Source organism: Anabrus simplex, chromosome 1 (genome assembly GCF_040414725.1).
Source record: "Anabrus simplex isolate iqAnaSimp1 chromosome 1, ASM4041472v1, whole genome shotgun sequence".
Lineage (NCBI taxonomy): Eukaryota > Metazoa > Arthropoda > Insecta > Orthoptera > Tettigoniidae > Anabrus > Anabrus simplex.
The window spans coordinates 1,700,152,373-1,700,224,461 of NC_090265.1; positions in this window are offsets into that span (position 1 = coordinate 1,700,152,373).

Below are 72,089 nucleotides of genomic sequence, written 5' to 3' on the forward strand. Positions count from 1 at the left end.
GAGTATCGCTGCTGATACACCGATATGGTGACAGCTATTCTACGTGAAATGTGTCATGTAAGGTACTAGAGCCGAGAAGTGGGGGCAGAAATACGCTGCTAAAGAGAGCAACAAGAGTATACAGTGTTCCGTTCTGCCATGAGCTTTGCGTAATCATTAGGGGTAGGGTTTATTAGAACCCCTGGAATTTATGTTACTCATGTTGCATTACAGATGAGCGGGCTGGACAGCACTTCCTTCGAGGCAAATTAGTTTACATTCTAGTCTATTACTGTGTAATAATCCGTGGTTTTATGTTACTGATACCTCCGGTACACAGTTCAAAAGTCTGTAACTCGTAAAGCATCGACAATAGGACATCTGTTCATAGGGACTTTTAGTGTTGTTCTGGGGGTGTACGATCCACCCCTGATTACTTCTCACATGTTTCGGACGGCTCACACAAACTCCGCAAATTTTACCTGCTCGAAACCCGAACTCCGCAACTTGCACAAAACTGCCCTTACCGCCAGCACGCGAACTCCTCAACTAGCAGCAGACCTGCGATTTTCTCTTGGACACTCCCAACAACACAGCTATGACACTAGAAAAGAAATGATGTGATAACGAGCTTCAACTGGAATATTTTGCGAGTATACTCAGTCCGATGGAAGTATACCTAATGGAAGACAGTTTTCAAAAAAATTTTTTAAGTTAACGATAACATTTAACATTTGTTCGAAGCTTGCAAGTACTTTCATTCAGAATATATTTTCAAACTAGCGATACCATTTAAATTTTGTACAAAACACATTTTTTCCATTGCTTAACTTTCTTCTGGATGTTGTTCTTTAGTTTTCTTGTACGTTTTTTGTACGGAACCCCATGCGAGACTATTTAGCCGAATGTAAGAGTCTGTTTGTACTCTTCTCAAGATAGATCTGTGATTTCCCACGTGCCTAGACAAAACTTGATCACTCCCTAGTGTAAATGTTTGGCATTGCCGTTCTCCTTCTTCGAGCATCTCCAACCCTGATCAATAGTAGATTTCACATTCCTATAATGTCTGAATATGAAATTTAAAAAAAGGAGCATTAGTTGACCCTTTTCACCATACATTACTTTTATAAAAGCTAGCCGGATGCACCTCTTTTCTACCCGAAGGGCAAGTTGCGGATTCGTGTAGGGGGATTAGTGGACACTTCCTCGATCTTTCCTGAATTGCCGAGTTCGTATCCGTCCGTTTCGGAACATGCCGTACTTATCAGGAGGGATGCCCAACAAGCAGGCGACTGGAAAGCCCTTGGAGAAAGCCGTCGCGCTGAGCTTCGTAAAAACAATTAATGCCAGCTATAAGGATATCCTGTCAGACTTATCACTGTCTACCGTTTTGGCTGTTTGTTTGAATTAAGCAAGAACTAGACGTTTCTGAGCATATTTAGCCTAATTGTATAGGGAATATAAGAGCATCTTTTACCATTCCATATTCGTTTGATCATATTGCGGTCGTTTTGCCCTAATCAATTGTCAGCGTTGAGGCCTTCGGTTCAGATGGTCCCGCGTTCGATTTCCGGCCGGGGCGAGGATTTGAATCCCATCTGATTAAATCTTCTGGCTCGGGGACTGGGAGTTTTTGTTTGTCCCAACACTTTCCTCTTCATATTCAGACAACACACTACACCGCCAACCACGACAGAAATACGCAATAGTGATTCAGTCACTCCATATAGGTTTGGCGTCAGGAAGGGCAACCGGCTGTAAAACAGGACCAAATTCCACATATGGGAGACAGTGCGCACCAGCGACCCCACAGATGTGGGACACGTGGTAGAAGAAGAAGATATTGCGGTCATTTGATTTATTTAAGGTCATAATTTGTTTGCATTTTGCACGGGATAATGTACTGTAAATTGAATGTGATGTCTGATGTTGCTCATGTAAATGTGTTTATGGCATTGTAGCGAAACTTGAAGCTCGGGCCTCAAAGCTGAATGGTTGACGCTTATTGCATCTCGTCTGAGTTTACATCACTAAAATAACTTCCTTTAGAGTAGTACTTGCAGTGCGGGTATTTACATGCACTGGGAACGTCACGCTAGTTATCGGAGAAGAAAATACCGTAAGGACTTATCATCTTTCTATCAGTTTTGGCATGTGTGGCTCGTGACCACTTCAGGTAGTGCCTAAATGACTTTTCTACCATCACCTTCCTTAAAAATTTCAACACAGACAATTTTCAAGGCTTCATAGTTACATTAACAGTGACGAAGCTGATACCTAACTAAAGCGTACTAAAAGACTAAGACAAAGACACCTCCGTACAGGCCATGAAGGCCCTTGGAAGAGTGGAAGGTAAAGGCTTCCACCATTGTTAACCGCGGCACGTGATGCGGTAGAGTGGTTAGCTCTATGCCCGGCCGCCGTTGTCCCCAGGAATTAACCTGGTACTCAATTTTGGTGTAGGCTGAATGAACCTCAGGGACATATGCACCTCCGGAAGCGGAAATCTCGTTTCTTAAATTTTACGACTTCCTGACGGGGATTCAAACCCACGTCCTAACTAAAGCGTACTGCCAGTGTTAAATTGAAAAATTGCGATTAGGGCTTTCATGACTGAAATGCGATATTTGACCAAAAAAATTGAATTTTCAATTTTAACCTTAAAAATCCTCCTATTCTTCCTCTTTCGACTCCCGTTAACATTTTCCCATTTCTAAAGTTCTAAATTCCGAATTTAAAGGGCGTACTTAGAGAAAGTATACGACCCTTCCTCTCACCTTGTCAGACAATATTGGTTTCAAAGTTCTCTCGGACAATCATTTCAATAATTCCGCTCAAATATATTTACCTTGTAGTAGGCCTACGCTGGGAATAACAGGAGAGGGAACTATTAGAGAGTACCTTAGTGTCCAGAGTAGTTTTAATTGAAGTATGTTTCTTAAAACTTTCAATTGCATTTTAATACCTAAAATATTATCAGCTCATTGCCACGTATAAAATGCTCCTTGCGACAGAGTTATGATCAGATTCATCTGAAATTTTCTGATAAAGTTTAAATGTGTACAGGAATTAAAAGTAGTTCAGCATTTCGTATCATCAGATGAATATTACTTTCATATTTTTGTTCCTAAAATATCACCAAATTAGAGTTGTTCCTATTGTATGAACAATAGAAATTTGAAAATTTACACCTGCAATAGTTTATACCTGACTGGAAAACCCAGAGTTATTAAGTATATTAGTATTTTTGGCAAGTGTGTCAAAATAAAAATTTGAAAATCCACAGCCTGTTTCCAGTCAGTGACCAGGTCAGGAATGGAATTAATGAAGCCCCCTTCTAGTGGCGAGGATGGGAATCGTGCTGGATGTCGATGCCTGTCGCACTCCTCTGGGGCAATGATTAATGAAAATATTTTGGAGAGTGTTGCTGGAAATAAAGTTGACAGGGAAAACTGGAGAGGAAAACCTGTCCTGCCTCCGCTTTGTCCAGCATAAATATCACGTGCAGTGACCGGGATTTGATCCACGGAATTCAGAGGTGAGAGGCCGGCGCGCTCTCGCCTGAGCTACGGAGGCTCTCTAAGTATGTCAAATAATAACACAAAAATAATGAAAATAATGTTAAAAAGAGCATACTTCGTGCAACATATAAAAATGAACATTATTTGTTAAGAAATTTTCAGCAAATTAAACAATCAACTTTTAATTTTGTAGGGTGTTCTATCGTTTTAAATTTTGTTGTGTTACGTGGTAAATTGTAAACGTTCAACAACTCAGTTATTTTTTAATTTAATTTCGTGTGTCCATTTCTAGTCGAGTGCAGCCCTTGAAAGACAGACTCTCCGATGAGGGTGGGTGGCATCTGCCATATGTAGGTAACTGCGTGTTATTGTGGTGGAGGATAGTGTTATGTGTGGTGTGTGAGTTGCAGGGATGTTGGGGACAGCACAAACACCCAGCCCCTGGGCCATTGGAATTAACCAGTTAAGGCTAAAATCCCCTACCCGGCAGGGAATCGAACCCGGGACACTCACCGAAGGCCAGAACTCTGAACATTCAGCCAACGAGTCGGAGAACTTCAGTCATGACTCCCCTTAAGGAGTTCGGGGAGGAATGCTTCTGTATCGAAGGACAAATCTTCTTCTGCAAAGTACTACAAAGGGTTTTAATGCACAACAACAGAGCGACACTGCTGTACATAAACATGGTGAAATGAATGGGGAATGAGACGTGTGTATTTCCCTTCAAGTAAATACTTTGTGCCCACAGTAGCTGTCGGCGCAATCGTAATTCCGATAACGAATATGTTTCATACTTTGATTGGGTTGCATGAGCAGCGATGGGGTCTCTCTCACCATCGAGCAAGGCTGCAGTATTCGGCACTGACCACAGTTTAATGTTTGATAGTTAATTTATGATTCAGACTAGTGGAATTAAGTTAAAAGGATTAGTAAGGGAATTAAATGAACTAGTGCACTAAGATTATGCTGTATAATGAATTTCACCTTGAATATAAAAGAATTAGTGGCAAAATTTATTCGTCGGAAGGACATAAGTTTGGTTATAATTTCAGTTTTTGGATCAATCAATCAATCAATCAATCAATCAATCAATCAATCAATCAATCAATCAATCAATCAATCAATCAATCAATCAATCAATCAATCAATCAATCAATCAATCAATCAATCAATCAATCAATCAATCAATCAACAGTGCCTGATAGGCGAGGCGACAAATAAAGGCGAAATACTGAAATTTACCCATGATTATAAAGACATTAATCGAGAGATACAAAATATGAAAGCTAGAAAGGCAGCTCGGGTTGATGAGTTATGGGGATATATTAAAGGCTATGGGTTGGGATATAGTGCCACATTTTTAAGAGCACATATGCCTGCATATATGGGCAATTTTTAGATCCTGAACATCCTAACGCTACTTATCCCAAATCTGTAATTTAGCCAAGTTGTCTTCATTTTAAAATATAATAGTACATTTCTTTAAAATATGGATCAGCGGTAGAGTGTCGGACTCCGGATCCCAAGATAGCGGGTTCAAACCCGGCAGAGGTAGTCGGATTTTTGAAGGGCGGGAAAAAGTCCATTCGACACTCCATGTCGTACGATGTCGGCATGTAAAAGATCTCTGGTGACACATTTGGTGTTTACCCGACAAAATTCATGAAATCTTAGCCATAGACGCCCAAGAGAGTTTCGGTTTACTCGGTCTGCCATCTAGTGGGCCTAGAGTAAAACGGAACGTCGAAATTGACGAGCAGATAGCCAGATGGCGTCAAATTGAAATGTCTGCACACGGTAGCTGAGGCCATACGATTATTATTATTATTATTATTATTATTATTATTATTATTATTATTATTATTATTATTATTATTATTATTATTATTATTATTATTATTATTATTATTATTATTATTATTTACTATTATTTTTAATTTATGTGGTTAAGCGTAATAGAGGTCGACGATCCATAACTTCACCACTGCAAAAGTCAAATAAATAAATAAATAAATTCAGAACTGCTTCCTTGTGAAACTACGGTATTCTTAAAATTAGACATCGGCGATGCCTTAAAGAATGACAAATTCCCACATTAGTCAACTGAATAACTCAATACTATAACAGCAGTTTTCTTGAAGAAATATGGACATATTGAGTCGAACAGACATAATGGGACACTTTTACACCATGCAAATTTCATTTATCCATGAAAGTTTCCTCTGCAGATAATGTAAACATCGATGTGTAAGTCACACATCACTTCATAGTAGAGTGATAATCCTCTTCCATTATGGTGCGCGTTAATATGAACAGGATGATCTCATTCAGAGTACTAGGATCTATTCCGAGCTCGTATTAATGAAATTCTCCGAAAATTCAATGAAACTTTCAAAAGCATTCATGTTGGTTTGTGTAAACTAGTTCATATTAATTACTGTTTACTGAGTGCATTAATGGAATTTAATTTATTAATGGCGCGTAACATCCGAACAGGCCTGGTTCAGGCCTTCCGAGTTGAAGCCTTATAGGCGACAAGCGAATCTGTGAGGATGGGGCTCTATCTATGATGGATTTCTTATTAATCATTCAACCCCTCAGCGACAGGGAACATTTGAGTGCCGCTTTACTCAGCGGATGGAAGTGATTCAGGTGTGAGCACTAAGAGAATGCAGCTATCTCTTTAAACATTCACGGTTAGAACAGTTTAGCTCAGATTATTTTCAAATGTTTACAGTAGAGACCCAAAAGAATGTAGTTTATATCCATTAACTTTATATTTACCTTACATTGTAGTAATGGGGGAAATACCTTCCATATTTTGTACGGAATGAGAATGACGTTCTTGTATTTACCTGGGTTGCTTCACAATGCAATGCAAGTGCCTCAGGCACTTTGAGCAGAAGAATCGGGAACAATAGTTCAAAGATTCATTTAGCTTAAATCATAGGATAATGGGAGGATTACTTCATTGGCGTGTTGTGTCGCGCATTACTTGGCCAAGCGAACCATGCCCTCCCATTCCTTATGTTATGCATTCACTCTCGCTTTGATCAGTTCAGTGTTGTGTAGTGTTGTTATCATCTATTTTTTTTAAATTTAGGTACTTCTCTTTCATTCAAATTGCACCGTGCCATCCATCCGTGCAATATCGTATTTCAAATTGACAGAGAATCAAATTATTACCAGTCGAAGAGGTTTCGTAGCGTTGAAAGAATTAGAGGAATTTTCACCAGCTGATCTCAAAATTCATACCAGTGAAGAGATGGTGTTTTATACTATTATTCTACATAAGGAAACATCCCGTACAGAAACATCCGCTAGAATGCAGCAGAAATTTAAACCTACATGCTCTCAAGCAGAAAGAGGTCAGACTATTTCAAACACTTAAGAAATGAAAAAATAAACATTAATTTGGCTTCATTCATACATGCGCTGAAGGCATAGATCTTCTTCCTTAAGGATATACCATATCCATTTCGAGATCCTTAAAAATTTACAAGCTATAATAAAATAAATTTAGGCCTACAAGGGTCTATACCACGCATGAAGGTCGGCAGCATGTGAAGAAAACGAGGCCTGCACGGCGTATGGAGGTCGGCGTCAAGAGTTTAATCAATGGAGATTAAAATCTCCGGCCCGGCCGAGAATCGAAATCGGGACCCTCTGGACAAAAGGCTAGCTCGCTAACCATTTAGCTACGGATCCGGCCATTAATGGAATAATAAATTATATAGAAAGAAGCCCTGAGAATGAAGTGTGGGTGTAAGGTACTTCAGGAAGAATTCACAAAGTTTTACTGACTGTGGATCAATGGTAATGTCTGACACCGACTCCCAAGATAGCGCGTTCAAACCGGGCCACTCCATGTCGTACGATGTCGGCATGTAAATGATCTCTGGTGACAAATTTGGTGTTTACCCGACAAAAGTCACTGAAATGGAAATGGCGTATGGCTTTTAGTGCCGGGATATCCCAGGACGGGTTCGGCTCGCCAGGTACAGATCTTTCTATTTGACTCCCATAGACGACCTGCGCGTCGTGACGAGGATGAAATGATGATGAAGACAACACATACACACAGACCCCGTGCCATTGGAATTAACCAATTAAGGTTAAAACCCCCGAACCGACCGGGAATCGAACCCTGGGCCCTTTGAACCGAAGGCCAGTACGCTGACCGTTCAGCCAACGAGTCGGACACAAAAGTCAATAAAACTCAGGCATAGACGCCCAAGAGAGATTCTATTTACTCTGCCATCTAGCAGGCTTAGAGTAAAACCGAACGACAGATGGCATCAAATTAAAAAAAGAATACCTGTGCACAGTAGCTGTGGCCATGCGATTATATTATCAGTCGTGACTCTCATAGCTCTAATGATCAAGCCCGCATATTAGGAACTTCACCCACTCTACAGCAAGTGAGCGCGTTGGCCGTGCGACTAGGTTCGGGCAGTTGTGGTCATGCTCGAGAGATAGCGGGTTTGAATCCCACGGGTGGCAGCACTAAAGGTGATTTTCCGTGGTTTTCCATTTTAATATCGGATAAATGCGGGCGCTGTACCTTAATTAAGGCCGGGGCCGCTTCGTTCCCACTCCTCTCCGATCGTTGCCATAAGAACTATGTGTGTGGCTGTGACGGAAAGCAAATTGTAACAAAAAAGTAGACTTTACTAGCACTTTCAAGGCGAGACAGAGGCAGTTCAGTGAAAGTAACACATGTAAAGCCCATACCACAAAGCCCAGTGCACTGTAAGTACTAGGTTTCGCCAGCAAAGACATGTGTTCAGTGAAGATAATACGAGTAGAAATTGCCTGGTACATTTAAAAAACACAGGATATTTCTCACAATCAATTTAGAAAATAGTTTACGGATTCACTGGGGCGTGATAGTTGAGTGAAATGACCACTGGATTCTCATCAAGGTAACCGTGGTTCGAGTCCAGGCCAATGCACATGGGATGTTTGAAATTAAATGCAGTGTCCTTATGGTTCGGTTTCGACGTATAAACGATGGCTATAATCACGATATCAGCTGTCATGTAAGAGTGCAAGCTTGCTTGCTCAAATGAGGGATAAAACATCCCTTCGTAGATCAGTGATTAAATGTTGGTCTCTAGATGGAAAACCTCCTGTGGGTAGGGGCGGTAGAATAACACCCACGGTATCCGCTGCCTGTCGTATGAGGCGACTTGAAAGGGGCCCCCATGGGTCGTCGACCACGGGGCTCTTAGCTGAGTACTGGCTTCCACTTACTTGTGCCAGGCTCCTCACTTTCGTCTCTCCTATCCGACCTTCCTTGGTCAACTGTAGTTCATTTCCGACCCCGAAGCTATTAGGTTTCCGAGGACTAGGGAGTCTTTCATTTTCACGCCCTTCGTGGCCCTTGTCTTTATTTGGCTGATACCTTAATTTTTCGAAGTGGCGGGTCCATTCCATTTTTTCTCTCTGGTTAGTGTTATATAGAGAGAGGATGGTTGCCTAGTTGTACTTCCTCTTAAAACAATAATTACCACCACCACTCTAGATATAAAGTTCATTGATTCAAGCCCAGCAGAATTAGTCAGATTTCTGAATGGCAGAAAATATTCCATTCGAAACTCTATGTCGTAAGATAGCGACAGGTCTAAAATTTCTGGTGGAACATTTGGTAATTAAAGGATAAAATTAATCCTGAACCCTTAACTGGTATCATGCATTTTTACGCAGACTTACATTCCTCGACAGCGGGCGGTTACGTGGAAAGAAAATGTTTGTGTTTGGTTGGAATGCGTATATCACCTAGATATTTAAATTATGATTATGTTCAGTGTCTCAGCTGACAGATAAAAGAGGCCGCCACCTGTTGCAAGAAAAACAAATAAATGAAAAATGAAAATATGAAATGTAGTTTTTATGCAATAACGGTTTAAATTAAGACAACATTTATGTTAAATACGTGACATCACAGGTATACATTACTTGGTAATAAGATGGCGCTGTTTTGACTCGCGCGCTCGGTTGGAGGTCAGCTGTCGTCGTGAATACATTGTGGCCAGGTGTATACGAAGGCTGATCAACAAAGACTGGGGCTCATGTTTTTCACAGATGTTTCTTACTCTTTTTCAATGTTAACACGATCTTTTTCAAACTAGTCCCCTCCTACTTCAATGCACTTTTTTTAGCGTCACTACCAGTCCTTGAACACATGCTGCAGACCACTTTTTCTCAGATCCTTGAGAATCGCCTCTCTTTTCTTGAGCACTACTTCAGAGTTCTCAAGTCGAATGCCCCTAAACTTTGCCTTTAGTGATGGGAATAAAATAATTACAGGGTGCAAGATCAGGGCTATAAGGTAGGTGCGGTACACAGGTTATGTTGAATCGAGACAGAAACTGCATGACTTGATTTGCGACGTGAGGCCGTGCATTGTCATGATGAAGTCGCCACCCAGTCTAAGAAAGCTGAGGTCGTTTCCTTGCAGTGTTCTTCCTCAGTGTAGCTAATACTGACGTGTAGTAACAGTAGTGTGAGGGGGAACCACATGCTGGAAAATCATTCCATTACAGTCAAAAAATGTGATCTTTATCACTTTCCCTGCAGATGGGAAAACGTTTGCCTTTTTGGGCGTTTTCCACACCGTGATGGCTTGTTTTCCTTCAGGATCTTAATGATGCTTCAGCTTTCGTAGGTTTCAGTGCCTGTATTGCTTAAACGAAAACATAACTTGATTGCGCTGTACTGCTCCTCTCGCGTCACATCCATTGTCTGGTATGCAAAATGCACGTAGCGTCTACAAAATAGAGCATTACTGCCAACCTACCGATACAGAAGTGCTGCTGTCTACGGATATTATACATAAAAACCCGCTATTTTCTAATATTTATGCTACAGAGAGGAAGATATCATGGAAGCTACAGGAACAAATCAGTCTCAGTCTTTGTTGATCAGCCCTCGTAGAATAACAAATTTAAAAAGAATGGAAAAGTAAGATTTTGCTAGGATTCTACAAAAACGTGAAAAAGAATGAGTTGAAACTTATTTCTAATAAGTAAGTCTACGAAACACTGTAAACCCTGAGGCCGTTATAATATTGACAGCCTACCGTCAGTTTTCTTTTGTAACGTAATTGGTAACATAGTGCCTGTTCGACCCCAGATGTATACTGTACTATTTAATTGAATACTTTCTTAATTTACGTTTTTTATTGAATTTAATGGTATTTTAAATTTAAATTTCTATCACTTCACAACAGAACTAGAAAGAAAGAAAATGCAAACCCAGAAAAAATGACAAAAATACTAAAATGAATATCCGAAAAATGCTATATTCCAATTTTTTCCTTAATAATATAGCATTTTTAATAATCATTTCCCTGTTATGTTAGTATTTTATCAGGAACCTTGAATTAGCAAGAAAATATAAATCCTGAAAAATTCAAAATGTATATTTACAATATCGTGTCTAAAATCCATGTCGGTAAGACAGCACCTTCTTTTCCAGATCACACTGTATGCTACTCTTTCATGTAATAATTATTATACATTCACTATGACTCCAGAATCAGGAGGGATGGCCATGGTAAAACATTGGAGCCGTCCCACAGATGTATGGTAGCAACTGAGGTTTAATAAAAAATGTGTTTATGTTAAATATTATAATAAATATCTTAAATGTATGAAATATATTATCATAGTCGGTACGGTAAAACTGGATAAGACATAAATGATCGGTAGTTGTATTCTCTATAACTTTTGTTATGTAGTACTTTTTAATAGGACCAACAATATTGGTATTTAAAAATTAAATTTAACGGCCTTCCCCTAAACTACCACTTCACTCAGTGTGAATATTCTTTATAGCCTAGACTATGGTGTCTTATTGCCTGCCTTCAGATACCGATTTTCATCAAATTCTGTTCTCCCAATATTTCGTGTTCCAGCATTGATGTGGACTTAGCAACAAAAAAATTTGTTCTCACAGGCTATATTTTAAAAATGTATGAGACATAAATGTTCAGAAATTTAATTCTATATCACTTTAGTTATGCAATATTGACTTATAGGACCACTAACGACATATATATTTGAGAACTACTTTTTAGGCCTTCTCCTAAAATACCATTCCATTTAGCGTTTAATAAAACTATTTTGTAGCCTAGAGTGTAATGCATCATTCCTAGACTGTACATACCGATTTTCATTAAATTCTCTACAGCCATTTTCTCGTGATACGCGTTTATACATACATACATACATACATACATACATACATACATACATACATACAGATAGACAGACAGAGGACGAAAAATTATAAAGTGCACTTTCTTTTCTTACTGCGGTCACGACCGGTACAGAAATACAATTTCTTTAATTATGAGCGATGTACAGTCAAAACTCTTTTTTTATGTACATATATACACAGCAAGCAGAGTGGACATACAAAGTCTATGGAACCACGATCTGCATTCAGGAGACGAGTGGGTTCGAACCCCAAAATCGGCTGTACTCAGAATGGTTTTGTGAAGTTTCCCATTTCCACTTCCAGGTAAATCCTGGGACAGTTCTATTCATGTGTCACAGCTGAGCCCTTCTACCAGCTTATCCAGTTTTAGTCATCATCATTCATTTCATATTCATCGGTTACTTAACTGACGCTGGCGTCAGGACGGGAATCCAAACGTAAAACCATGCTATATAAATTCTTCTCATCTCATCTCCGACCTCTATCAGGAAACGGGAGTAAGGGGAGACATTTTTTCATACTTCATATAAAATAATGTAAATCTTCCTATACTCCATTTCTAGAACAGTATTCTTATCAATTTGCTTCTTTTCGCACGATCATGGAATCGTGGGTGTGATTTATGTATGGTCCACTTTTACCATCAGATACCCTTCCTGATGCCAAACGTACGTGGAGGAATGGATTCACTATTTCGAGCACCCATGGTTGTTGGTAGAGCTGGGCCCGAGGTGCAAGGGTAGCATGCCTGTCTCTTACCTGGAGGCCCCGAGTTCGATTTTCGGCCAGGTCAGAGATTTTTACATGGATCTGAGGGCTGGTTCGAAGTCCACTCAGCCTACGTGGCCTTGGTCTAAAACCCAGGAATAACTGCCGAGAGGATTCGTCATGCTGACCACACGACACCTCATAATCTGCAGCCCTTCTGGCTGAGCAGCGGTAGGCTAAGGTCTTTCGGGGCTGTTGTACCATGGGGATTGGTTTGGATTGTTTTCTTTATCGGTTGTGTGGTGAGTCGTATGCAAGTATTAAGGCGAATAATAACGCCCAGTTCCCCAGCCAGAGAAAATAATCAGACGTACAGTAGCTAGAATGCCCGTCACGGCCAGGAATCGAACCTAATTTGGACTTTAAGACTTGCGGATATCTTAGTATGTTTTAAAACAGCCTATCTATGCTCCTGGTAACATTCTCCCAAATCATTTTTATCTCCCATCGATTTATTTTAGTATCTGTTCATTTTGATTCGATCTAACCACCCCACTTTCAACATTCTTCTGTAGTAGCACATTTTAAGGCTTGTATTTTCTTGTAGGTCATCTTTCATTTTCGTTCTATACCAAATTCCAACTCAAAAGCTTTCACAAATATATACTCCTAATAAAACGTCACCAACTTTGTTTAACCTTAACTCGGAGGAAATAATTTGCGAAAGTTCGTTTGGAAAGAAAGGAGTCAACACTGGAGGCTGGAGTATTGAGTGCATTCGATTCGCTGATGATATGATGGTGCGGCAGTAATAGCTGAGAACACTATAGCCCTCAATAAAATGCTTAGAGAACTAAACACCAAGTGCAACTGATACTTGGAGGCAAAGGCTAGAAGACAACAATCAATATGGAGCGTGAATCTATCGAACAGGTGAATAAGTTTAAATACCGTATAAATATTATAACTGAAGGCATCAAGTCTATAACAGAAATAAAATCCAGAACAAGCATAGCTACGTAATGCTTCATCAAGTGAAAAATCTGTTTTGTGGCCCGCTGGAGAAAGATACGAGGAAGAGACTTGTACGGTGTCCGATATAGAGTATAGTTCAATACGATAATAAAACATAGACGCTGTTAAAGGAAGAACAGAGAGGAATAGAGACATTTGAGGTGCGTATTTGGAGAAGAATAGTAGAGTGAAGGAAGAGAAAGGTACGCTGACTACAATTCGAAAAAGAAACCAAAATTGGATAGGTCATAATCTACGACAATATTCCTTATTAGGAGTAGCGATGGAATGGATGGTAAAAGGGGAACAAGGAAGTGGAAGGAGGAGACACCAGCTTTAGACATCTTTGGGAAAGGAAGGGTTGTCGAAGGCCAGAACAACCTACGGTGAAGATGGATAACAAAATATCAATATTTGAGGTATATTGCTAAAGAATGATATCGTTGTAAAAGTCCGATCGTTCTGATCCTTGTCTCCACAGTCATCGTTCTAATTCCTAATGTTTAGGGATCGATTCTCGGGCGGGCCGGAAGTCAGATTAACTTATCTGATTGGAGGTAATTCACACGGTCAACAAACACACCGGCATGTAACAGCTGGATACATCCCTTCACATAACCAGGGAATACTCCGGTCGTAAAAATAGGCAAAGTTCACATGAATGACAGCATGTACAACACCAGGCAGAGAGTGTTAATATAAACAAATAATAATGATGTTAGGTTTACATCCCCCTACGTAATTACTACAGCTCGGATATTTACATAGTAATATGTTATCCTGCACAACGGTTATGCTATGAGGTTTGCATAAACATTAGGGGTACGGCTCGTCGGAACACCTAGAATTTATGTTACTCTCATTATGTAATTGAAGAACGGGCTAGGCGTCATTTCCTAAAAACCTAATTAGTTTGCATTCTAACCTATTATTGCCTAAAAAGCAAGGGTCTAGTAATTATTTCTAAGGGTTTCGGGGATGTTGGAATTTCGTTCTGTAAGGGGGCTCTCTAACTTCGTAATAAATCTACCAACAGAAGACTGGCATATTCGTGGACCTTCAAATACCACCAGACTGAGTCAAAAAAGAACGTCCCAGTTTGAACTCAGAAGGCCAACGCTAAACCGTTTGAGATACTCAGCCCGGGAAACGAAGTCAAGAGTATCCCGTGTTTCTGAACTTTCCTTTAGGAATTTTCTCTCTATACCAATATGAGCAAAAATTAAAAACGTTCGGAAGACAGTAAGAAATTTTGAAATACGTAACTTTGTTTCATTCATTCTATGCAGTAGAATACTGTAAGAAAATATGAATTATTACGGAAAAGAGTTCTATTTCTGAAGGACAAATAGGTAGTGTCACATTCAGTGTGAGCCTTACCGTGACGTGTTCACGAGAGCACTACAAGTCCTTACAGCAGCGAGACCGTGCACGTCCCGATGAGAACCGACGGCAACTGACGAGCCAGAAGCGCGCGTCCTTCTCGCAGGCCAACTGGTTCCTGCGCAGCGTCGGGACGCAGGCCTCCATCTCCATTCACTAAAAGTGCCCGGCTGTGGACCGAGGTCAGTATCAATATTAATGATACACGTGGTATCTTTATTCTAGTAGAGGTCGGTCTGAAAGAAATAGGCCCCCTCTTCCTCTTTGTGCGTCAGACACGCTTTCAGTACAGCAGATACGGATTCCCATGAGTTGTTGATTCAGCGTACGGTTCACATCGGCAGTGAATAAATGTAATTTCTCACCTTTTCCTGTCGAGGACTATTATTATTAATAATAACAATTAATAACAATTAATAATAATACAATAAGTGTCACTGAGTTCACGCATAAATGTTATCATTTATTTCCGTGTCCGAAAGTTTTGAAGTAATAATAATAATAATAATAATAATAATAATAATAATAATAATAATAATAATAATAATAATAATAATCATAATAATTTACGTCACACTGACATAAATAGGTCTTATGGCAACGATGGAAGAGGAAAGGCCTAGGACTGTGAAGGAAGCGGCCGTGGCCTTATTTAAGGTACAGCCCCAACATTTGCCTGGTGTGAAAAGGGGAAACCACGAAAAACCATCTTCAGGGCTGCCGACAGTCGGGTTCGAACCCACTATCTCCCGATTACTGTATACTGGCCGCACCTAAGCGACTGCAGCTATCGAGCTCGATATTATTATTATTATTATTATTATTATTATTATTATTATTATTAACACACGCTTTGCCACAGCATAGAACAAAATACTGTATTTATGAAAAAGTCATGAATGCGTAAGAAGAATAACAGTATAATATAACAATATAAATGTGTAGATAAAATTAAGGAATAAGAAAGCTACAATTTCAGAAGTCATGGTATAGGGGGCTAGTGCCGTGTGGGCCCTCCTATAGCTCGATTAAGTGTAGCAACAGTAAGTGATATCGATTCCACCAGTGGAAGAAACACCTGTGGTGTGACCCTGACCGTTTGGTTAAATAACCGCAACTTCCTGATATTTGTAGATGCAGGTTTTTGAAAAATCAATAATTATCCAGTTACTTAGAAGCTTATCTGTTAAGCTAATTCGAATCATCACTAATGATTTTGAAAGAATGATTTTGACACTGAACGAACTTTGAAATCAACACAAAGACAACTAAATGAAACAGCATTCAGGGGTTGAAAAATGTTTTCGTTGAAATGCTTAACTCTATAATCCGTTAACATAAGGATTCACTGGACATTTAATAAGCTTCAGCTTGATATATTTGGAAGACACAACTAATTACTTCTGGGCCCTGTTTCATAAAACATATTTCACTAATATTATTCGTAAGAAACCAATAATATTAACTAATAATATTAGTATTATGTTTCACAAAATTATTAGTTAATAATATTAGTTATTAGTTTATGATTCCAAATTATTAGTAGATGTTCCTAATAATATTAGTAAATTGTTTCATAGACAACGTGACTAATAAAAGTTACTCATATTATTAGGATTATTTTCATGAGTGTATTTTGACTCATAATTAATAATATTAGTGAAACCAAAGTGAGCAGTATTTTAATATTTTGGCATTAAAACATGAAGATCACTGAAATGGTCGACTCTGATTCAAATCGTGATAAGGAACGAGTTTAGGTATTCACCGTTCAATAAATGTTACGTCAAAAACAGACTGTACTGCTATGTAACAAACATATGAATACCGGTACAATGGGAGATTTAGGTTAGATTACATAACTTTTGAGTATTTGCTTGATAGGATTGGTAGGTAATAGAATGTTCCACTGCAAGGAATGAAACATAACCTTAAAATAGCAACTTCGCTTGCACTCCACCGGTTCGTAATGATATGCAGTATCATTGTGTTTCTCTAGTGCGGTTCTGCTCGGATACTCCAAGTATCTTTTAAGATCTTGGCTTATATCATCAGTAAACCAAGATGATGCTGGTGATGATTATTGTTTTAATAGGAAGTAGGCTACAACTAGGCAACCATCATCTATAATAACACTAATCATATAGAAAAATGGAAAGGATCCGACATTTTGAAAAATGAAGGTATCGGCTAAAGAAAGAGAAGGGCATGACAATGAAAGACTCTCTCGGCCTCGCAACCTAATACTGTCAGGGTCGGAAAAGAAGAAGAGTTGAACAAGGGAGGTCAGAAGGGTAGATGAAAATGAGCCTGGCAGAAGTAAGTTGAAGCAATGGTAGGATTCATTTCAGTGCCCTATGTTCGCCAACACACGCTCCCGAGTTGAGAGCCCCCTGAACCCTTTTAGTCGCCTCTTACGACAGGCAGCGGATACCGTGGCTGTTATTCTACCGCCCCCACCAACAGGGGTAGTACACAAAAATTTTGCTAGTCCATCTCAACAGAGATTTTTAAGAGCACATGAAATTTAAAAAGAGTAAAAGGAACAAGGAGACTTATAGTGTGCAAAAGGCTGCGAATAGTTGACGCTTTAACTCAAGAAATTTTCTTCTCTCACATTATTTTCATTTCTTTTATCCATTTTCATATGTATTGAAGTCACAAGAACAAAAATATCAAGCGAGCCTTTTGAACATGCGGATTAATAGTCGGTTGTAGTCAAGCATTAGCCTACTGCTAGGAACAAACCCAAACCAAGAACATATGCAACAGACCGATTCTAACCTCCATTTGTATCAGCTGACTAATGAACTAATATTATTAGTGAAGATATTTTATTAGTCATGTGTAAATCTTTATGAAACAGAATTTGGTTAACTAATAATTATTTTTATGAGTTCTAATATTATTAGCTAATATTATTAGTTAGTTTTATTAAACAGGGCCCTGGACAAAGAATTTCATGTAAGATGGGCACCACGGGAAATTTTGTTTGCAATAATCTCGCTTTTCGCAATCCTTAATTCCTTGATCATTTATAAACAAATCCAGGCACTACATACAACCAAAATTATCTTCAGGAGTCTCAAGCCTGGATTATCACCACAATATATGCGTCTCAGGGGTTCACAACTACCTGGACCTTAATAAACAACGTGTTCAACAACACAACACGCGAAATAGCAGTGAAAATTTACACTTGTACATAATCCCACACTTAAGAAAGGTACATTACTCCAGGATGATGACAAAACTTAAAATAATTTTAATATTCTCGTCTCAAAATCTATCAGCCGAAACGTCGTACTATCACATCTGAACACTGACCTTAAAGTCTGACTCGTTGGCTGAATGGTCAGCGTACTGGCCTTCGGTTCAGAGGGTCCCGGGTTCGATTCCCGGCCGGGTCGGGGATTTTAACCTTCACTGGTTAATTCCATTGACTCGGGGTCTGGGTGTTTGTGCTGTGCCCCAACATACCTTTAACTCACACACCACACATAACACTATCCTCCATTCAATGACTCGCAGTTACCTACATATGACAGACGTCACCCACCCTCATCGGAGGGTCTGCTTACAAGGGCTGCACCCGGCTAGAAATAGCCACACGAAATTAAATTTAACTGACCTTAAAAATTCGCAACTAGATCAATTATTTTGAAAATTACGCTCAATTTCACAAAATACATTACATTTATTATTAGTGGTAGTTATTATTCACTTCGAACTTGCAATGAACCTAATTTAAAGAACATAACCACTCCACTTTCTCATAAACGAAAATAATGTCAATCTAATACTGAAGGCCACTTCGCACTTCTGGAATACGACAATGACGATGCATTTAGAAAACTTACCATAGTATACGTTCTAATTCCATCGTGCAGATAATTTAATAATAATAATAATAATAATAATAATAATAATAATAATAATAATAATAATAATAATAATAATAATAATAATAATAATAACTTCAAATTTTCGGACATGGAAACAGATGATAAAATTTACGAATGAACACATGACATTTATTTTATTTTTATTATTAACGAATACATCAATCGAGAAATATCATGGTGGCAATAATCACTTAAAATTGTGTGAGAGAAAGATAATTCACAGCCTGTTTCCAGTCATTCCACCGGGACAGGAATGGAATGAATTTAAGGGCACCACAGGAATTTTTGTTTACAAAAGTGTCTCTTCTCGCCATCCTAAATTTTAGTTTACAAAAGAGGGGTAGGTATTGTGCCGGCTGCCGAAACCTGTCACTCTCGTCTGGGGCAAAGATTAATGAATGACAGGTGAAATTAAATGATATTGGAGAGTGTTAATGGAATGAAAGATGACAGGGAAATCCGAAGTAGCCGGAGGAAAACCTGTCCCGTTTCCGCTTTCTCCAGCACAAATCGCACATGGAGTGACCGGAATATTAACCACGGAACCCAGCGGCGAGGGGCCGGTGCGCTGCCGCTTGAGCTAGAGCGGCTTCCTAGTAGTGTGGTAATAAAGTTAAAATTTAATTACCCAACAACAACAACAACAACTAAACAACCGTAAAATAAGCAATTCCATAGAAAGAAAATATTACGAGAAATACTATTAGTTTAACATTCTAAATCCATCATCATATACAAATTCACGAACAATTTCAGTATTACAAGTGTTTAACGCTACGGCTTACAATACTATAGGTTGAGCTTTACATTACAACTCCGTCTTATACAAATTCGCATGTACCTTAAGTATTTAATGCGCACAATAATGCGAACGATACGTGGAAAACTATACACATAACTTTTAATTGCAAAAAGACCTAATTTTACATGAAATGAAACATAAGGCAAAATATGCCCTAACATTCATAGAAAATTAACACAATAATGCACAGAAGTACATAGTGAAAAGTATTAAGTGTATAGACACCCAACTTGTCAGGTTCGATCCTGGCTCAGTCCGGTGGTATTTGAAGGTGCTCAAATACGACAGCCCCGTGTCGGTAGATTTACTGGCACGTAAAAGAACTCCTGCGGGACTAAATTCGGGCACCTCGGCGTCTCCGAAGACCTTAAAAAGTAGTTAGTGGGACGTAAAGCAAATAACATTATTAACATTATTAAGTGTATAGACCATGTACAATTCGTATGGGTACATTTTGGATGACTACGTTCTTGATTTACAAATTATGCTAGAAACCTAGAATATAACGAACACGGAAATGCCGCATTACAGAAAATACACACGTATAATTTACGACTTTATTTACATTCGCGAACACGCGACACTGGAAGATTCCGCGTCTGGTAACCGTCTACGTTTGTTTTGCAGACCAAGGCTCGCTTTATCAACAGTTCACCAACCTCCCAGGATATGGCTCAAATCAAGTGAGAGACTTTTATTTTTCGTTCATTAATTCAAAGCAGGTTCCATTACATCAGAAGTAGTACTTCATGCTCTGTATGAAACTTCAAAATACTGTTTGCATAAATAAACTTACATACTTGTCATTATTACTATATGGCGATGTGTTAATTCCATAATAATCTTGCATAGTTAATTATATCTATTTTAAAAATTAACAGTACAAATTCCGCTGTATTACCCTCGAAACTATCTTTATCTAATATAACATTTAATCATCTGATCTACTACTGTCTAAATCAATCGAATTTAAGTAGAAAACAATTTCTTTTATAAAATACATCTTAATTTAACTTTGTCAAATGTCCACTTTCCATTATTATTTATCACTTTATTATTTACTAATTGCCGTTACCTTTCACATTTTCCACACCTAAATAATACATGACCTACCGTTTGATCCTCTGTTCTACATGTATATAAATGACTCTCTTTAATTTAAAATCTGTAGAAATGTGAGTTTATTTTCCCATAGAGTGTTAATGAAGGTAAAGACTTGTGCGGACCACAAAAATGCTCACTGCAAAACCTGAGATAGCCAGGACACAGCTATAGCAATACACTGTACCACCAGAATGTATGAAGTCCAAAGAATGCATTCTTGCAGGCCACGACACGAACTGGGAAACCTGAGGATCACTCAACAGACTCTGCAGTGATGTGGGGAGATGTAGAGTTAAGTTACATATATTCGGATAACCACAGGGTTCAGATCTCTGCGAGTGTGGGGATGACAGACAGTGTTACACCCGTGTACCTGCGAAATGTGCCCATACTCTTCACCGACGTGATAGTTAATGGTAGGCTGTGACAGTGCTATGAAAATGGCACAATTCTTGGCGCAGATCATCTAATCTGATATTTTACTTAATTATTTTTCAATTTATAACTTAAAATTCCTTTATTATATTGTACGTTATTGCTTCTGACCCGAGTAAATATATATGTATATGAATACACTCCTAAAGTGCTTTAGCTCTGAACAAATCAGGCTGCGTGTAATTGACTAGTCTCAAACAACTATGAGATATTGCCCCGTAGTACTAAAGTGAATATAACAATATTCCCTTGCAGTCCTGTATGTCTCGAAATATTAATTTAGATTAGTGACTCGACTTATAGCGTCGTTGAACTGAATGTTACCTTTTTCAGTTGTTTAAAAACGACATATTAATCAACTAATTCCCGACGTCTAGTAGAGTTATCACTCGAAGAAATTTTTACAAATACAAAAATGTACTGCCAAAGATACAAGTCTTTATTCTTGACACTCGCCGATAAATCTAAATCCATTCATTGTTGCTGTTGTGGTTTGAGTCATCAGTTCATAGACTGGTTTGATGCAGCTCTCCATGCCACCTTAACCTGTGCTAATCTTTTCAATTCTACTTATCTGCTGCAGCCCACATCTGTTCTTATCTGCTTGTGATATTAATACCTTCAATCAATCAATCAATCAATCAATCAATCAATCAATCAATCAATCAATCAATCAATCAATCAATCAATCAATCAATCAATCAATCAATCAATACTGATCTGCATTTAGGGCAATCGCCCAGGTAGCAGATTCCATATCTGTTGCTTTCCTAGCATTTTCCGAAATGATTTCAAAGAAATTGGAAATTTATTGAACATCTCCCTTGGTAAGTTATTCCAATCCCTAACTCCCCTTCCTATAAATGATTATTTGCCCCAGTTTGTCCTCTTGAATTCCAACTTTATCTTAATATTGTGATCTTTCCTACTTTTATAAACGCCATTCAAACTTATTCGTCTACTAATGTCATTCCACGCCATTTCTCCGCTGACAGCTCGGAACATACCACTTAGTCGAGCAGCTCTTCTTCTTTCTCTCAATTCTTCCCAACTCAAACATTGCAACATTTTTGTAACGCTACTCTATTGTCGGAAATCACTCAGAACAAATCGAGCTGCTTTTCTTTGGATTTTTTCCAGTTCTTGAATCAGGTAATCCTGGTGAGGGTCCCATACACTGGAACTATACTCTAGTTGGGGTATTACCAGAGACTTATATGCACTATCCTTTACATCCTTACTACAACCCCTAAACACCCTCATTACCATGTGCAGAGATCGGTACCCTTTATTTACAATCCCATTTATGTGATTACCCCAATGAAGATCTTTCCTTATATTAACACCTAGATACTTACAATGATCCCCAAAAGGAACTTTCACCCCATCAACGCAGAAATTAAAACTGAGAGGACTTTTCCTATTTGTGAAACTCACAACCTGACTTTTAACCCCGTTTATCAACATAACATTGCCTGCTGTCCATCTCACAACATTTTCGAGGTCACGTTGCAGTTGCTCACAATCTTGTAACTTATTTATCACTCTATAGAGATACCGTTCTTATCAAACACACTTCCCTCAAAAAACAGATGAACAAATCCTGGGTATCTTAAGATGTATCCTATCATTCTGCCTCTTCTTCTGGTCAATTTAGTTAAGACGATCTCCTCTCACCAATTCGATTTAGTATATCTTCATTCGTAATTCGATCCATCCATCTCACCTTCAGCATTCTTCTGTAACACCATCATTCAAAAGCTTCTATTCTCTTTTTGAGCTAGTTATCGCCTATCTTTCACTTCTAAACAATGCCACGCTCAAGATGAAAGTCTCCGAAAACATCTTTCTAATTGTTATATCACTGTTCGAAGTGAACAGATTTCTTTTCTTAAGAAAGGCCTTCATTGCTTGTGCAGGTCGGCATTTTATATCCTCCTTACTTCTACCATCGTTAGTTATTTTACTACCCATGGAACAATAGTCACCTACTTCCTTTAAGACTTAATTTAATAATATAATATTACCTGCATCACGTGACTTTGTAGGAATCCATACCATCAATTTTGTTTTTGACTTACTTATTTTCATCTGGTACTCCTTATCCAAGACTCTATCCATACCATCCAGCAGTTTCTCCAGATCTTGTGAAATCTCAGATAAAATAACAATACCATCGGCAAAACTCAGGATTTTTATTTCCTCTCCTTGGATTGTGATTACCTTTCCAAAGTAGACTAAGTGGTAGGTTACACCAAACATTCAGTGTAGCAGCGTGACATCGCCCTACAAATCTGCTAAAGAATGACGATGAGTCTCTCTGTATATGGGTACTTATTGAGAACATGGGTCCCACCAAATCTTGTGACGCTATCTCGTGACATGCCCAATATTCTCACTTCCATAAAATTTTTCAGCAAAATTAACGTTATAAACGTTGCAAAACTTCCAGCCATCATGGATGCACTACTTAGATTACCTGAGTTGCATTGTTTCTGACTGCAATGTTCATAGAGTTACTCGCACTAAATCTGTCTACTGGTGACAGATGAACTTCCATAGCCAAACTCATGGTGCATCTACGTGACATTTCTCAGTATTGAAGATTAAAAATCTTTCTTCTGTTATATTTTGGGCTTTAAACAGGCTACAAGGGATTGAATGTTTCTGAAAATAGTTCATGTGAAGTCCTTCGACTCCAAGAGGTGCCTAGAACATTGTAGATGGCTTCACAAGTGTTAAAGGCAGACACGATTGAGATGATATACCAGATATCGATCGGTTTCTTGAGCCCGTGGGCCGTGCAGTATATGAAAAATGGTGCGCCATCTTTTACCTTAGATACAACGGGTTTAGTACGTACATACAGACCCAAGTGACATCCACCTGGCCTTAAATAACATGATCGAAAACTTGAACCGAATTCGTGAATGAACTGTCATAAATTTCCTTCAAGGTCAGTCCATCAAAATCTCAAGCAATCACAGTAGGATCTAAAAATAACCACAGTAAATTTGAGAGAGCAAACATTTTTCCGATCATATTCCTTTGAAAATCTCCGTGAAGAATATTAGCCTCATTATTGATCAAAAATCTGGTTTGGTCTAAACATGCAACATAAACGTGCCAGCGAATCTTCTGCACACTACACTCACTTAAAAAAATTAATATATCTTCTGCCACTTAAAACAAAAAAGAAAATACTCATACTCATTTTCGACTACGGAGAAGTTATATACAACAGTTTTAACAGCACACGCAGCATCAAATTACAGCACGATTACAACGCATGTATTCGCTTTATATAGATAAACCAAGACTTCGCCATTTCTTTTCGTGCTTCAGTGAGCCGCCTTGGCTATATTGAGAGGAGAGAAGGAATTAACATTCCGTGTTAGTTTTTAGTGTACTTCGGAGTGAAAACCAGGGTTATTTATGAGCTGACCTTCAGTATCTGTTCTGCAAGTTCATTCAACAACTCCCTGCTAAGTTTCCCAGCTCATCAAACGGCTAGTTACAGTGATTCATTCATCTCCGCTACTATCCGTCTGTGGCATTCCCTGCTGGCTGGAATTAGAGATGTCTCAAGTACACAGCTGTTTATGAGAGGTATTGAAAACATTGCTTACATATAAGAATATAGTCCATAGCAAAAATTGTAAGATAATTTCCTTCATTCCCGTAAATATTAACCTTAGGAAGTAGCTGACAAGCTTTTGCAATGAATCTACACTGACTGACAGAGCAAATGCAACACCAAGAAGGAGTGGTTCGAAAGGGATGAAAGTTGGGGAAAAAACAGAGACGGCACGGACGAATAATTGATGTTTATTTCAAACCAATATGCAGGTTACACAATGCGCACGGCATCGACTCAGTAGGATGTAGGACCACCGCGAGCGGCGATGCACGCAGAAACACGTCGAGGTACAGAGTCAATAAGAGTGCGGATGGTGTCCTGAGGGATGGTTCTCCATTCTCTGTCAACCATTTGCCACAGTTGGTCGTCCGTACGAGGCTGGGGCAGAGTTTTCAAACGGCGTCCAATGAGATCCCACACGTGTTCGATTGGTGAGAGATCCGGAGAGTACGCTGGCCACGGAAGCATCTGTACACCTCGTAGAGCCTGTTGGGAGATGCGAGCAGTGTGTGGGCGGGCATTATCCTGCTGAAACAGAGCATTGGGCAGCCCCTGAAGGTACGGGAGTGCCACCGGCCGCAGCACATGCTGCACGTAGCGGTGGGCATTTAACGTGCCTTGAATACGCACTAGAGGTGACGTGGAATCATACGCAATAGCGCCCCAAACCATGATGCCGCGTTGTCTAGCGGTAGGGCGCTCCACAGTTACTGCCGGATTTGACCTTTCTCCACGCCGACGCCACACTCGTCTGCGGTGACTATCACTGACAGAACAGAAGCGTGACTCATCGGAGAATACGACGTTCCGCCATTCCCTCATCCAAGTCGCTCTAGCCCGGCACCATGCCAGGCGTGCACGTCTATGCTGTGGAGTCAATGGTAGTCTTCTGAGCGGACGCCGGGAGTGCAGGCCTCCTTCAACCAATCGACGGGAAATTGTTCTGGTCGATATTGGAACAGCCAGGGTGTCTTGCACATGCTGAAGAATGGCGGTTGACGTGGCGTGCGGGGCTGCCACCGCTTGGTGGCGGATGCGCCGATCCTCGCGTGCTGACGTCACTCGGGCTGCGCCTGGACCCCTCGCACGTGCCACATGTCCCTGCGCCAACCATCTTCTCCACAGGCGCTGCACCGTGGACACATCCCTATGGGTATCGGCTGCGATTTGACGAAGCGACCAACCTGCCCTTCTCAGCCCGATCACCATACCCCTCGTAAAGTCGTCTGTCTGCTGGAAATGCCTCCGTTGACGGCGGCCTGGCATTCTTAGCTATACACGTGTCCTGTGGCACACGACAACACGTTCTACAGTGACTGTCGGCTGAGAAATCACGGTACGAAGTGGGCCATTCGCCAACGCCGTGTCCCATTTATCGTTCGCTACGTGCGCAGCACAGCGGCGCATTTCACATCATGAGCATACCTCAGTGACGTCAGTCTACCCTGCAATTGGCATAAAGTTCTGACCACTCTTTCTTGGTGTTGCATTTGCTCTGTCAGTCAGTGTATAATGTTATCAATTTTAAGATGTTCTAGAATTTATGAAAAATTATATATTTGTATTTTGGTTTGGCATGTACTCACATAAAATAACTGATAGCCACCAAAATACGCTGCATGTGTAGAGAATAAATAGTCTTTCTCCTCTGTTTATAGTGATGGTTAGTTTCTAACTGCCGTGTAAGCTTATACACTAAGGATAAAACTTTCCTCTTTCTCCTCTGTTTATACTGAAGATTATAGTTATTTTATAACTGCCGTGTAAGATTATACACTAAGGATACAACTTTCCTCTTTCTCCTCTGTTTATACTGAAGGTTATAGTTATTTTATAACTGCCGTGTAAGCTTATACACTAAGGATACAACTTTCCTCTTTCTTCTCTGTTTATACTGAAGGTTATAGTTATTTTATAACTGCCGTGTAAGCTTATACACTAAGGATACAACTTTCCTCTTTCTTCTCTGTTTATACTGAAGGTTATAGTTATTTCCTAACTGCCGTGTATGCTTATACACTAAGGGCACAACTTTCCTCTTTCTCCTCTATTTATACTGAAGGTTATAGTTATTTTATGACTGCTGAGTTAAATTCAGTGTCGCTAACCATAGTGTTTAGGCATCTTACTTGCCGATATGACGGCTTATAGTTACTGTTAACCCTGAAAATTGGCACTGTGTAGTGATTATCCTTTCGTGACTTTCGAGATTATACGTAACGCTACGTACTGCTACTTCCGTATTGTGAAAATCACTACATAGTGTTACATTTACGGGAGTAAGTAAATCATACTTTCTTTTTCTGTAGATTGTAAATCTGCTTGGGTAATACTAGAGACAGTGAGTAAAATTGTCGCACGTTCGAAAAATGCTTTCAGTAACGCAGTTGGTGTTAAATGACGTACGCGGCATTAATACGGTATTATTTCGTCCAATTTGTCTGTATAGAATTCAGTTAGGAAGCATGATATAAAAAGTAAAAATCTGCAAGAATCTTCTGAAAAGGAAAGTGACATTACCTCCTCTATAAAGATCAGATCAGTAATCTTCTTTGGGACATCTTTGAATACTCCCGCTTTGTCTGGTAGAGTTTCACTAATTTCCTTATCAACCTAACGTAACTTAACCTAACTTAACCTAACCTTGTCTCGTCACGACTTTGGTACGGTTTGCTGACTTAGCGTTTGTGTTTTCCTATTGACTTACGGCATATGTACGTGCTTGTGTATATTACTGCAGCGTGGTTGCAATCCAATCCGACAGGTGAAAGCAAATTTCAAGAAGGGAGCTGAATTATTTATACTAGGCAAATATCGAATAATATGGTTTTATTAATGCGTATGCCAAAATATAGGCAGAAATATATAACATTAAATTAAGTGAGAGTGAGGAGGAGTGCGTGTTTCCGTAATTCCTCATTGAGATAGAAAACCGACTTATTTATGAACATCTTGCGATCAATCATTTACTTTGGTTATGGTACCTCCATTATTGATACTAGTATGGAAGTTAGTTTGTTGAGTGATTTCAATATGTAACTAGTCAAGTTGGCAGAAGTGATGAGCCATTAAAGAAGAGAATAGGGCGGCAATATTTGCGTTTAATTTCATAGTCCGACTTGACGAGTACTATAGTTCTTCAGTAAATATTGAAAAATATCCTCTCAATGTGAGGATACCATGATGCTACAAATGTAAAAGAATTATAGATAACTTCAATATGCAAATTTAATCCCAGCCCAGGACTGGCTTTATGAAACGTCATTGAAATAACATTTGTAATTTACATTAAGACAGATTTATAGTGTGTACATATACAATCTATATATTTCAGTACAGTAGATTCTCAGTTATCACCATGCGCATTATGCTCAGAGGGTTCAAACCTTGAGTGTTCAATATATAATATAACACATTGTATCTCTAGGCCAGTTTCGGTTTAAACAAATTATAATTTTGTTTGGGACATCTTTGAATATTTCCGCTTCGTTTTGTAGAGTTTCATTAATTTCCAATAGGTTGCAGGGCTATAACTAGCCTTCAAAGTGGCGTCTGTAATTGCGGTGAGTACCAAACAGTTTGCAGTTTTTGAGTTCTTTTTGGCAAAAAAGCAGGGCATCACAGATATTCATAGGCGCTCTCAGAATGTCTACGCAGACCTGGCAGTGGACAAAAGCATGGCGAGTCGTTGGGCGACAGGAGCTCCAGTAGACTGTTCTTCCTCACCTACACTACAGCCCGGATCTCGCGCCTTCTGACTGCCATCTGTTTGGCCCAATGAAGGATGCAAGTACTCCGCGGAAAGCACTACGAGGATGATGGGGAAGTTATCTATGCAGCACGACGTTGGCTCCGACATCGACCAATCGAGTGGTACCATGCAGGCGTACAGACCCTCGCATTACGGTGCCGTAAGGCCGTAGCATTGTACGGAGATGATGTTGTAAAATAGGTTATTGTAGCAAAAGGTTTGGGGAAAAACATGGTGTATTTTCATCCTCAATAAAATCAACCTGCTGTGTTGCATTATACCGGGTGGTACAGCTGCCCCTATTCACGCAGTTTTATGCAACCCGCAGATTATAGACGAACCTAAAAATATTGACCTTGACTACTCACTACAATGTCTGCTCTTCCAACGCTTTCCATAATTCGTTTATTCGTTTCAAGCAAATCAGCATTAATGATAAAATACCGATTGATGGTAAAGAATCGTGAAAATTATGTGTCGCAGAAACGTCCTGTACAGAGAATATTATTGGTGAATGACTAGAAGTAGCAGCAACACAACATCACTAAACAGCAACCCGTGATAGCCAAGCTTGCTAAAAGTTAGAGGAGAGTACCGGTGTTCGTTAGTAGGCGGTTCGAGTCCTTTGTACGACGAATATTTTTATTGCGTTGTTGAGGGTCGTGTTGTTGACGACAAATCTAAATCATGATCAGTTCTCATATTGCAGGTACTCAGCTATGTTTGTTTTTAAGGAGCTCTTAAAAGAGCTATTTGCAATAAAGTGAGATTGTACCGACAGCGGTGCGATGGGCTTATGCATGGGCATTCGATTAATGAAGCAAATGTTCAAAATGACCACCTGCTTCGTTAATGCACATCTGAGCACGGTGGAGTAAAGACATTCTTGCTTGCTGCAACATATGTGGTGGAATCTGCCTGCAGGCTTCCGTGATGAGCCGCCGTAAATGATTCGGGCTCTCAGGCTCCTGCTCATAGACTCTTTCCTTTAAATAACCCCAGAGAAAAAAGTCGAGTGGAGTAAGGTCAGGTGATCTAGCCGGCCATGTGACCGGACCCCCTCGTCCAATCCATCGTCCAGGATATGTCCTATGCAAGTGGTTCCGTACTGCCAACGACCAGTGTGGGGGAGCTCCATCCTGCTGGAACCACTCCGTAACCGTGTCATAAGGGGCACATCCTCCAATAAGAGTGGGAGGTACTCACGAAGAAACTCTAGATGGCGTCGTCCCGTGAGGTTTCCTTCGAAGAAATATGGTCCAATTATCTTATCACCTAGTATCCCGCACCACACGTTGACGCCCCATTGTACCTGAAATCGAGCTCCCCTGATCCAGTGAGGATTTTCAACGCTCCAGTAATGGAAGTTGTGACGATTAACAGTTCTGTTGTTGTGAAATCTGGATTCATCACTAAAGAGAATGTCCATTAAGAAATTCGCATCAGCTTCAACTCTTTGTAATATCCATTGCGAAAATTCTATCCGTTTTGGAAAGTCATCTCCGTGAAGTTCCTGGTGCAGCTGTTGATGGAAAAGGTGGAATTTATGGCGGTGCAATATTCGCAGTACAGATACATGACTGATGTTCAGTTCATTTCCTATGGCCCGTGAGCTTGTGTGCGGGTTGTGTGCAATTGCATTTTGAACAGCTTCGTCGTTATTTCTAGACGTCACTGGAGCATCCCGAACGGGGGGGTAATGTATGAAATGACCCCGTTGCACGCAACCGTCTTTTAACACGTCGAAATGTATCTGCAGTTGGCAGCCTTCGTCAGGAAATCGTTCTTGATACAAGCGTCTGGCTTCCCGTGCATTTTGCCTTGCTTCTCCATAAAGTAGTACCATATTCACATAATCATCCCGTGAATACATAATGTTTGCTTTCGTGCTAACCGTACAGTACGTGCTCACACGTTGCTGCTAGGATTACGATATGCTGTTTCATGTGCCCTACGTATGAAGTGTAGACCGCTGTTAGTTGGTCTTCGAGTCGAACGTGCGCAGTTGCTTGGTTGAATGGGTGGGTCAGAATGTTGACAACACGTGCACTGCACTTCATTCCCTGTAGTCGTTTGCCATATGGAAGTCGCATGTTATTATTCCTTTCGTATGTATGCTTTCTTTGTAAAGGTGGCAAATTACTTTTGAGACTTAAGAACGTTAAATATTTATTACGAATGCCCTTACAAGTATAATATAAAAATAAAATTGAAAAGCTCGTAACTAGATTCGAACTCCAAATGCTTGCTAACATATCGTATGCTCGCATCGATTGGTGCCATGTAGCTACTGCAGGCGACAACGAGTTGGTCTCGTAGCTCTGTACTAATGGAATTACCTAGGCTATCGCTTCGATACTGATCGTTGATGTTAAAAGTTCTGAACTCGAATGTGCAAACACCACAGTGAACTAAAGAATCGCGTCTCTCTTACGCCCAGATAGTTGCAACCATTTTCTACGCGTTACTTGGTTGAATGAGTCCAGCGTTATGTTTTAGGTGGTATTCACAATCGGTGCGTATGTGGCGATATTTATGATACCTGTTTATTATAACTTCCGTAGAAGAATATCGGAGACTTCAGAAAGGTCTTCGTAAACGATGCCTAGGCGAATACGAAATGACATTAAAAAATGCATGACTCAAGAATGGTTGGAACCCTTCCTGCTTCAAGTAACCTATCGAGGTTCGTCTTCCTTACGTAATTCCGCGCAGCTATTTGCAACGTACAAACGCCATCCTTGTAACTCTGTATTCACGAGGAGAGCGGAAGTTCCCGCTTCGACAAGTTACTGATGAGTTACAGCCTTATGGTCCCGTTTTATGCCTTTTTTGATCGCTCTAACGGTAGTAATTACATGACGTAAGCTATCACATCTGCTGTACAGCATTTGCGTGCCACAGATTATAAACTACAGTGCAAAACACGTTTCTATGAATTTCGATGTGATGAGACTGTACAAAATGGTGGTGCATTGACATGTCTGTAATTGGTCTTACCCTATCACGTTTTCTATGATACCACGACCGCCCTTTCTATCAAAAGAAAATGTCCTCTTGGACCAATCAGGTGCGCAATTCTCTACCGACAGCTATAGGCGTGTTTATGGTTTGTACAGTATAGTAACATTTCGTAAAAATTAGTAGAGTATTGGACACCGCTCTACATAAAATGTTACAGTGTTTTTGAGATGGACCTCACTTACTGCCTCTTGTACCATTTTTCCATTGTGCGGAGAAGTCTACATCGGGTTAACTGCACATAACATTGCTGTAAGGTGTTGCGCAAGATGGGACTAAGAGGCATTTACGTCCTAGCTGGTTGCATATATTCGGGAAAAAATAGGGGCAGCTGTACCACCCGGTATATAGAACTCCCTAAAGTGTAGTAATATTGAAGTTAGATTACAAATGTTATGCACAGGTAATTTCGATACGGTGGCAGTTACAACCAAGTCTTCTTCTTCTTCTTCTTCTACTACTACTACTACTACCACCACCACCGATTTTCCCACACCTGAGGGGTCTCGGGTGGAAATGTGGCGCACATGTGGTTTTGACTCTGTTTTACGGTCGGTTGCCCTTCCTGACGCAAATATTACGCGTTGGATTAGAAGTTGTTCGGTGTAACATCTTAAGTGAATAACCCTGTATACTGGTGGTTGGTAGTGTAGTGTGTTGACTGAATTTGAAGAGGAAAGTGTTGGAACAAACACAAACTCCCAGTCCCCGAGCCAGAAGAATTGAACAAACACGATTAAAATCCCCGACCCGGCCGGGAATTGAACCGCGGACCCTCTGAAACGAAGGCCTCAACGCTGACCTTTCAGCTAATGAGTCGGACAGTTGCAACCAAGTAGTAATTTTACATATATGTACATATATATGTATCACATGAATAATGCAAATATGAAACTGCATATTAAATCGTTATACTAGTCTTTTTTTGGGAAACGCCTTTTCCACTTTTCGCCATTGTTTCTCCATATTAAGTTATTTTAGAAATGATACGATGAGTATTCGTAAAGATAACTTCGTTCTTTTTCTGACTGTACTAATATGAGGTTAAATTCAGAATTTCAGACGAAGTAACCCTGAAAATTAGACGGCTTCATTAATTGTGTCGCTCCTCAGCTTGATGCCATCTGGTGGTTTTTAGTAACACATGCACTGGCACACTACCAGACAGTGAGTGGCAATGAATTTACAGTATTAGTGCACCGGCAGCCTCCTGCTGTCAACAGAACACCAGTATACAGGGTTATTCACTTAAGATGTTGCACGGAACAACTTCTAATCCATTGAAGGTAACGATATCCAAGATTCATATTCTTAAATAGTACTAAAGAGCTCGTGAAACACTGTGCTATATTTTTATGTGGGATTTTAAATGACAAAGGCATCTACAAATACTAGGTACGCATTTTAGTGGAATTATTGTTATTTATTCAACTAGTATAAAAATTCGAACTATTACAAATTTAGATATGTGATTAATTCGTGCATAGGTCACTTATGTTTCAAAATATCTATAGAATTTCAGCTTGTGTTTCTAGAGGCTGAGAGTGGGTGCTGACCTAGTCATATACGATAGCGTTCGCTGGCACTTATTTATACACAATTTCCTCCTTGTGATCCCAGCTATCCAACTATTACAGTATATACAAGCTTGTATGGGATACACAGCGTGATGCATCCCTAGGGACTGCAACGTTTCCATGACAGGTGAATTAAAGACGGGAAAGGGATGCTCATGTTTCTAAGTAGGCTACAATGAAATAATAGCACTGCTTATGAAGGAACGTAGCCCGAGAGGGGAAGAAGTGGCAGAGCTGAACAAAATGACCACACAAAAACTTTACATATGAATGTATTTCCTAAATATATTTTGTTCTTTTCCTTTCTATTTCTCTTCCTAAGATAATGAAAATGAAAGCCCACAGCCTGTTTCCAGTCATTTAACCGGGTCAGGAATGGAATGAATGAAGCCCCCATCTAGCGGCGGGGATAGCAATTGCACCGGCTGCCGAAGCCTGTCACACTCCTCTGGGGCAGAGATTATTGACTGACAGATAAAATGACATGCTACTGGAGAGTGTTGCTCGAATGAAAGATGACAGGGAAAACCGGAGTACCCGGAGAAAAACCTGTCCCGCCACAGCTTTGACCAGCACAAATCTCACATGGAGTAACCGGGATTTGAACCACGGAACCCAGCGGTGAGATACCGACGCGCTGCCGCCTGAGCCACGGAGGCTATTCTTCCTAAGATAATAACAACTATTAATATTAACAAAAAAATTTAGAACGATATAACAAAATTTTAAATGTTGGGATCTGAAGCTTCATAAATAACTGGAGAGGTTAAACACCCAATTTTAAGGAGTTTTGAACAAATCATTGGTATTTACCACCACCAACAAGCGTAGCCTTGCCATAATTACGTTTACACTCCAAAGGGAAATCGAACTCACAGCCTTCAAGACGGGAAGACCACATCAAGGTACCTTTTAATTCTTTCCCAAAAGGAATATCTGAATCTTAAAAGCATATAAGCTTTTACACCATTTGACACTCGTTGCCTTCATTTAATGGGAAACCATCAGAACAACGCATTTTGAGCGGAAGGAAGAATCGGGAGCAGTAGCTCCTAATACACGCCCTAGAATGACTTAAATAGAACAATAGAAAAGGCCAAAAGAACCAAAAGAAAATAGAATGGTATGCTGAACCCACTCAAGCGATCCCGCAACATGACTTGCAAAATAAAGTCTAATGGGGCAGAAGGCCCATTGACACAAAGGATGAGCCATACTACATTGAGACTAAGACTGAAAAAGGAATTTAACGACCGAAAAGAAAGAAGGATTAATCAATTTAAAAAAAAGTCACAATAACACAAAACGAATAAGGGAAACGAGGCTTCACACGCGTGTTTTCTTATTAAATAGCACCCGCTAGTGTGGTTATACTCGTGTCAAGAAAGCCTAAAAAACTGATTTTTAAAAATGAATTCATATTAAAGAAAACCTACATTAAAATAAATCAAACCTGGCTCGACCTAACCGTTATATGCTAGAGGAGAACGCTGGTATCTTCCCGTCACCACACGCAAGTAAGTTCACATGACAGAGTAAGATTTTAGCCGCCTTTAAATACGCCGCCAGCTTGCCTGTAACCTGGTGTAAGGAGAACCTCACTGGTCATTGCACTGATCAAGGTACATATTGTACCAGGAAAAGTTCGTGGGTTTAGGGCATGAGAAGGATCTCAGGTAGTGGAAGTTGATTTTGGAGCCGGTACAGAGCAGGATAGAATCGCAGGGCGAATAATAGATGGTTATACCTTTTCCAAACAATTTATTAATAATGTTAAATGATTCATCACCCTGCAATATCAATATAGGACTCAGATATTTTGTTGAAATCAAAAATGTTAACGTAAATCTTCTTGAATTCAGTTCGTAAAAATAAATAAATCTCACAGATCCTATAGTCTTTTGTGAAAACACGAAGTGTCAGTTCTTCACCTAAAGTCTTTCTAAGTATTAATTCATGGAATGAACACACACTTATAATTGAAAATTGCAATAAGAATTTAAATTTCTGTTGAAAGTTTCTCAGTTTGTTAGCCTTGAAATATAGAACACTTGAAAATCCTAGAGTTCTTCTATGTAAAATAAATTTATCATTAAAGATCAATTTCTGAGAAATGATGAAAAACTACGAAATATCGTCACACGCAGCACTGAGTAAATCACTGTTCAAGATTGATAAAAAATTCAGTCAGTTTGCGACTACTCACTTAATAAAGAAAATTTGGCTTACAAATGTTGATGTGGAGTCTGGAATATTCCGCGGGGTGCGGATGAAGCCTCGAACTCGATGTTCCACGAAGAAACCACGTTGACGTCCCTCGATGGGTAGCATAGATGAGATGATGTTGAAGGTAGCTGGATCTTGTAGAATTTCATCAAGATTTCCGCTGGTCCTGGAGGTGATTTTAGCACACGGAACGTTCATTTGGCGCAAGTAGTATTTACAGATGCTATCATTCACTGTTGAACACAGTTCAGTTCGTGTGTTAATTTTATGACGTTAAATGAATAATCACAGTCCTTGCTGCATAAAACACGATTTTAAATCGTCACTGAGAACGTCCATAAATACACAGTTCAAACACTTGAAAAGTTACGTGTAATATTTCTCATTACCGTCTTTGAATCGTTATCCTAGCAGATAACACTGACTTTCTGGTGGTGATAAAATTACTTTAGAAAAAGTTCTTAATATTCACCAAGTTTATCACTGTAGTAAATCATGTCCTAATATGACACGTAAATAAAGAGAGACAGTTCAAGGATGTACTGTATTAGAAAAAATGAGTCTTAGAATAGTTAGAGTTATTGTACACGACAGTTTCTCTTTATTGTGGTAATTTAATATTATGTGAAATTAACTAATTCCACACGTCATGTTCTAGTTTGTGAATGTCAAAAACTTCAATGATTTCACGCGTGTTATACTTCGAAATATCTGTGAATTATATCGTAGTCGCGGCACGATAAACTAGGTACGGTGCGACGTCTTTTACAAGTTCAACGGCGATTGATTATCCCATAATTTCGTCTCCGCGAAACGCGGCGGAAAGTATTGTCTTTGAGACTGCACTGACATACTGTACGAGGGTCAGTCTCCCCTCTGTCTCACTCACACACACATACTGCACTGCTCTGCACTGCACTGCTAGACTGTACTGCTGAACTGAACTGCTTGCTAGCCTTGACCTAGTGGCATATATATCTGCGCCAGGAGGGGTGGTATTCTAAGTCATGTGACCGAGAGCGCTCAATCTTCTTAACCTTTATATTGTTATAACTCAGAAACTACTGGACTGATTGCTTTGAAATTTACAGGATTTTACTTTTACGATGATTGCTACAATTTAGCGTTGGTCCTGTTCAAATCGGTTGAGGCGTTAAAAAGTTCACGAGAGGAACATTATTTCGAGAAATATCTCTAGGGGAGGCAAGTTTCAAGCGGTAGGTGACGTCACTTGGCCTCGCCTGGTCGGTCGTGGAGTCTGGTACGTACTGGAATGTTACTTCGCTCGGCTGTTCGCATGTCGGACGGAAATCGTATACTGAAATAAAGTTTTTTCAATTGATATGTGCCAGGACCAGGGCCTTTCTGGTACAATATATATAGTGTGATTGAGTAGCCCGTTCCAATATCGTTTGCTGCAGCTCAACTAACGTGCACATGGATATAGGCCCTGTTTCTTGGCCCGCCAGATCACCCGGATTTTATGCCGTCAGACTTCTTCTTGTGGAGACATTTGAAGAACGTCGTTTACACTCAAGCACTGGAAAACTCCGACCAGCTCCGGTATCATATCATGGATGCTTGCCGAGCAATTACTTCTGGAGTACTTGAGCGCACAGGACGATCAATTGGACACCAGGCCCGAATGTGCATACACCAAAACTGTGCAATGAAACATTGTCAGGGCAGTTGTGTTCCTATTATTTCCGGTCAGTATGTGTCCGGCCTGCTAGCTAATATGCCCTTCTTAGGGCCACAAACACGTTCATTTACACACAATTTGCATGAAAGTGCATATTGAACCTTTATCGCGTGCGGTACGTATTAAACAAACAAATATTTCAAAAATGTGTAATCTTCGACCGGAACTCGAACCTCCCGCCTGACATGCAAGCCCGCTCTGCCACGCTTTTACCAACCACACTACGGTTCCGTACGGCACGCTGGACAGCTTATAGCAAGTATTAGTTTTACTGCGGTCACAATATCAATTTAGTGTTTGGCCGGCGTGTCACGTGCACTTGATCTAGAAACCACACGCATGTCTTCCAATCATTGTGAGGCGGTAAATACCAAGATATCCGGTTGTGTTGTCTAAGCATACCGGCAGGGCAGATGTTTTCAGGACGGAATTGATATTGTGGGTTGCATAAAACTACATTGGAAGGGGCGGCTGAATCACCCTGTATATAAGATGCAAGTAGGCTCTTATTTGTAGGGGAGAGCTGGGTGGTGATTGGTTGACTTAATTTGAAATCAGCGCGCAGTTGTGAGTTTGCATCTGGGGGATAGTGGGTTCAAATCCCACTCTCAGCAGTCCTGAAGATGTTTTTCCGTGATTTCCCATTTTCACACTAGGCAAATTCTGGGGTTGTACCTTAATTGAGGCCACGGACGCTTCCTTCCCACCCCTAGGTCTTTCCTCTTCCATCGTCGCCATATGACCAGTCTTTGTCCGTGCGAAGTAAAGCAAATTGTAAAAAAAAAAAAAAAAAAAAAAAAAAAAAAAAAATGAAATTACAGTAGTGGCAACCTAGAAGCAAATGAAATAAGCTATCGAGTTCCAAACTCTAACAGTTACAATACTCCACTAGAGAGAGTTCATTCCATGTCCCTAGGTGGCAGTCCAAACCAAAGTAGTGACATGTGACAAAAAACTTGAAAATAATGTGTTTTTTATAAAGTTCAGTCTGTCTCCCCGTACCTCATCACATTCAGGCGTTTAAGGTGTTGCCGATCACTAGGGCTCAGAAGACAAGTTCTCCATCGCCTGAGCTACTCATCCCGGCGATATGAAGTGTTAATATGATGGACGGATACTGCCAGGTTTTAGATAATGGTATTGACGGTTTGAACGTTTTTATATATGCACACCCAACGGCCGTAGCCGTGTTGAAGCACCGGATCCCGTGATATCTCCGAAGTTAAGCAACATTGGGCGTGGTCAGGAGTTGGATGGGTTGCCACGCGATTTTGATGGGGGGTAATGGAATGGAGGAGCGGAAAGGAACTGGCCACCATACCGCACGCAAACTCCAGCTCAACAACACCTCTGCGGAGGTTCGGACCTGCCTTCGGGCAGAATAACCCTTACCTTAAATATTCGAAGACCAAGTCGAGTAACGCAAGTCATTTTAGTTTCGTTCCTTTTTAACCAAAATTATTATTATTATTATTATTATTATTATTATTATTATTATTATTATTAGGCTATTATTATCATCATCATCATCTGTTTACCCTCCAGGTTCGGTTTTTCCCTCGGACTTAGCGAGGGATCTCACCTCTACCGCCTCAAGGGCAGTGTCCTGGAGCTTCAAACTCTTGGTCGGGGGATACGACTGGGGAGTGTGACCAGTACCTCGCCCAGGCGGCCTCACCTGCTATGCTGAACGGGGGCCTTGTGGAGGGATGGGAAGATTGGAAGGGATACGCAAGGAAGAGGGAAGGAAGCGGCCGTGGCCTTAAGTTAGGTACCATCCCGGCATTCGCCTGGAGGAGAATTGGGAAACCACGGAAAACCACTTCCAGGATGGCTGAGGTGGGAATCGAACCCACCTCTACTCAGTTGACCTCCCGCGGCTGAGTGAACCCCGTTCCAGCCCTCGTACCACTTTTCAAATTTCGTGGCAGAGCCGGGAATCGAACCCGGGCCTCCGGGGGTGGCAGCTAATCACGCTAACCACTACACCACAGAGGCGGCATTATTATTATTATTATTATTATTATTATTATTATTATTATTATTATTATTATTATTATTATTATTTCCTACCCTATCGATGACATGAAGCTTCTACCTGCCGGCGCGACGTTAAAGCAAATATATTTATTTTAATTTAAAATTTATTTCTGTCTCGCCGACACAGATACGCTTATCGCGACGATGCGATGGGAGATGAAAGGGCTAGGAGTGGGAAGGAAGCGACCGTGTACCTAATCAAGGTACAACCCCAGAATTTTTATGGTGTGAAAATAGGAGACTACGGAAAACCATAATCAGGGCTACTGGCAGTGGAGTTTGAACCGACTATCTGCTGACTGCAGGCCTGCGCGGCACTAACCGCACGGTCAACTCACTAGGTAAAATTGAATTATTATTGCAGTGGTTTTTGTCTAAGATTTAAAAATAACTAATTGTTCATCTTCAAACACTTTTCTTAATTGCACAGAAATTCTGCAAATAAATCTCAGTGTTCCTACGCTATACTTTCCTACCATTGCCAATTCCTCCTTAGTGAAATGAAACGCAAAATATACTTTTCATCTGGAATGCAACTCATGATAGGTTACGAATAAAAATTCAAACTGAATTTGTAAACTCCTCCATAAATTAAATGTTGTTGTTTGATTATGCCGACAGCTTCGTTTCCAGTGGATCTCGATTACCTAATGACTTCAGCTTGCAGCGAGAAGTATTCGTAAATATGAACTCGAAATCAGAAACATCAGTTGTTGATGTAATGGTCAAAGCATTAGAATTACAGGGATGTACACTTAGCAGAAATTGAAAGAAGGATCTACTTCTCAGAGATCGAAGTTATCAGCAACACAAAAGGAAGGACTAGGAAAGGCGTGAACATGACTTATCTCTAGAACTCGCACACTCAATACGGTAGATTCAGAAAGAAATCGATAGTTGTTAACAGCCTGCTTAATTTTACGCTATTTTATTCGTAACGATATGGAAATTTCAACGGGCGTCATGGGAACACATGTGGTGGTGCTCTCAGTAAAGAGAGGTAGTAGGGAAAACCCTCAGGAATACACTTTAATGAGAACAGCCCCTTCTGGGGTCGAATGAGCACGGTGAACAGCTGAACTGGACTAATGGAGTGAGAGCGATTGTCACACATTTTAAGCTGAGAGCGATGCACACTAGTGGCGATTAACAGGACTCCGAGCGCACCTCATCTTACAACAGTGAGGGCAACATTTATTGGAGGCTTAGTATAATGTACTGTTCGAACCGTACTGCCGGCAGCCCTCAAAATGGTTTTCTGTTTTTTTTGCATTTTCACACAAGGCAAATGTTGGGGCTGTAACTTAATTAAGGCCACGGCGGCTTCCTTCCTACTCCTAGACTTGAATGATATCATCGTCGCCATGAAACCTATGTGTATCGGTGAGAAGTGCAGCAAAACTGTAAAAGAAATAATTAAATACCAGTACTGTGTTCTTGTAGGTGTCCGACTCGTTGGCTGAATGGTCAGCGTACTGGCCTTCGGTTCAGAGGGTCCCGGGTTCGATTCCCGGCCGGGTCGGGGATTTTAATCGCTTATGATTAATTCTTCTGGCTCGGGGACTGGGTGTATATGTCCGTCCCAACACTCTCCTCATCATATTCAGACAACACACTACACTACCAACCACCACAGAAACACGCAATAGTGCTTACATCCCTCCATAGAGGGTTGGCGTCAGGAAGGGCATCCGGCCGTAAAAACAGGGCCAAATCCACATGTGCGACGCAGTTCGCACCCGCGACCCCACAGGTGTGGGAAAAAGCGGCAGGAAAAGACTGTGTTCTTGTAGGTTGACAGTTGTACGCGAAGGAGTCTGTATTTTCGCCTCACTCTTCTAGTTAACACGTTGCCATGACTGAGCAATATTTCCATGTCATTAATACTCCCCGTCCATAGATGTTTCAATAAAAATCTAAGTTCTTGAACATCTCCGTTAGTTGATCACGTACGGCAAAGGATTGGAAATCGGCTTTTCTTCAACGTAAACTACACAGTTCTTCGTTCCAATGGAGTAATTTTATATTTCCAGTTTGGTCCTCTTAATATTGCTACGCCACTGAATACTAAAAAACAAACAGAAAACAGACAACCAGATAAACAGACAAACAAACAACTAGACGAACAAACAAGTAGACAACCTGACAAACAATCAAGCAGACATGCAGGCAAACAGACAGACAGACAGACAGACAGACAGACAGACAGACAGACAGACAGACAGACAGACAAGGTGAGAAGCCTACAGACAGGCTGACAGACAAGTAGATAGTCAGACTGACAGACAAACAATTAGACATACAAACAAGCTGCAAACAGACAAACAGACTGTCAAACAAACATATGAACAGATAAACAAACAAACAAACAAACAAACAAACAAACAAACAAACAAACAAACAAACAAACAAACAAACAGATAGACAAGCAAATAAGCGGACAGAAAGACAAAGAAGCTGCAAGGCGGATAAGCAGACAGACAGACAGACAGACAGACAGACAGACAGACAGACAGACAGACAGACAGACAGACAGACAGACAGACAGACAGACAGACAGACAGACAGACAGACAGCACTGCCTGCTCGATCTGCATCCGATGGCTGCTTATACTGCCTGCTCATTCCATATTCAAACGTGTAACACGACTTAAAAACAATCTGCCGCTAGATGGCAGCACCAGACGTACCCAGTTATCGCGTGAATACAACTAGATAAGCATAAAAGCAAAATTTAAAAACTGAAACAACAGAAAAATTAAAGAATTTTACGTATAAAGCGGCGCTATAGAGAGTTATAGCTTCAGGACGTTTCGAGAAAGAGGTTTCGACGAACAAGAAAACCAGGAAACTTTGTCTGTATGGTACTTCCCTACATTACTAAGTAGAAGTTTCACAAATTTGGCCACCACAATTTCTGACACAAGTTCCTGGTGCTTATTGTTACTAAAACACTTTAAAATGTTACACTGGCACAAAGAAGGTAGACAGACTTGCAGATTTCTTGCAGTTCGGTCGACCCCCCCCCCTCAACAAATTTCTATAACCCCTTAATTAGGCCAATAAATCGTTGCTGGGGATAGCGCCGGCGTCCTCTATCCGACTGTCTGATTATGTTTATCAATGGGGATGCATTACCTAACGTTATTCAAGCACGTGCTGCATTCTGTTTTTTCTTCGATTACACGTATTATAATGCCCGGGAAGCAGTTTCCGAAGTGATACACACTGACTCAGGGGGCTCACGAACATCTCCCAGTAAATCAAGTACATACTCAGGGAGCAACACTGGTTCTGTTTCGTCAAGTCCGAGAGAGGACACTGAGGCAGAAAATGTTGAATTGTGGATAACGTTAGACATTAAAATACCGGATTTCGGAACTCTCTTTATGGAATTCTGAGCAGCCCGGGAGTCAGTAATATCATTGCACTAAACATGGCTTCAACTGCCTCTCCTGAAAAGGCCCGTGTCAGCACATTAAAAAAATCCATTCTGTACAAGATGAACAATGCACGAAGAAGTAGACAAAGCAGTAACAATAATAGCTTGATGAGTTTCTTTGGTAAGTCTCTTCTTATTGAGAGCTTTGGACGCTTCTTGTGTCCTTTCAAGATATTGACAGAAATCGCCTTTAAGCCACTGGAGACGCTCGTCTGCTGGAGAAAAGAAACATCATTTTGTCCGGATTATTTTGCCTCAAGTGCTGTGTTTTTTCGCTGGTGTCATTGAGACTGAAGAATTTATACACAGATTTCATAAATAGTATGGTAGGTTCAGGCTCCAAAAAATCGACTCAGGCGCGACGATAGTTTCTTCAGACCATACTGGGTGCAGTTTCTGAAAGTTCTTCACTTGATCTTAAAGATAAAAGGCCTTGTCAACACCCTCACCTGCGGCTTTCTTTATAATGTCCAGTGGTTTGAGTTGCGTATTACTATCTTAAAGCTGTTTACTTGATCGGTGTAATTTTTCTTCCATATCTACTATTTTCTTCTTCATTATGATAGAGCAACACGAAGCCTTTTATTTGTTCTCTTTACACTTTCCATGCTGCTGTCATCAAACATATCACTTGACAACCAACGTCACAGAGTTCGTTGTTACTAGTATTTAGTCCTACCTCTGTATCCGTAAACGGAGAGTCTACTGGAAAGAGAAAGAATCTGACATTAGTTTAGCTATAACTGTAAAACCGAAACAATTAAATAGGCCCTACTTGCGTAATTAGTAATAATAACAATAATAGGAAGAAGAAGAACAGTATATTAACACGATTTTATACTACTAACAAACGACTCCTAATGGAATCTATGACAGCATATTATTCTGTTTTGTACCTTCACATTAACAGTAAAATTGTCCCCAGAAATTATATTACTTAGTATGTAATACTTCAAACCTTATATAACGCTTACCATTTTCTGCAATGATGTTTGAAGAGCTATTGTTAGACGTCTCTGCGCTGGAATTCCTTCTCTTCCTCTGAGCTGAAATTTGCGCTTGTTTGATAATCAGGGGCTCGGTACAGATCCTCTTTTCAATTTTCGCGTTTTGCTGGTCACTTTTTACGAAATGTAGACTGCAAATCACGGAATAGTCAGAAGGAATCCATTCACTTCTCTTGCTGTTTCCTTCCCTGGATATAATACTTAACCTCTTTCGACGCAATTCTGTACTTGAAGGTATTTCAGGCATTTCATGGAATGAAATACCACGACATTCCGATTTCGCTTTCTTTGATTTGCATAAAGGCACGCAGCAGTACACCACTTTCACTGAAAACAAGTACAGTACTACCCTATTTCCCCGCTATTTAATTCCGACAGGTCTGGAGCCGGTTGGTGCTGACACCTGCTATGGGTATTTGTAAACGGAGTGTTTCATTTAGTGCCATGTTAAAACGTTATAATGAACAGGCAGTATAAGGAGCCATCGGATGCAGATCGAGCAGGCAGTGACGGACAGACGGACAGACAGACGGACAGACAGACGGACAGACGGACAGACAGACGGATAGACAGACGGACAGACAGATGGACAGACAGACAGACGGACAGACAGACGGATAGACAGACGGACAGACAGACGGACAGACAGACAGACAGACAGACGGACAGACAGACAGACAGACAGACAGACAGACAGACAGACAGACAGACAGACAGACAGACAGACAGACAGACAGACAGACAGACAGACGGACGGAAGTCTCGATTTTAAAAATGAAGAATGAAATGTGACGTGAACAGAATATACGGTAATTTTACTTATGTAGATGAGAATATTATCATATTATAATCTTCCACTCCTTGTTTTACTCCCTCTTCTTTCTCCTCATTCCCCATCCCGTCACTTCATTCAAAATTACGTTTTATGAAATTCAATCTGGAAGACTGTCTTTAAAGCAGGGTTGCGAGACTATTACGGTGAATATTTTCCTCTCAAGTTCTTTAATGCTTTGACAAAGAAACGCAATCATTTTTGAATCAGTGTGCGCGCAATCGGCTCCAGCAACAAGTCTTCCCTCTTGAAAACATTCTCCCCAAGTGGCTCCTTTACAAGCTCTTCTGCAACTTTTTTTTTGCTTTCAAAGCGAAACGCAATCATGCCTGCAGGTTGTGTACACTTACGTTTTTACTTCTCGTACAAAAGGAACGCCGTCTTTCTCCCTTGTTACATCGCTTACTTTTGTTTTAAAATCTCCTTATTTGTGAAGAAAACTTGCGGAGGTTTCAAGGTGAATGGGTCTTCAGCACACGTACAGAAATTTATTTATAGAGTCAGTGCACTTAGAAAGGAATATATTGAAAACTTGAAGTGGTAAACAGTCTTCTATTATGTAAAAGGCCCGGCACATAGAGACGGGAATAATAGGAGTGCGACACGTGCGATGAAAAGGGTTAGAAATGAACTTGATGTATGAAGTCGTGTGTAAAAACCGACAAAAGAAGAAGGAGAAATTACCTCTGAGAGTAATGGACTCAGCGATATAGGGTTGAAGAATCATAGTGGTGACGATCAGTTTCTTTTTCATAAATTTGTGCCGACGTGGACAAATTAAAGTAAAAAGCAAGAGAAAAGAATAAGAAGGCATGCAGTGTATCATAAATCTTGGATCTATGAGGCATAAGAATAGATAACAGTCGTTTTTAAAAAAGTTTAAAATTAAAGTGGGGGGCATTCAGCAGAAAAATGGATAGCATTTAAATCGATAAAAATGGGTTACAACAACACATGTTCTGAAGTGATCGTAAACCCTTACGTAATATTTGCGCTTTTAAATCATTGTACAACTTCATATTATTAAAAAGAAGAATACAATATGATATGAATATGAAATAGCTAATATCTCCGAATGAGAAATATAAAATAATCATAAATATATTCTCGGTCATAGCCATCCGTCAACTGCTGATATTTCCATAAAACCAACAGCACTAAGTCATAGCCTCCACGGATGCTAGGGTTACACTTCCGTTACACTAAATTCCGTTACGCAAAATTTTAGATGACCTCCCAGACATAAGGTATACTTACGTCAAAATTGCTCACCCCGAGGAACAGTAGCGGAGTTGTTTCAATAAAACTACATCCTGAATAAAATATATTCTACAGGCTTAACAACCTATTGAAATCACTCAATTATAGCACACGCACAATGACTTTATGAAAGGTAAGTGTACCTGGAAATTTCTGAGGTAGTTATCAATTTACAAAATTACGAAACTAGACAGCATAATGCCTACCATGCGGTGTGTCTTAATATTCCTTGCCTTGTGCCGCGCCACTGACAGTGTCAGTAGTCCAGGAAGACATTTTGTTTGACTCAAGCCGCAGCAGTGAGAGATCTGTGGTATCCATTGAAAACCTAACAATGGATTAAATATATTTTGGTTCCACCTTTTCAATTGTATTCAATTTTATTTCAATACAACATTATTGTATTGAAAAGGTGGATCCAAAATATATTTAATTCATTGTAATCCCAGTTCAATACGGAAAATTATGGAATTCAAAACTTTCAATCTGACAATGCTGGATGATATTTTCTTGTGAATTCTATGTGGAATTACGCGATGGATTGCGATATCTAATCCTATCCTTATTACGTACTTCAGAGGTTAGATATAAGTGTTTTGGGTACCAAGGATTTCACAACTTGCAAATCGATTGATCAAACCATCAAACAAATGTGAAACTTGAAACAAATAAACACCGCACTGCAGAAATAAAACTGGCAACTTCGCTTCCTGTTCTTCCCATCCCACTCACTTATCGGCATTCTTTCGAGGAGCCGGTTGTTAACCTATAAAGAAACACAATAATACCCCACGTTCGTTCCCCAGCGCTTGAGGGGTAACCCTCCTGAGTTTTATAAGTCATAATTTTCATCATTTGATATCCACCATATTTTGTGAGTTCATTTATGTTAAAAAAATTAAGATTACTCTAAAATGTGGAAGAGTTTGATAACGTAGTTTCATATTTATAACGCGTTTTATAAAAAGAATTTGAACAATGTGAAAACATCCGTTATGAGCTTTTACTTTGAAACGTTGTGTGGATGATTATTGGTATTATTATTGAAAAAATTTCATCATTGGTGTTATTAAAGTACTTATTCCCCCTCAATTTCGAATTATTTTCAGAAATAATAAAATTTTCATATTTAACTCAAAATACGTCTTTCTGATACAATTATTTTTCATAATTAGTACCAACCTTTATGCATCCCATGGTACTATAGCCATACAAAGTTTTGAACATTTTGAATAATGAAAAATTAAGTTTTGAGAAAAAGCTAATTTTGTATAAAATTACAGTAGCTGCATCAAAACTTCCCAGCACCATATATTTCTCCTCCTTCTGCCTTTCTTCTCTCCTCAGAAACAGTTTTAAACCTTCTACTCTTGTCACTAAGCCCTTACAGATAAAAGTATGTGCCCCTGGCCAGTAGGGAGTAATGATCGATCTTTGAGCTTAGAAAAGTGTTTACTACTACCAATACTTTGTAGTGAAGCTTTGTCTCAGGCCATGAAAATTGTGGTGATGATGTGTATTTATCGATAGTGTTTGGGAGATGGTGGACATGACCTTAGTGCAGGAGGATGGGAAATACGGAAAACCATTCTAATGACAGCCGACGGTAGGGACCAACCACTCTCCACCTCCCGAATGCAGAGGTATAGAGGGGTGGACACTACTCGGACGAAGCCAAATCTGCAATCGACGACGACGTAGTATTCATGAAAAATGGTTTGAATATTCCATTATGATAAGTGAAATTTGATTCTTGGTGTGGGTTACTGTAGACACGTCCTAGTTCGTGAACAATGAGCAACGGCTGCGTGGACTACAAAGTGGTCCTGAGAGTCGGGATACCAATTGCTGTGGAATGGGACTGGGCATCTCGGACATATTCTGAAGCACGTCCTTCCTTGTGCTTAGGTCGCTCTAGGACTATACTATCCACCTGTGGTCCCTAACCCATTAGAGGAGAGGTGCTTACTGGGACTATGTGTACTATAAGTAAAGTTAGCATCCTGCTTCAAAAAATTTTCATCGAGAACGCTTACAGCGTTTAGAGCAAGTCTCGGACCTGTGGGAGTAACGGAGTCCCAGTCCTATTTGGCAGAAATACAGTATAACTGTTATTCGGTAAGGTGAGATAACGAGGAAGAGATAGGATATTATAACGTGTACTTCACGGGTGTTAAGAAGAGAAGAGTAGAACGTGAGTTAGGACTGTTTTCAGGAATACTGTTCAACACAACACAGTTTCTGTAAGGCACGTGAAAGAGCGAATGTTTTGGGTAGATTTGGCAGTTGAAGGTGTTAGGACGAGAAGTGTTTCAGCATGTGAAGGTGCAGATAAGGATGAAGTTGACAAATTTTATGAAGCATTGAGTGGCATCGTAGTCAGGGTCAACAGCAAGGATAGGATAGTACTAATGGACGATTTCAAAAGAAGTGTTGGAAATAGAACGGAAGGATACGAAAGGATGATCGGTAAATATGGCGAAGATATTGAAGAAAATAGGAATTCGAAGCGTTAACTGGACTTCTGAGCTGATATGTTATTGGCAGGTACAAATACATTCTGCAAGCATAAGGCTATTCACCATTATATACGGGACAATAGAGGCACCAGATCAATTAGAGACTACAACGTCTTAACCGACTTTGCATTCAGGAAATCTATTAAGAATCTGCGGGTTTTCTGCGATGATACGGACCACTCTCTGATCTGTAGTGAACTATCTCTAGGCCTAGGATAGAGAAAGTGGATTCTGTCTGCAGACGAATAAGGATAGAAAATAGGACATTAGACAGAAGTACATGGACATGATTAATGAAAAGTTCCAAGCAATAGACATTATACAGTTTCAGGATATAGAAAGGGAAATGGGTGACATTCAGGGATGCTGTAGAAGAAACAGCAAGGGAATGCTTAGGAAACTGTGTGTAAAGGAAAAAAGCTAACATCGTGGTGGAATGATAAAGTGAGAATAGTAGCTTGTAAACGTAAAAAGAAGGCGTATAAGAAATGGCTACAAACTAGGACTGGTGCAGACAGGGAATCGCATGTAGATGAAGGAAACGGAGCTATATAAATCGTTGTTAAATCCAAGAAGAAGTCTTGGGAAGATTTTGGTAATAAACAGCAAAGCAGCAGAGAATCCTTTCTGGACAGTAAAAAATGAATCCTAGGAAGGGAGGGAAGAACAAAACGAATTGTGTTTTGGGTAAATCAGATGAACTCATAATAGTTCCCAGGGAATCACTGGACAGGTGGAAGGGATACTTCGAAAACCTTCTCAAAATAAAAGGAAATCTCCTGGTGATATCACGAACAACCGAGATCATGGGGAGGAGGACAGTGATGTTGGTGAAATTACGCTTGAAGAATTGAAAAGGATGGTAAATAAATTTCATTGACATAAAGCAGCAGGAATCGATTAAATCAGACTCGAAATGGTGAATTATAATGGGAAGGTAGGATTGAAATGGCTTCACAGAGTAACAAGATTAGTGAGGAGACTTAGTAAGAAGCCTTCTGATTGCTTAAAGTTATAATTAAACCTGTCTGTATGTAGGGGAACAGGAAGGATTGCAGGAACTATAGAGGTAGCTCACTGATCAGTATACCAGGCAAGGTGTTCACTGGCATCTTGAAAGGGAAGATCTGTGGTTGACAGTAATTAGGATGAAAACCAGTGTGGTTTCAGACTATATAGGGGCTGTCAGGATCAGATATTCAGTATGCGCCAGGCCATTGCAAAAGGCTACTAAAGGAATAGACAGTTATGTTTATGCTTCGTAGAACTAGAGAAGGCATATGACCTAGTCATCATCATCACTGGCGCGACAGCCCTTTGTGGGCCTTGGTCTACTGAAGGAGTTTTCCCCATTCTTTCCTGCTAAGCGCAGGGCTCCTCCAATTCTTGATTCCAGTTATCTTTACATCTTCTCCCACCCCTTCTTCCCACCTTAACTTTGGTCTGCGAACTTTCCTGATTCTTTCTGGCACTGCGTTAAATATCCTCTTTATCATTCTGTCATTAGCACGCAGCACATGTCCCGCCCACTCCAAACTTCTGATCTTTATGCAGTTTTGTTTTGTTTGCTATTTTCTTTACGTCGCACTGGCACGGATGGGTCTTGTTATGACGATGGGATAAGAAAGGCCTAGGAATGGGAAGGAAGCGTCCTTGACCTTAATGAAGGTACAGCCCCAGCATTTGCCTGGTGTGAAAATGGGAATCTACGCAAAACAATCTTCAGAGCTGCCGACAGTGGCGTTCGAACCCACTATCCGCCTGATGAAAGCTCAGAGCCGGGTGCCCCTAACCGCACGGCCAACTCCCCGGTACCTTTATGCAATTAACAATGTTTGGTTCGTTATATAAATTATACAATTCATGGTTATATCTTCTTCTCCAGACACAATTTTCTTCCACTGGACCAAAAATTTGCCTCAAAATTCTTCTTTCAATTATACCGAGCTGTCTTTCATCAGATTTTCAGAGTGTCCAGGCCTCAGCACCATATATTAATACAGGCTTTAATAAAACTTTACATACCGGGCGAGTTGGCCGTGCGGTTAGGGTCGCGCAGCTGTATACTTGCATCGGGGAGATATTGGGTTCGAAACCCACTGTCGGCAGGTCTGAAGATGGTTTTCCGTGGTTTCCCATTTTCACACCGGGCAAATGCTGGGGCTGTACCTTAGTGTAGGCCACGGCCGTTTCCTTCCAAATCCTAGGCCTTGCCTATTCCATCGCCGCCATAAGACATCTCTGTGTCGGTGCGACGTAATCCAAATAACAAAAAAAAAAAAAAAAAACTTTATACGTCAGGACTTGTGTTTTCCTGAAAAGCAGCTTAGACTTTAGATGTTTTCTGAGGCCTTGTTAGCACTTGTTAGCAGACAGTATACGTGTTTGGATTTCAGAACTAACGTTGTTCTTGGAATTAACTTCTGATCCAGTGTAGGTAAAGCTACGCACAACACTGAACTTTTACGAACCAATTTCTATGAATGTACATCCACTAGGGCAGTCTTTCTTGGTGGAAATGGCCTAGTACCGTGGGAAAAGTTTTTCGCCGTAATGGGCGACTGTCGAATTAAGGGTAGATTATTAAAATCAATCAAAGACATTTATGTTGACAATTGGGCTGCAGCGAGAATTGATGGTAGAATGAGTTTTTGGTTCAGGGTACATACAGGTGTTAGACAAGGCTGTAATCTGTCGCCTTTGTTGTTCATAATTTACATGGAACATCTGCTGAAACCTATAAAATTGCAAGGAGGAATTCACTTAGGTGGAAATGTAGTAAGCAGTGTGGCCTATGCGGATGATTTGGTCTTAATGGCAGATTGTGCTAACAGCCTACAGTCCAATATCTTGGAACCTGAAAATAGGTGCAATGAGTATGGATTAAATTTAGCCTTTCGAAGAATAAATTGATGTCAATAGGTTATAAATCCAAAAGTATTGATTGTCAGATTGGGATAAAAAGCTGGAACAGTTATACAATTTCAAGTACTTAGGATGTGTACTCTCCCAGAATGGTAATATAGTAAGTGAGACTGAATCAAGTTGGAGTAAAGCTAATGCAGTGAGCTCGCAGTTGCGATCAACAGTATTCTGTACGGAATAAATCAGTTTCCGGACGAAACTATCTTTATATCGGTCTGTTTCTAGACCAACTTTGCTCTACGAGAGTGAAAGTCGGGTGGACTCAGGATATCATGCGCATAAATTAGAGGTAACAGACATGAATGTAACGAGAATGATTGCTGGAATATACAGGTGGAAGCAATGGCAGGATGGTACTCGGAATGAGGAAATAAGGGATAACTTAGGAATGAAGTTGATGCATGCGCGCGTAAACAGACTTTGGTGGTGGGGTCATGTGAGGCGAATGGAGGAGAGTAGGTTACCTAGGAGAAGTAGAGGCAGATCAAGACGACGATGGTTAGACTCAGTTTCTAACGATTGAAAGATAAGAGATATAGAACTAAACGATGCCACAGTACTAGTTACAAATGTAGGATTGTGACGTGGCTTATTAAAATCCGAGACGTGCAAACTTAACGCAGAAAAGCATACCAGTCCATAATGAAGATGTATGTACGGTAAGGGAAATCACATACGAGTACTAAGGTATTAGCTCCAGTTAAGAATTTTTCGCAATTCTAAGACGCTGAGCCCAAGCTGAACTCCAAAGCTTGTAATATTCTCCAGGAAACGCAGGCAAAAATACATGCGCGTTCTGCATTTTCTTCTGGATGACGATTTATCGTCCATAACGGGGAGCGGGTTCATTTGAGTATTTCTGATCCTCCTCTGTGTACCTTATTAAGAAACTGTCCACAGGTGACAGCACCGAGCAGTACTGCTGGAATAGTTGAAACATGAAATGTTGTGCAATTCCGAAGCAAGTGGGCGTGGCGTTTCGAAGGGATTTTTAAAAGTAACAGCAGGAAAAATTGGCCGACAAAGAAAGGTAAACAAGGAATGGTATAACATTTAGGGCGAAAACTTCGATTTCGGACTTTCAAACCATTTTGTCTTAAAAACTGTATTTACTCATTGTACAAGGATAAACCAACAGAACACACTTTGCGCTTAAAGACCATACAGTACACATCAATAGGGCCCGGATTATTTTAAAATGCATATGCGCACATGGAAATGCATATTTTGATCGTTAGTGCATATTTGGACGTTAGTGCATATGCGGATATATTTTTCTCTTATGGGTGATCGATTGTCTAAGATTTCTGAACGAAATGAAAAATCTAATGAACTCTATATTGAAACAGGAACGCCCTACGAGCATTCACGTTTCATTCTTTTATTAAGAGGAGCTCGCTAACACCCGGCCGTAAGCATTTAAAACTTGCGCCGAGCGCACAGGCATAGTGGGAACTGCAAGCAAGCTCGCGATGTTCTAGAACACCGGCCAAGGACAAGCGACGTCACGCAGAAGGTTCCTTCGTGTTCCATAGCATTGCTGCATGAACGAAATATAATCTCAATATTTCAATAACGTCACCTTGCAGGCAGGAATAATGAACGCTGCTAGCCGAAATTTCGTGTCAATCGGTGTGAAGATGGCCAAGATATAAAATTTTCTTGGGGCCCACATGTGTAGCCACGCCCACCGGCCTTCGGCAATATAAGCGAGTCGCCAGCCTGGGGTAAGGCAGAATGTGTGCAGCTGCAGTGTGCTGTAGGCAGAGAGTGAGGGGAATCGGCAGTAAGCCGTGAGTTCAGTGAGTGTGTGCAAGTAAGCACGTCGCGACATAATTCGTCACTCGGTCCGGCTGTATACTTGAGTTCAGAACGTTCGTGTTAAAAGCTTTCTCCGTGGGCTTGACTTCATTTAAAGACTGTGTTCTCGCATAAACTGTGCCAGCCTTGATTTCATTTAAAGAGTGTGTTTCTCGCATAAACTGTGCCAGCCTTGATTTCATTTAAAGACTGTGTGAAAACAGCGATAGTGTTTCTAGCCAGCCTTGATTTCATTTAAAGACTGTGTTTCTCGCATAAACTGTGCCAGCCTTGATTTCATTTAAAGACTGTGTGAAAACAGCGATAGTGTTTCTAGCCAGCCTTGATTTCATTTAAAGACTGTGTTTCTCGCATAAACTGTGCCAGCCTTGACTTCATTTAAAGACTGTGTTCTCGCATAAACTGTGCCAGCCTTGATTTCATTTAAAGACTGTGTTTCTCGCATAAACTGTGCCAGCCTTGATTTCATTTAAAGACTGTGTTCTCGCATAAACTGTGCCAGCCTTGACTTCATTTAAAGACTGTGTGAAAACAGCGATAGTGTTTCTAGCCAGCCTTGATTTCATTTAAAGACTGTGTGAAAACAGCGATAGTGTTACTAGCCAGCCTTGATTTCATTTAAAGACTGTGTGAAAACAGCGATAGTGTTTCTAGCCAGCCTTGATTTCATTTAAAGACTGTGTTTCTTGCATAAACTGTGCCAGCCTTGACTTCATTTAAAGACTGTGTTCTCGCATAAACTGTGCCAGCCTTGATTTCATTTAAAGACTGTGTTTCTCGCATAAACTGTGCCAGCCTTGATTTCATTTAAAGACTGTGTTTCTCGCATAAACTGTGCCAGCCTTGATTTCATTTAAAGACTGTGTTTCTCGCATAAACTGTGCCAGCCTTGATTTCATTTAAAGACTGTGTGAAAACAGCGATAGTGTTTCTAGCCAGCCTTGATTTCATTTAAAGACTGTGTTTCTAGCATAAACTGTGCCAACCTCAATTTCATTTAAAGACTGTGTGAAAACAGCGATAGTGTTTCTAGCCAGCCTTGATTTCATTTAAAGACTGTGTGAAAACAGCGATAGTGTTTCTAGCCAGCCTTGATTTCATTTAAAGACTGTGTGAAAACAGCGATAGTGTTTCTAGCCAGCCTTGATTTCATTTAAAGACTGTGTTTCTCGCATAAACTGTGCCAGCCTTGACTTCATTTAAAGACTGTGTTCTCGCATAAACTGTGCCAGCCTTGATTTCATTTAAAGACTGTGTTTCTCGCATAAACTGTGCCAGCCTTGACTTCATTTAAAGACTGTGTTCTCGCATAAACTGTGCCAGCCTTGATTTCATTTAAAGACTGTGTTTCTCGCATAAACTGTGCCAGCCTTGATTTCATTTAAAGACTGTGTTTCTCGCATAAACTGTGCCAGCCTTGATTTCATTTAAAGACTGTGTTTCTCGCATAAACTGTGCCAGCCTTGATTTCATTTAAAGACTGTGTGAAAACAGCGATAGTGTTTCTAGCCAGCCTTGATTTCATTTAAAGACTGTGTTTCTGGCATAAACTGTGCCAACCTCAATTTCATTTAAAGACTGTGTGAAAACAGCGATAGTGTTTCTAGCCAGCCTTGATTTCATTTAAAGACTGTGTGAAAACAGCGATAGTGTTTCTAGCCAGCCTTGATTTCATTTAAAGACTGTGTGAAAACAGCGATAGTGTTTCTAGCCAGCCTTGATTTCATTTAAAGACTGTGTTCTCGCATAAACTGTGCCAGCCTTGATTTCATTTAAAGACTGTGTGAGCACAGCGACAGTGTTTCTAGCATAGACTGTGCCGACCTTCATTTCATTTAAAGACTGTGTCTATCCGTTGAACTGTGTTCGTAATAAACTGTGCCAACATTCCCTCTTAAAGAGAGTGGAATGCAGTATCGTGATTTCTTTCCGAGGAACCATGCCAATTCCCATCATAACCTGTTCAGAATCACGTATGATCTTAAGTGCCAGTGATAATCTTCTAAAAATGACGACGTAATAGAACTTGGACTGTCATTTATTTCAACAAGTGTATTGTGCTGATGGAGTACAGTGCAGAGACTGTACCCGGTAAATTTAATTTTCTTTATGAAGTCCTTAATCACTGCACCTCGGAAGGTCCTAGATTGTTTTCGTTTGTTTATTATTCCAAATACGATAATTCCTTCCATCTTATCCTCGTGGAACTGTGACTCTAACTTTATCCTTGCTGCTAAAGTGCGTTCAACATCATTGACTGTGGGAACTATTTCGGCGTGCTTCGCCTTAGAGAAGTGTCACACCAGTGTCCCATGACGTCCAATGTGGAAGCTCCACATTTCCCCGTTCCTGCCTCAGGTTCGAGTCATCAACACTAATACAGAGAAAACACCAACGACGGAAGACAACGCCGACGCCGACCGCAAGACGACGCAGCCGCCGCAGGACGACGTCCTCTCCACGCCTTCAGGGACAACTCCACGATTCAGCTGTAAAAGGTGACATAATTCTTTGCATACCTATTGAATAAACTGAAGGATCCACTTAATCATGAATTTTTTTTTCACTACCCTTCTCTCTCACTCTCTTAGCATGGGCCGTACACGCCTTGTCGTTCCTCATGCTCTCCGATAAACTGAAGTACGGGCGTTCCTGTTACAATATGTTGTACATCACTTGGAAATGCGAGAAGTCTTACCTGATCAAAGAAAAAGAGTTCAGTGTCTCAATATAAGCAGTTGTACGGATAACGATCTTTTTCACAACAGCTATTTCCTTATATCTGACATTCCTTCCTCTTTACAATAGCCTCCCAAGATTTGCGTTCATCTGTTAACTCGCTCTTCGTCTATTGCAGTGTTTAAAATGCCTAAAGATAAGAGCCCTAGGTCTTCTTTAATCAAACTGTGGATATCAGACCATAGTGACTATAAAAGTGACGTGATGTAGTGTAATATGGGACAAGAGTCTAAAATGCGATTAAAAACATTTCAAATTGAGCATCATACGATGTCAACTTCATATTTCAGATCCAAAGCAAAGAGTTTTAACCGTCCTAGAAAAAATGACTGGAAGTTAGTAAATTTTCCGCTGATTTGTAAAACTTTTGTGTAATCCACATCTACGCTTGTTTCTTGAAAAGTATTGTGCTAATCAAACGATACGGGTTTAATCTACCCTTAGGAAGGGTTATTTACTTTCACTGCACGCTGCTGTCGTGGATTCGATGCGATCTGACATAGGAGGGAACTGCGTCTGGATAATGTAGGTGAAACAACCGATTCATGTGGTCGATACATTGCGAAATTCATAGTGGGTGAATTATGTCCAAAATAACCCAATAAACCTCATTTACTTTAGTGCGAATTGCTAGAAAAATCGAACCACGCTACACTTGCAAGATTTGTTAACGATTCCCTGCGACTTCTGCGACCTAGTGAATCGGAGAGTGATTGTTACAAAGTGCACCTTTTAGTTACAGATGCACCTACCTATATGATGAAAGCTGGCCAGTCTCTTCAAATATCTTTTTCAAATCGCATCAGTGTCACGTGTTTGGCCAATGGATTCCATTGTATTGCATAAAAGATACGTACCCTCTTTACATCTGTCAACAAGGTAATTTCAAGTGGATATAAACCGTTCATAAAAGCAGGGGCTCGTGTAATATTGTACACAACTCATCTGCCTCAGGTTTCTCTTCCGCTGGAACCTGTTGTCACAAGATGGAGAACTTTATTATCCGCAATATAGTTCTACCAGGAGAATTTCAATCAAGTGAAAGATGTTATGGTTATGAGGGTATTTAGGGGTTGTAGTAAGGATGTAAAGGAGAGGGCATATAAGTCTGTGGTAAGACCCCAACTAGAGTATGGTTCCAGTGTATGGGACCCACACCAGATTTACTTGACTCAAGAACTGGAAAAAATCCAAAGAAAAGCAGCTCGATTTGTTCTGGATTATTTACGACAAAAGAGTAGCGTTACAAAAATGTTGCAACGTTTGGGCTGGTAAGACTTGGGGTAAAGGAGACGAGCTGCTCGACTAAGTGGTATGTTCCGAGCTGTCAGTGGAAAGATGGCGAGGAATGACATCAGTAGACGAATAAGTTTGAGTGGTGTCTTTAAAAGTAGGAAAGATCACAATATGATGTTAAAGTTGGAATTCAAGAGGACAAATTGGGGCAAATATTGGTTTATATAAAGGGGAGTTAGATATTGGAATAACTTACCAAGGGAGATGTTCAATATATTTCCAATTTCTTTGTAATCATTTAAGAAGAGTAATGGGAAAACAACAGATAGGGAATCTGCCACCTGGGCGACTGCCCTAAATGCAGATCAGTAGTGATTGATTGATGTAGTTAAAAGTATTGATGATAGCCATGCTGCGTGTGTTGAAGCAAAGTGCACATTTGAATCTGAAACTGTATATAAAGATATCAGTTTCGTCCATGTGCATTATTCATCACTTTCGAAGGCGATTAAGGACCTAGAAACTCGTGTTGTACCCCTACACGAATCCCTTCAGTTAATTCAAAAAACCATTAGTTCTTTAAATGGTGTCCATGGAGAAAGTGGAGAAAAAGTTTAAAGGAAATTCAGTGCGGTGTTAGACTCAAGCCCAGAAGTGAAGACGGTTCATTCCGTGAGCAACTACATAAGTGGGATCAGACAGTCTTAGCCAAAATAATGTTTCGAACAGTCAGTGTCAGTGTACAAGTATTGCCCAGTTAATTGCATCGTCGTAGAACAAACATTTTCGGCATATAAGTTAATTATGTCCGACAACGGAAGGTCATTGATCCCTGAAAACATTGACAAACCTGTAGACAACCTAGTGCCATGCATCATTTTTCAAGGAATGAAACATGTTTATCAATTTAACACTGAGTTTAAATTAAATAATGCGTTTGGTAATTGTATTTTTTTAGAGTTATTGCGTATTTTCGCGCATTTTCACCATTTTAGTGCATTTGAATCCAGACCATACTAATAAACCAAGCAGGCAAAACTAAAAGCATTCATTTATTTCAACAGAGCGAAGAGAGAGAGAGACTGGGCTTGGATATAGGCGTAGTTCACAATTATCTTTTGCTTAATCTGAAGAAAAATAGCATGTGCCAATATGGATTTCCCAATTTAACGCACGGAACATAGTATAAAACACACGGGGCCACTCGAAAGGATGCTATAACCGTAAAAAGTGATAGTATAATTTTAATAATAATAATAATAATAATAATAATAATAATAATAATAATAATAATAAATAACAAGAGAGCCGATTTGAGTTTCTCAGACGATTGAGGGGCTGGCCTTCTGACCCGAACTTGGCAGGTTCAAACATGGCCGAGTCGGCTGGTATTTGAATGTGCTCAAATACGTCAGTCTCATGTCGGTAGATTTACCGACATGTAAATGAACTTCTGCTGGACTAAATTCCGGCACCTCGGCGTCTCAGAAAACCGTAAAAGTAGTTAGTGGGACGTAAATCCAACATTATTATTATTATTATTATTAACTTAGTAACAATGCCGTTAAGGAGGGGGCGAGAAAATGGTTTCAACTGACAAGGAACACCTACAACAAAATGGTTTTAACTTATGGAGTTAAATTGAGGCATCCTGAAAACGTTGTTAAACCTGAGTGCCTGTATATAGCGGAGAGAATGGAGATGATGGGATAAGGTGGACTTGAAGATATCCGGAAGAGAGAAGAAATGCTAAGAAATATTCTAGGCCTAAATTTTTTAAAATGGGAGAGGAGACTCAAATGTAACAAAGAATTATATACAAGAAGAAAAGGAGTTGTAGAACTGATGAGAAAGGGAAGGTTATCGTTTCATGGACACCTGTTGAGGATGGACAATAATAGACTAACGAAGAGAATCTTTAAATACTTTAGGAAGGGGAAAGCAGAGCTGGAATGGTTTCAAGAAGTGAGGTTGTACTTGATGAAGATGGGTTCTCCGGAAGATTATATCATTTACAGAAATCAGTTTAGACAACTCGTCAAAAAATTTCCGCGGTTTCCTGGAGACAGGGGAAATGCGAATGAGAAAAGGGAGGTCCTATACATAAGAACAGAAGAAAGAAGTAGGAAAAAGGATGAATAGTTACTGGTGGTGAGTGAAGGCAGAGAAGGCTAAAAATACTGCAAAGATTGTGAGACCTGGTCCATAGACGGCCGAAACGAATGTTAAAATAATAATATTAATAATTTTATGGTCTGAGTTGCCGTGTGCAGACATTTTGATATGACACCTTCCAAGCTCCCTGTGCCTGAGTTATGACTTTCAGTTTTACTCTACCGAATGGCAGTGAAACGAATTACAAAAGGCTGAGTTTTAATTCATTTTGTCGCTTACCACTAATGTGTCACCAGATATCTCTTTAATGCCGAAATCATACGATATGGAAAAGCGAACAGACTTTATTCACTACAAACGATCGAAAACTTCGGTCTGGTTTGAACCCATGACTTTACTATATGGTGCCATACACTCAACCACTGATTCACACAGGGGGCAAGAATACTTGCCTGGAACTTACTTCACGCTTCATTATTTACATGCAGCATGCCACACTGCTAACCATTAGGTCCTTCGAAGTACGAGTAGGGTTGGCGTAAGGAAGGACATCCGGGCGTAAAACAGGGCGTGGGAAGAGCCGCAGAAAAATGTAAGTAATATGATCATGATAATTGTTATTCTGCCACTTCTGCTTGTGTGGCGCTGTGTATCCGGTTTCCACGCGATCAGTGAGGCAGGAATTGTCGGCCACGTGAGTTTTTACGTCAACAGGCAAGATAATTCAGCATCTAAAAAGTAAAAACTACTGCGACCAACAAATCTAAAATTTCTCTATTAGTGTTTTAGAGTGGCGTGAACATTTTAAGTCTCTGATTAGCTCCTCGCCAATTCGATTTGTTGTTCCGTCATTGAGTCTAGAGGCTAGGTCGCCGAAGGAGAAAGGTAGCGTGACGTACTTTATTCTATAATATGGACGTGGCTGTTGCCTCTTTTTCCCTTAGTCATCTTGCCTAGCAAGGAATTCTTGTGTTTTATAATTAATAACTTCAGCATGCTACGGAACCTTTAGAGTGAATAAGAGAAAAATAAAGAAGTTACAACTCATGATGTATCTCTTTTTCACAGTTTTCTCTAGTTTCAACCCTTGCCTTGCGATTGTGTGAACTTGGGTGGAACTGATCAAATTTCGTTTAGAGTGAAGTGAACTTAACTTTGGGTAACTATTACATATTCTCATTCCCTCAGTCACTCACTTGTTTGGGAGACTAGCCCCTTAAATTTGGAGTTTGTTAATTCCGAGCAGGTTATAACCACGTGTCTATTGTGACATGACCCCACGTCAACGTTTCCGTAACTGTACGTTAAATCCACTTGGGATTACACTCTTCACTTTATTTCTTCACTCGGAGGCCTTTGCTATTCCATCGTTATGACATTTGTAATTTTTCACTTTGACGTGATCCGGTTGTGTTATCGTAGCAGCACGATCATTAAATAAGTGGTCGTGTACACCCTAACCTATCTTCTTGACTTATTCACAATATTAACTTTGTTGTTATTGTATATTCCTCACTTTCTTATTTGTTTAATAAATGTTGATTTGTAAACTTTGCTTATAAAATCGTTATCTGTACCTTTCAGGCTATCAGTAAGAAAGATTCGAGGAATGAACCAACGTCCTTAAAATTCATTTTCTTGAATATTTTTCTGTCTTTTCCAATCTGATCACAACTATTATTATTATTCCATTCATTCATATCATGGACAGTGTTTGAACTCGAATATCTCATGATGACGCAATTTTCACTTCCTTCCCTTCTTCCTCTTCTCTTCCCAACATCTTTTCATCTTGGCTGTGCTCCTGTTTCCTTTGTTCTGTCCACAATGTTCCTGTCTTCTTCTCATTTATTATAAATTTTGTATTCCTAATTTTGTTTATGAATTATTTTCTGTCCCCTATCAATTGCCTATTGATCCTCACCTGTCTTAAGTCTTCCTCTATTTCATGATACCATTTTGTTTTCTTGCTTGAACAGTTTACTACATCAAAGATTTTCTTTGTAAGTCTGTTGTTGTCCGTTCTCCGTATGTGCCCATATAAAGTTAGTCTGCGTTTCCTGATCATGTCTGTGAGTCTGTCAGTGTGCTAGTACAGCTCTTCGGTAGGTCGTTTCATCCATATGCTATCTCTGTGCATTGGTCCAAATATTTTTCTGAGATAATTTTACGTTCTATTTTTTCAGTATCTGTGATGCCTGATGCTCAAATTGTAGTCGTTTCTGATGCATACAATGCTTCTGGTAATACGACTGTGTTGTAAAGTCTAGGTTTGGCCTGTATTGATATGCTTTTCTTATTATAATATGACCATGTGAGTTTGTGTGCTTTCTGGAGTTTCTCCGTTCGTTCTATGTTAGACGCCTTGTTTGATCCTCATATTTGTATGCATTCCCCTACATATTTAAAATTTTCGACTCGTTTTTACTAATCCATATACAGTATGCATGGAGTTCACATTTTATTCTGTCGTTACATGTATTGGGTCTTCTCGTAAGATATCTGTAGAGCTGTTTTGGCATCTATTTCATGCAGGCGTTCCAGTGCTTCCTTTGCCTCCTATGTATTATTGCTGAGTATTTCTATGTCATCTGCAAATGCCAGAAATTTTGCGATGGTTTTCGTTTCACATATTCTTCCCAGCTGCATTCCTTTAACTTGTTCCTCTCACTGCTTGCTAATTTTGTTTAACACCATGTTGAACAAGATTGGTGAGAGCCCGTCTCCTTGTCGGACACCTGTGTGTATCTGGAAGGGTTCCGAAATGTCCCCCATGAACTTGATCTTGGAGGTGGTATCTGTAAGCGTCTGTTGTGTAAGTGCTCTGGTTTTTCTGTCAATACCAGGACGTCAAAGAGAGTCTGTCTGTCTATAGAGTTGTACGCTTTTTTAAAGTCCACAAAGATAACTGCAGTGGTTCTTGTTTGTATGACTTTCAAAATTGTTCGCAAGTTCCAGATGTGTTCGATGCATGATCTCCCTTTTCTAAAGCCTGCCTGGTATTCCCCTTATTATTATTATTATTATTATTATTATTATTATTATTATTATTATTATTATTATTATTATTATTATTATTATTATTATTATTATTATTATTATTATTATTATTATTATTATTATTATTGGACTGAATCCCAGAACGCGGAGACGTCCTTATATCAAAATTTTCCTTTCCCTTCGAGCCCATTTTAAACAAACAAACAAACAAACAAACAAACAAGCAGACAAAATAAACAATCAAAGCAGAAAAAGCAAAGCATCTCCCTACAGGCCAGGTAGGCCCTGGAAGGAGTGAAAAGTTAAAGCTTCCACTATCCGAAATCTCGACACTTGGTGGGGGTAGGATGGATAACTCTACTCCCGGCCACCTTTGCCCCGAATAATTAATCTGGTACTCACTTTTGGTGCAGGCTGCGTGAAACTCGGGAAGTGGAAATCCCGTTTCTTAAATTTTACGACTTCCTGACGGGGAATCGAACCCATGTCCTTCAGGGCTTTACCACCTCGGCCAGGCAGCCCCTACAAACAAATAAGAAAACAAAAAATTTTCTTGTCGTATTTTCCAATGACTGCAAAACTGAATGAACAGCAAACATGTCAGAAATGACTTATTTTTTCACTGACACTCCACTTTCCTTAGCCCATGTAAAAAAGAAGAAAATAAAAACTTGTGTCTCACAGAGGTCATTAATCGACTTGGCGCCACATGGCCAGCAGATACGGGAGTGTCGCTCATTACTTGGGTTCTATGATCGAATCCACTGCCTCTCGTAAAATAGCACCTCAGTTGTCTTCACGAGGCTAAGTAAACCCTGCTCCATCTTCCAGTCTAGAAATAAAATACTTGAACTGACCGTGATTCGAACCCGGGCCTCCCGTCGGAGAAACACCAAATGCCTCACCAGATATATTTTACATGTCGCTAGTGTACCAAATTGAGTGCCCAACTATTATTTCAGCCGTCAAAATTCCTGTTACCGCTGCCGGGTATGAACTCACACTTTGGGAAGTAGAGACCGACACTTTGCAACAATTCCATAGACATAGCTATGACACTGTAGTGATAATGAGTATGACTTCTCCCAAAGAAGTGCCTTCCATATCGTCGTTACAGGAACAAACCTCCTATTACTCGCGTAACTTTTAGTGATACCTGGACTACCTAGTGCTGGATCGGGAGACCTCGGCAATCTTCGAGATTCATATGTGCGGGGAGGGATGGTTAGTTGCCTAGAAGTGTTTGTGTAACAGCATTGTGGGTTACCCAAGAGAGATATTCCATATTATTGTCATGTCGAGAATTTGTGTTAAGCGAATTTCTCAAGTCTTGCGAATTGGGAAGAAATGAAGGATTGTGGATCAGGTTGTTGAAATCCTGGAGTGTTGATGCACGGATGTTCAATGTAGGAAACACGAGAAGTTATTTTGTATAATTTATTGAGATGGAAATACGGTCAGTCCATAATTAGGATGCCACGTGAAACCGTAGGACCGTGATGGATAAGAATATTTGAGTGAAGTCTTAAAATAAATCTCTTCGATTAGTCTATGAGGGTCAGGAATTATATTTCATGTGAATTGCCAGTGAGGCGAGTACTATTGTTTCATTTAATGCCAGTTAAAACACGACTAGCACCCATGTGTGTGTTGTCTCGCGAAAACGAAGGGGAGATCTCATGTCCCGTTTTTCCAGCCAGCTGTTGGATGGGCGAACCAGCTTAACATTGGTCATCAAATAACTGTGCTTAAATTTGATATGTCTGGTAAAAATGTTTGGTATTAGATTTCATTATTTGAAGAGACTCGTTTAGTAGAAACTTGAATTCATTTTTGAAGCAACGAAAAGGTTAGATGTCAAAATTTGAAAATCGGTAGTGATGTTGTCTGATATCATTTTAGGGTAGTACAAAGTCTTATTTGAATGTCACGAAGCGATGTGACATGGACTGTTATTTTGCGTTGTGTGTTAATTTATGCAGATTTTAGGATTTAATGTTAGGATTATCCAAGATAGCTACTTAATAATTGTTAGTGTTATAATGCAATCTTGTTGAGTGACATCATGAATTAAAAAATAGTACTGGTAATTAAAAGATGTATTCGCTTTTTAGCTGCGGTGAAGAAAGTACAAGCAATAAAACAATAAATTTAATTAAATAATTAGGGATTTTAAAGAAACCATTCATCCGGGGTAGATAAAATATTTTGTTAATTAAGACTATGAGATTACATTTATTACGTTATTAAATTAAGTGAAATCGTATTTTGAGAATTAGCTTAAAACCAAGTGACTAACTTGAAAACGTTTTCTGGAAATCTTAGTTTATTTGCTGGGAAAAATCAACTTATTAACGTAACGATTAAGGGGGCATGTCTGATGGCAAAGGGACTTTACTGTCACAAGTGTTGTGAGCGTTTGTTGTTGTTTTTGTTCATTTTGATTTTAATTTGTTGGCATCAGATATGCTGGGGATTTATTAATTTGGAAACCTAGGTCATCAACTACTGTAACTTAATTGTATTCAGCCTTCAGCTTAGAAATTTGGATGGTGATGTGTTCATCAAGCTCGGTGAATTAGATTAGGGCCATTTGCCATGATGGCACCATTCTCCTTGTGGTCATCATCCACAATGACTTTAACTTAAATTAAAAATTTAGATGTCGGTCCATGACATAGTCGCAAGTCACTTCTTTTCAATTAAGGGGCCATGCTGTACAACCACTGTGTGTCACATAAGGAATTGGGCTGCCTTAATTATGCCAAGAGTTCAGAGCTCGTGGTACCGGGGCTGGATCATCACGAATCATTATGATGGTACATGAAGTCTCACACGGAATCCGATCTTACGGATCTCCAGACTTTCTCTATTTCACTCTTAACTTGAGACAGTGGTTTCTAGTAAGGATGCCCTTCAGGCAGTTAGGTTAAGGTCTCCGAAGACAGTATCTCTCATCATCGTTATTTTTGTTATTAATTTTTTACGGACAAGCCTGAGTTCTTTGTTTAGTGATGTTAAAATGTTATATGTCTTTTCGACCTCATTTTAATTTATTTTAATAAATACAAATTTTCTTTGACTCGATATATCTCATTTAGTAGATAGTTTAAATTACTGAAACCTGCCTCTTACCTAAGCAAGTGACGAAGAACCTATAAACGACCCAAGAGAAAGATCATAAGCCGATGTAATAATAGGTAAGAAAGCTAGGTATTCTTCGAAGCAACTTAAAGGGTTCAGTAAATGGGATATAAAGGAGCAAATATGATGAGAAATTTGATTTCGTATGTCAAACTGTTATAACAATGTTTCCGTAACCGCAAAACAAAACCAAAGTGGTTTAAAGAAATTGAAAAAGACCTAGTAGAATTATAGATGACAGAAAATTCGCTATTCGATCGAGCAGCTATGTTAATAACTAAAGGCGAATATATAAGATTCCAAGAGAAATCTATATTAAATTCCAAATCTATTATCTCGGAAGACGAGAGGCAATTATTAGAACAGTGAAGAAATACTGGGCACTAACAAAAGAGTAACACACAGAGAAGTGATTGATTCAACGTACCCCAAAATAGGGTAAAGCGAAGTAATAATAATAATAATAATAATAATAATAATAATAATAATAATAATAATAATAATAATAATAATAATAATAATAATAATAATAATAATAATAATAATAATCGCTATTCGATCCAACAGCTAAAGTAGTAACTAAAGACGAAAATACAAGGTTTGAAGAAAAATCTACATTATAATGCCAAACCTATGAGGCCTATCTCGGAAGACGAGAGGAAGAGAAGATTACAAGGAATGAAAAATAATGGGCACTAAGATTATTATTATTAATTTCTACATAGGCGTTATTTAATCATAGTATTTAGGAAGCAATACGTTCATTTATTTTCTAGATTATGTAGAATATTAATTTAATGTGGTCAGGTAGAATATAGGTCCAGATGACTTCTTACTTTTGTATTCACGGGACTGATGAAGTGTAAGACAGGGAAAAGTGGCCCTAAATTTGCGAGGAATTATAAATCATCTCTCTATCTGTCTTTTGATCTATCTAAAAAGCACGATAAACGAGAACGCTATGATCCTAATGAAACAAATCCCCCGCTACCATATGTCTTGGACTTAATGTCTCGTGACCTTACAAACGAACGCTGGTTGAATATTTCGACTGCCGAGATTACACGAGAGATAAATTAGCAGCTATGCTCGCACGAGTGGTCGCGACGCTGACCTAGCATATGCATTCCCAATGCGGTCAGCAGCTTTCATAGTAATGGTTATTTATACTCCGGTTACATCAAACTAGCTCATTTCTGTACGGTGATATTGGAACTTCAAAATTATAGCTGGTGGTTACATCTTGTGCAGTTCATACAGGATGTATCAGAAGTAATGGCACAAGTTGAGAAGATGGAACGTACATTACAGAAACAATAATGCTCCAGTGAAAATTGGGTAGCAATCGAAATGTTCGCGAGATATTGGCTGACCTATGTTGACGCTCTGTCACGAATTATCTGCTCCCCTATTTTATTTGTTTGAGTCATCACTGCGTGGGCTGGCATGATGCAGCTCCTCTGCAACCCTATCATGTGCTAATCTTTCCATTTCTACGTAACAACAACTTTCTATATCAGCCGTAATCTGCGTATCATATTCATACCTTGGTCGAATCCTACCGTACTTTAAGCCTACACTTCCCTCAAAAACCAACTGAACAAGTCCTGGGTGCCTTAAGTTGTGTCCTATCGCTTCTTCTTGTCAAATTTAGCTAAACGTATCTCCTCTCACCAACTCGAGTCAGTATCTCTTCATTCGTGATCCAATCTACAGATCTCACCTTCAACATTCTTCTGTAACACCACGCTCCAAAAGCTTCCATTCTCTTTATTTATGAGCTTGTTATCGTGCATGTTTCACTTGCATACAATGCCATGCTCCGGATGAAATTATTTCTATAGCATTGTTCGAAGTGAGCATATTTCTTTCCTAAAGAATGTCCTTCCTTACCTGTGCTTTCTTAATTTTATGTTCTCCTTACTTCCGTCATCGTTAGTTATTTACTACCCAAGTAAAATATTCGTCTACTTCCTTTAAGACTTCATTTAATAATGTAATATTTCCTGCATCACCTGACATCGTTCGACTGCAGTCCACTACATTTGTTTTGGACTTATTTATTTCAATCTTGTACTCTTTCTCCACAACTATGTCCATACCACTGAGCAATTTCTCCAGATCTTCCTTCCCTATTTATAAACGAGAAATTTACCCAAGTATGCGTTCTGTGGCATTCCTTTCGCTGGTAGTAGATTTTATAGAAGGTTTGGCATTTAGTGTGTATGGACCATACTATTAAAAATGTACTGAGTAACGCAATCAATACATAGAGGTACACATTTAAAATTCTGGTCTGTAGACAACGGAATTTATGTCGTTCAGAAACACCGAACTGCAACAGGCTGAAAGAAAATATATTATAGGCAAAAATGAATCATTTAACGTACGTTTATTAAAGAATTGTCGCTGTTATGATGCACTTAACCCTCCAGCACACGGGGTACAATATTCTAACATAAGTACGCGCGGAGCACTGTTGTGTTCAGCAATTAGTTTCATGAATGGCACTACAGAAAATAATGTCATCCATCATTTCTAGTTTTAAATAAAACATCCCAAGAAATCTCATGTTTAATAAAACTGTTTAATATACGAATAATGAGATGGATAGTACTGATCAGTGATTACTGTTTTGTAGAGTAATCTTCATCTTCTTGACTATGCACTTCTTCATCGCATTCTGACAGAGGTTAATTTACCTACCTTATAATCTTTGTATTTTGTGCGATAGTCAGATCCTACCACTGCATCTACTTTTAACATCAGTCCCCTGGTGTAGGGGTAGTGAGCCTGCTTGGTACCTGGAGGTATCGAGTTCGATATTTGGATAGTTTGTGGATTTTTTAACTGAACCTGATGGCTGGTTCGAGGTTCACTAAGCCTACGTGATTACGACTGAGGAGCTATCTGACTGTGAATTGACGACCGTGATCTAGAAAGCCAAGAATAACGCCCGAGAGAATTTGCCGTTTATACTACAAGACACCTCGTAATCTGCAGACCTTCAGGCTGAGCAGCGGCCGCTTGGTAAGCTAAGGTCTTTAGGGACTGTTGCACCATGGGCTTTTACTTTTGTGCCGGATTGAGTGGCTCAGACGGTTGCGGCGCTGGCCTTCTGCCTTCAACTTGGCAGGTTCGATCCTGGCTCAGTTGCGGTGGAATTTGAAGGTGCTCAAATACGTCAGCCTCATGTCAGTAAATTTACTGGCAAATAAAAAACTCCTGCGGGACTAAATTACGGCACCTGGGCGCCTCCGAAAACAAGTAGTTAGTGCGACTTAAAGCTAATATTATCATCATCATTGTTATTATTATTATTATTATTATTATTATTATTATTATTATTATTATTATAGTTATCATTATTGTTATATTTTTATCTTCTTCTGACAGTAGACTATGGCAAGAAAGAACTGTTCGGTCACGGAGCGACTAATAACAATGGTTGGAAAATATTTGGGGCGCTAATATACAGTAGGTGCGAAGCACAATGATATCCACTACACTTTTCCGAGTGTTGAGCAAAACACGTTGTTGTTAAATAAAACTTTAAAAAGAGTGGAGGAATGTGACAGGAAGGTAACCGGAGTATCAAAGTTGCACTTCGTACCAGTTCTTAGTGTCGTAGTTTGGGCAACGGGAAAATTTGAAGTTCCACCAAAAATTAGGCAAATCCAGTTTCAGATGCTCAATTCGAAATCATACGGATCACCATAACGGGGAAAAGATGCGAAAAGGCAGACCGACAGCATACGTGGTCCTTGAACTGTTAGCGCTATTCCATGAATATTTTGTGTAGTAGGTACATATATGTGCACTGTGTTGCCTACACCGTAAGCGCCAGTCTAAGAAGTTATTGACTGTAGTACATGAGTGTAAACCGTATTGCCTACAATTTAGGCGCCAGTCCACGAACTTCATTACCGTACTGCAGTAGTATTCCGAAAGCCTTTATGCCGGGAGAGCTGTGATCTTTTTTGGTAGTCGCTGTCTGGAGGAAGAGTTGCTGTCGTGTACTGTAGCGTTGACAACAAAGAAGTAGTGGTCCGGTGTAGCCAGATATAGACCGTCACACGCACAATAAGGTCTATCAATAACATGTAGACGATGTAGATGTCTGTTGAAGCTCCCGTGATTGAAGCATAGGTGTATGATGGATGTGATATACTGTCGATTCAAGTTCCATCGGGTGAACCACGATTTTATGGGTGAGTTTTGTGTATTTTAGAGTAGTAGAGCATCAATCGTTCTTGCCAAGTATCCGGTCTGCTTGCGAGGTGTAATACGCACGAAACATAGTGTTAGGTAACATATCGGAGAGTTCTAGGCCTACACACGTATTGCAGATAAAGTCTCTGTATTGCGTTTCCAGCAAGCCCGTATACATGGTCATTATGCATTAGGCCCTTTTACGGACGGCATTCTTGATTTAACATTTTATCCAGTGTTCACTATTTGATTCAAGTTTCACCGTGAAGGCCTTCTTGTAGGTTTTCTTTAATTTTCAATTTCCTTTACGTCGCACCGACACAGATAGGTATTATGAGGACGATGCAGTAGAACAGGGCTAGGGGTGTTAAGAAACCGGTCTTGACCTGTACTAAGGAACAGCCCCAGTATTTGTCTGATGTGAAAGTGGAAAACCATGGAAAATCATCTTCAGGCTTGCCGACAGTAGGGTTCGAACCCACTATCTCCCGAATGCAAGCACACACCAGCGCGCCCCTGTCCGCACGGCGAACTCGCTCGGTATATAGTTGTAGACGTCACTGAAAATATGTTAACGGCATCGGCACCACACACGACTCGCTACCATGCCTCAGTCCAGACTTGCGTCAACTTCGGTTACTATTTAACTTTGGTATAATTGATAGCTTACCATGGATAGCTTTTGTACCACATATCGTATATCTACAATATCTTGAGGATGATGAATAGAGAGGAAGGGACTGTGCGTCCTTGATACAATTAATTGGTGACCACCTCGAGTTCCCAACTCAGAGAAATAGTCCTGTTTCGCCAAGAAGTAATCTAAGTCAGCGAGCACTTCAGTTTCAAATGCACTAAAATTTGGTGTTCTCGTTCACTCTTCCTTTTTCCTTATCGGCTGATACTTATAACGTAACCTAACGAAACAAAATTAATTAATCTTAGAAATAAAGTGGGTCCGCCTCTGTGCTGTAGTGGTTAGTGTCATTAGCTGCCACGCCCAGAGGTCCGGGTTCGATTCCAGGCTCTGCCACGAAATTTGAAAAGTGGTACAACGGCTGTAACGGGGTACACTCAGCCTCGGGAGGTGAACTGAGTAGAGGTGGGTTCGACTCCCACCTCAGCCACACTGGAAGTGTTTTTCCGTGGTTTCCCACTTCTTCTCAAGGCAAATGCCGGGATGGTACCTAACTGAAGCCCATGGTCGCTTCCTTCCCTCTTCCTTGTCTACCCCTTCTAATCTTCCAATCCCCCCGCAAGGCTGTCGTGTACCGACCTCCCACGGACTCGAACCGGCGGACTGCCAGGTGGAAGGCAGCCGGGATTCGCAGCCGAGTCTAGAGCTCAAGGTGTCAGAGGAGATTAATTAGTGTTAGAATAATGATAGTCATCGACATGAGACACCTTGTAGTACTTGAGTAACTGTATAATAAGTATAATAATTATAGTTAGATTTAATAATTGGAAAGCAGAAGGAAGCTTTCAGTTAAGTATTGGAGAGCGGTTTGTGAAACGCGCTAGCTTACGAAAGCTGTTGACTACAACAAGATATTTACTGTGTATCGACAAACAGAGCTAGTATGGCAGCGGGCCGCCTGATGCCCGACAAAAGGAACAAAGCCCAGTACACGGCCAATCAAGGCCATTACAGATGCGCTTTAGGAAAACAAGGAAAGATGAGGATAAAGTAAGACAGAAGACAGTAGTGCCTAGGTAGCAGCACTTACTCTGACAACTATTGAGAATAGCCACTTGAGGGCGCTAGTGACTGGATGATCAGTTTAGCAATGGCCGTAAGACCCAAGGAGGTAGGGATAGAACTTTGAGTTCAGGAGCGGAGATATAACCCCTGGCCAAGATGGCGCGGGGCCTTCTTCCAGCCAGTAGTTCGTACTTGTCAGAACGATATTCTTTTCGAGCATAGCCCAAGTGCCGTAGGGCAAGATTCAGAGATACGCGTAGTAGAAAAGTAGGCGCGTGGAACAAGCTCGCTCTCTCTATAGATCATTACATTCAGACTTGTAAATATACTGTACATAGTAGTTTTAGTTGTCCTCAGTAATAAAGGACAGAGAAATAATTTCATCTTTTATTTCGGGAGTTGCGGGACGAGTCATACCTACAAATTACCTCCCTACAATCCGCTCGGCAGGACAGGTAATACTTCAACATCCAAGTGCCTGGTGACCAACCTACGAGAACGTCTCTCAGGACAGGCAGGTCACGACAGGCACGTATAAAAATTTGGTGTCAGGTAGTGCAGGGTCCCGAGTTCGATCCTCGAACAGTGTCAACTCACCGAAATAACGTAAGAGAACCGCGACTTCGTAGAAGATTGTCCGTAAGAGAACAGCGACTTCGCAGAAGATTGTCCGAACCGCGCTACCGCGTAGTTTCGTTCGTGTGCCGCTCATCGCAGAAGAGGAGCATCACTACCGCAGCCTACTAAGCCAGCCCAGCAGAGGGGTAGCAGTCCAGTAGCAGACAACGCCATCCGGTGGAGACGCAGCACTACAGCTGACTACTCATCCAGCCCAGCAGTGAAGCAGCATTGCAGATTAAGGTAAGCTGAATATTTATTTCAAATGGCACGACAGAATAGTTCAGTACCAGCAGACCAAGGCACTGAGATGCTTGACGAGGTGGAATCAGTAAGTATGAGTGGGCCTTTTGTTACAGTAGTAGAAGGACATCGCCTCATTGGAAGAGAGTTTGATGGCAGTCAACCAGATAGACTGCATGAGTTCATAGCTAACGTAGATGCTGCTGTTCGTATGATTAAGGATGAGGATCAAGAGTTGTT